Source organism: Aegilops tauschii, chromosome 4 (genome assembly GCF_002575655.3).
Source record: "Aegilops tauschii subsp. strangulata cultivar AL8/78 chromosome 4, Aet v6.0, whole genome shotgun sequence".
NCBI lineage: Eukaryota > Viridiplantae > Streptophyta > Magnoliopsida > Poales > Poaceae > Aegilops > Aegilops tauschii.
The window spans coordinates 98175036-98247124 of record NC_053038.3 but is presented as its reverse complement, the minus strand read 5'-3'; the positions used below and the strand labels follow the sequence as shown (position 1 = coordinate 98247124).

The window sequence follows — 72089 nt, the reverse complement described above, 5'->3', positions numbered from 1 at the left end:
CCTGAATCCAATGTGCAATCTGAAGATCTTTCTCGTGTCTCCAAGAAGACGGAGAAGCCCATGAAGATTTCTGGGCATGAACTTACTCCAGCTGTCGTTCTGCGGAACGAAGATGAAACCATTGATCTATCCAGCGATGAAAATTTTGGTGATGATGCCCTTGAGCTACTGATCTAGAGCAAGCAAGAGGCGGAGATCTTCAACAATCTACCCCTCTTTGACATGGATATTCTGAGCAACTTCATCGACGAGTGGTTTGATGACCCGAGCCTTAGCATAGATGATCTTCAGCTGCCAGTGGACATCAGCGTCACCTTCCATGGAGCCATTGCTAATGAGTTGGCCTTGGATCAGAAGATTGTTGAGCTGAAGAACAAAATTGATTATGAGAAGGCTCGCTTCAAGAAGAACATGGCCAAGCTCAGCGTGGCAGATGTTCAAATCTTCAAGCAGACGCTGCAAGACCTCAAGGAAGAGTTTCACAAGAAGCGTGATGAAGCTAAAGGCTCATGAGAGCGGATGAAATACTTCGCAGAGAAATGTGTTCAAGCACACAATGAGGCTGAGAAGCGCAAGGCTCTTGGTCGTCCTGGCATTGACCCCAAGATGGCTGCCAAACAGAAGAAGAAGCCTGCTGTGGCCCAAGCTGTAGCATCAAGGCAGGAAGCACCTCGCATTGTCTTTCCTGCCAGCATGACTGGCTCGAAGCCTAAGGTCCCCTCAGCAGCTTCAGAACTGGAGAAGACCAGGGCAGCTGAGGCCGAAGCCAAGAAGCGCAAGCACAAGAATGCTTCTGATGATGCACCATCAAAGAAGAAATTGAAGAAGTCTTCAAAGAAAGAGCGTGTTGTGATGTCTACTACGCAACCTTCTTCTTGTAGACGTTGTTGGGCCTCCAAGTGCAGAGGTTTGTAGGACAGTAGCAAATTTCCCTCAAGTGGATGACCTAAGGTTTATCAATCCGTGGGAGGCTTAGGTTGAAGATGGTCTCTCTCAAACAACCCTGCAACCAAATAACAAAGAGTCTCTTGTGTCCCCAACACACCCAATACAATGGTAAATTGTATAGGTGCACTAGTTCGGCGAAGAGATGGTGATACAAGTGCAATATGGATGGTAGATATAGGTTTTTGTAATCTGAAAATATAAAAACAGCAAGGTAATAAGTGATAAAAGTGAGCGTAAACGGTATTGCAATGCTAGGAAACAAGGCCTAGGGTTCATACTTTCACTAGTGCAAGTTCTCTCAACAATAATAACATAATTGAATCATATAACTATCCCTCAACAAGCAACAAAGAGTCACTCCAAAGTTACTAATAGCGAAGAACAAACGAAGAGATTATGGTAGGGTACGAAACCACCTCAAAGTTATTCTTTCGGATCGATCTATTCAAGAGTTCGTACTAGAATAACACCTTAAGACACATATCAACCAAAACCCTAATGTCACCTCAAGTATCCGTGGGTATGATTATACGATGTGCATCACACAATCTCAGATTCACCTATTCAACCAACACAAAGAACTTCAAAGAGTGCCCCAAAGTTTCTACCGGAGAGTCAAGACGAAAACGTGTGCCAACCCCTATGTATAAGTTCACAATGTTACGGAACCCGCAAGTTGACCGCCAAAACATACATCAAGTGGATCACGTGAACATCCCATTGTCACCACAGATAAGCACATGCAAGACATACATCAAGTGTTCTCAAATCCTTAAAGACTCATTCCGATAAGATAACTTCAAAAGGGAAAACTCAATCCATTACAAGAGAGTAGAGGGGGAGAAACATCATAAGATCCAACTATAATAGCAAAGCTCGCGATACATCAAGAACGTGTCGAATTAAGAACACGAGAGAGAGAGAGAGATCAAACACATAGCTACTGGTACATACCCTCAGCCCCGAGGGTGAACTACTCCCTCCTCATCATGGAGAGCGCCGGGATGATGAAGATGGCCACCGGTGAGGGTTCCCCCCTCCGGCAGGGTGCTGGAATAGGGTCCCGATTGGTTTTCGGTGGCTACAGAGGCTTGCGGCGGCGGAACTCCCGATCTAGGTTATTTTCTGGAGGTTTCTGTATATATAAGAGGTTTTGGCGTCGGGAACAAGTCAGGGGGGTCTCCGGGCTGTCCACGAGGTAGGGGGCGCGCCCAGGGGGTGGGCGCGCCCCCCACCCTTGTGGGAAGCCCGAGACTCTTCCGGTCCATCTCCGATGCTCCGTGGGCTTCTTCTGGTCCAAAAATAATCTCCGTCAAATTTCAGGTCAATTGGACTCCGTTTGGTTTTCCTTTTCTGCGATACTCAAAAACAAGGAAAAACAGAAACTGGCACTGGGCTCTGGGTTAATAGGTTAGTCCCAAAAATCATATAAGATAGCATATAAATGCATATAAAACATCCTAGATGGATAATATAATAGCATGAATACTTCATAAACTATAGATACGTTGGAGACGTATCAGCATCCCCAAGCTTAATTCCTGCTCGTCCTCGAGTAGGTAAATGATAAAAGAAATAATTTATGAAGTGTGAATGCTAGCAGGTGCACAAGTTTGATCAATGATAATTTCAATCACCTTTTCTAGCATCAGTATATGTCATAACAGTAGCTCATATCATGAAGCTTCTCATGATCAAGTAACAAGCTATTCACATGTTAAAGTATAGATCATAAACTTTCTTGAAAACTAACAAACAGTTCTGAGTCATCAAACAATTGCAATTCATCTTATTTTCAGGAAGGGTCTATGTAAGAGCTTTGATTTAGCAAATCCCACATACTCAACTATCATATAGTCTTCCATGATTGCTACCACTCAAAGCATATTTTTAGAACAAATAGCATTCATCGAACACAGAGAAAGATAGGGGCTTAATGTTTCGCCTCCCAACCTTTTACCTCAAGGGTAATGTCAACAATAATAATTCATGATCAAATATATTTGAATGGCCATATATGCTTAGATCTTTCCATCACATGATGCTTGCCAACTAAAGAGTAGGTTGGAATGAGAAGGAATACTACTGACTCTTGCATAAAAGTAAAAGATAGGCCCTTCGCATAGGGAAGCAGGGATTTGCAGATGTGCCAGAGCTCGAAGCTAAAACAACGATGAAAATAATTTTGAGAGGTATGCTTTCATTGTCAACATAACGACCAAGAGTTCCCAATATCTTCCATACTAGATACATTATAGGCAGTTCCCAAACAGAAAGGTAAAGATTTTACTCCCCCTCCACCAACAATCACACTCCACGGCTTGTCCGAAACAACGGGTGCCGTCCAACTATCAACAATTCTGGGGGAGTTTGTTTAAATTATTTGTGAATTTGTTTTGATCTTTTGATCATAGGATTGGGCATCCCAGTTACCAGCCATTTTCTCGTGAATGATGAGCGGAGTCCACTCATCGTGAGAATAACCCACCTAGCATGGAAGATACTGATAGCCCCTAGTCACTACATGAGCGATTCAGGCATACAAAACAAACTATTATTTGAAGGTTTAGAGTTTGGCACATGCCAATTTACTTGGAACGACAGGTAAATACCGCATATAGGTAGATATGGTGGACACTCATGGAATAAACTTGGTTCAAGGAATTTGGATGCACAAGAAGTATTCCCGCTTAGTACAAATATTTTGGCTAGCAAAGGATTCTAAATAGCAAGCACCACATGTTAGAGGATCCATAACAATATAACTTATACAAATATACCCAAGCATAACTCATTAAGTTGTCTTCCTTGTCCAACTTCAACTAATTTGATCAAGTTTGAAAATAATTAATGGGGCTCACAATCATAGAAGATGTCGAAGATAGTGTATTTATATTTGAAATATCTCTTCCTTCAATATTCTTTCATGAATTGTTCAAGTGACCAATACAACGTTTGCTAACCTTCAAAAAATTCACCACCTCTACTTCTTATATGTGAAGGCATTACTCCCCATGGGATAAGCATATGAAACATATATAATTTCAGATTTATGACATTCAAATCATTCAACCATTTACTCATAGGATATAAGTGAAGCACACGAGTAAATGACAAACCACTCCAAATAATGTAAGTGAAGATCAATGAGTAGTTAAATAATTATGTAGCTATGTGAAGACTCTCTCTCGTTTAAGAATTTTAGTTCTTGGTATTTTATTCAAACAGCAAGCAAAAAAAGAAAATAAAATGATGCTTCAAGCAAACACATATCATGTGGTGAATAAAAATATAGCTCCAAGTAAAGTTACCGATGAACAAAGACGAAAGAGGGGATGCCATCCGGGGAATCCCCAATCTTAGGCTTTTGGTTGTCCTTGAATATTACCTTGGGGTGCCTTGGGCATCCCCAAGATTAGGCTCTTGCCACTCCTTATTCTATAGTCCATCGAATCTTCACCCAAAAACTTGAAAACTTCACAACACAAAACTCAACAGAAAATCTCATGAGCTCCGTTAGCGAATAAAACAAACCACCACTTAAAGGTACTGTAATGAAATCATTATTTATTTATATTGGTGTTAAACCTACTATATTCCAACTTCTCTATGGTTCATAACCTCCGATACTATCCATAGATTCATCAAAATAAGCAAACAACACGCGAAAAACAGAATCTGTCAAAAACAGAACAGTCTGTAGTAATCTGTATCAAACGCAAAATTTCTGTAACTCAAAAATTCTACCAAAGTAGGACGACCTAGATAATTTGTTTATTGATCTACTACAATTGGAATCAGTATTTTATCACGTTCTGGTGATTTTTAACAATTGTTTTCGTGAGCATAAAGTTTCTAATTTTTTTCAGCAAGATCAAATAACTATCATCCAAGAAGATCCTATAGGTTTTACTTGGCACAAACACTAATTAAAACGTAAAACCACATCTAACCAGAGGCTAGATCAAATATTTATTACTAAACAGAACCAAAAATCAAGAAACAAAATAAAATTGGGTTGCCTCCCAACAAGCGCTAACGTTTAACGCCCCTAGCTAGGCATGATGATTTCAATGATGCTCATATAAAAGATAAGAATTGAAACATAAAGAGAGCATCATGAAGAATATGACTATCACATTTAAGTCTAACCCACTTCCTATGCATAGGGATTTTGTGAGCAAACAACTTATGGGAACAATAATCAACTAGCATAGGAAGGCAAAACAAGCATAACTTCAAAACTTTAAGCACATAGAGAGGAAACTTGATATTATTGCAATTCCTACAAGCATATGTTCCTCCCTCATAATAATTTTCAGTAGCATCATGAATGAATTCAACAATATAACCATCACATAAAGCACTATTTTCATGATGCACAAGCATAGAATTTTTATTACCCTCCACATAAGCATAATTCTTCTCATTCGGGATAGTGGGAGTATCATAAGAGATTCGAATACTATAAATTGTTTCCACATTAAGAGAGTAATGTTCAGAAAAAGTGTAATCATAATCATGACAATTTTTTTAAATATAATCATCACTAATTTTTATAGCATAAGTATCATCACAATAATCATCATAAGTAGCAACTTTGTTCTCATCATAATCAATTGAAACCTCTTCCAAGATAGTGGAATCATTACTAAATAAAGTCATGACCTCTCCAAATCCACTTTCATAATTGGCACAATAATATTCAACATCCTCCAAAATAGTGGGATCGTTACTTACTAAAGTTGACACTCTTCCAAACCCACTTTCATCAATATAATCATCATAAATAGGAGGCATGCTTTCATCAGAATAAATTTGCTCATCAAATCTTGGAAGGCTAAAAATATCATCTTCATAAAACATAGCATCCCCAAGCTTGGGAAAAACATTAATTGTAGCAAATATATTCTCAAACTTGTCATTCTCATCAAAAATAGCATCCCCAAGCTTGGGCCTTTTCATATCATAAGCATAATCACTCTCATCATTAATAGTTTGGATAGCACCAATAGTATAGCAATTATCATCATCACAATGAGTAATAGGAGCAACATCATTTGGGAGGGATACCTTTCTACCTTTGCTTCTCCATCTTTTTCTTTTTCTTCTTCACATCATGTGTGGGTTTAACCCTCTCTTTTGAGCTCCTTATTAATGAGATTGGTTGAATAGAAGGCTCCTCCTCGTTACCTGATTCATCATAAGAAATAATAGGAGGATATTGGGAAGTCTCTTCCCTTTCATTAGTATTCTCTTCATCTTCTATTTGTTTTCTTGTCTTTATGTAATTGGCAATATAAGGATTTTCAATGCAATTCACCGCACAATACATAAAAATTTCAGATCAAAATCAAGAAATCTATCAAGATTAAATTTTGGAATACCCTCAGTTATACGTTTCATTTCTTCATACCCCAAAAGAAGACTAAGCTCTTTATGATGCTCAAGGGTAATCAAGTTATCACAATTTTTGGACACGATTTGATCATGAAACAAATAGCATTGGAGCTTTAAATGACCATGTTCATTGCAAAGTTCACAAGGATGGCGATAAATATTGAATCTTTCAGCACAATCATCTAGCCTTTCTTGCAACCATTTAGTTTCCAAATACTTATTCCTCTTGCAAAATCTATCTTCCCTATTTAGTGTGTACTTGCAAGCTCTATCTATTCCACAAAAGTTGACACGCTTATAAGAGACATTTTCATCATGACTAGTGCAATCATCATTAGTATCATGGATATTCAAAGAGTTCATACTAACAACATTACAATCATGCTCACCATTCAAAGATTTAGTGCCAAACATTTTAATGCATTCTTCTTCTAACACTTTGGCACAATTATCGGAATCCTTATTTTCATGAAAGATATTAAAAAGATGAAGCATATGAGGTACCCTCAATTCCATTTCTTTTTTGTAGTTTTCTTTTATAAACTAAATTAGTGATAAAACAAGAAACTAAAAGATTTGATTACAAGATCTAAAGATATACCTTCAAGCACTCACCTCCCCGGCAACGACGCCAGAAAAGAGCTTGATGTCCACTACGCAACCTTCTTATTGTAGACGTTGTTGGGCCTCCAAGTGCAGAGGTTTGTAGGACAGTAGCAAATTTCCCTCAAGTGGATGACCTAAGGTTTATCAATCCGTGGGAGGCGTAGGTTGAAGATGGTCTCTCTCAAACAACCCTGCAACCAAATAACAAAGAGTCTCTTGTGTCCCCAACACACCCAATACAATGGTAAATTGTATAGGTGCACTAGTTCGGCGAAGAGATGGTGATGCAAGTGCAATATGGATAGTAGATATAGGTCTTTGTAATATGAAAATATAAAAGCAGCAAGGTAACAAGCGATAAAAGTGAGCGTAAACGGTATTGCAATGCTAGGAAACAAGGCCTAGGGTTCATACTTTCACTAGTGCAAGTTCTCTCAACAATAATAACATAATTGGATCATATAACTATCCCTCAACATGCAACAAAGAGTCACTCCAAAGTTACTAATAGCGAAGAACAAATGAGGAGATTATGGTAGGGTACGAAACCACCTCAAAGTTATTCTTTAGGATCGATCTATTCAAGAGTTCGTACTAGAATAACACCTTAAGACACATATCAACCAAAACCCTAATGTCACCTAGATACTCCAATGTCACCTCAAGTATCCGTGGGTATGATTATACGATATGCATCACACAATCTCAGATTCATCTATTCAACCAACACAAAGAACTTCAAAGAGTGCATCAAAGTTTCTACCGGAGAGTCAAGACGAAAACGTGTGCCAACCCCTATGCATAAGTTCACAATGTTACGGAACCCGCAAGTTGACCACCAAAACATACATCAAGTGGATCACGTGAATATCCCATTGTCACCACAGATAAGCACATGCAAGACATACATCAAGTGTTCTTAAATCCTTAAAGACTCAATCCGATAAGATAACTTCAAAAGGGAAAACTCAATCCATTACAAGAGAGTAGAGGGGGAGAAACATCATAAGATCCAACTATAATAGCAAAGCTCGCGATACATCAAGATCGTGCCAAATCAAGAACACGAGAGAGAGAGAGAGAGATCAAACATATAGCTACTGGTACATACCCTCAGCCCCGAGGGTGAACTACTCCCTCCTCGTCATGGAGAGCGCCGGGATGATGAAGATGGCCACTGGTGAGGGTTCCCCCCTCCGGCAGGGTGCCAGAATAGGGCCCCGATTGGTTTTCGGTGGCTACAGAGGCTTGCGGCGGCGGAACTCCCGATCTAGGTTATTTTCTGGAGGTTTCTGTATATATAAGAGGTTTTGGCGTCGGGAACAAGTTAGGGGGGTCTTCGGGCTGTCCACGAGGTAGGGGGCGCGCCCAGGGGGTGGGCGCGCCCCCCACTCTCATGGGTAGCCCGGGACTCTTCTGGTCCATCTCCGATGCTCCGTGGGCTTCTTCTGGTCCAAAAATAATCTCCGTCAAATTTCAGGTCAATTGGACTCTGTTTGGTTTTCGTTTTCCGCGATACTCAAAAACAAGGAAAAAACAGAAACTGGCACTGGGTCTGGGTTAATAGGTTAGTCCCAAAACTCATATAAGATAGCATATAAATGCATATAAAACATCCTAGATGGATAATATAATAGGATGAATACTTCATAAATTATAGATACGTTGGAGACGTATCATGCTGCGGCCTCTGAGCCTCTTGTTGTCGAGCCCATTTCTGTTGCCCGTCTAGCCTCCACCAACCAAGAACGTCGCCTTGTGATCCACGAGCCTACTTTCACAGAGGCTCCTGAAGATGAAGAAGTTCCAGCTGTTGACCCCATCACAGCTGAAGACATTGGTCGTGAAGACAATGTAGAAGATGATGAAGTCCTTCCTCAACTCGAGCACCAAATGGTATCATCGCCTGTTCTTACGAACAGCGAACTCATCAGCATTGGTCGTCCTTTGACGCCAATTGCTCAGGATGATTCGTGGGCCGATCACCACAGGCGTCGCCCGCATTCCGCGGGCTTCGCAAAGGCCCTAGGCCATAGGTCACCATGTCGAGCATTCCGGAAGGGGAAGCGCAACAAAGCTCAGTAGCACGTCAAGTGTTTCCTGAAGCCACCCCTACTGCGAATGTCTCTGAGTCTGAAGCAAAAGTTGCTGAAGACATTTCGGCTGCATCAGCCGATGAAAATCAAGAAACAAGAGAAGAAGAAGAAGAAAGAGTTGCCACACCCCCTGTCATGGAAGAAGTCATTCTCGAGGAGAATGTGACTATGCCCGACCCTCCTGTCATTGAAGACACAGAGGTTGAAACCACTGAGGCTGCCACCAACAATGATACTGAAGCTAATGAAGTTGTCATGGCTGAAGATAATGTGGAGCCTGAAGCCAATATTGTGCCTGAAGCTCATGTGCAACCTGAAGCCACAGTGAATGCTGAAGCCACTGTTCCATCTCCGAGGCCTCACACCATTGAACATGCCTTCAATCATGGACAGCTGGTCACTGTGAAATGGCCAATCATGGTTCCTCCCACTGCTCCCGGACCACAGTATGACTACCATGTGGAGCAGAGGCCTCAGGTCCAGAAGCCAAAACCCAGGCTACCCAGGCTTCCAGGTGCTGCAACCTCCCCAGGGTCTTTCTGCGTGAATAGCTTCAGGGAACACAACACATTCTTCGACGGCGCCAATAATCCTTATATGAAGCCAAAGATATCCTCTGATCGCTTCTGGAGCTATCTGCAGCGCAGCTATTACTCCTGCATTTCATATGAGGCCGAAGTAGGTGTAGCAGCATGAGCTTTGGGAACTCCTTCGGAGGAAGTGGTGCGAGATGCATCCGGCTTGAAGATGAGTGTTCCAGCTATGTCTTTGATTTCATCGTCTGGTTCGACAAATAGCAAATCAGTGGATGCAGAACCCTGAGGGAGCACATGGGTTAGTCTTCGGATGCGAGGTACTACAAATAACTCCAGGTAGTCATATTCTTTCTTGATGCCCTTAGCAGCTAGTTGTTTCCAAGAATAATGCTGCCTTAGAAGAGTCCAAGAGCGCTTCTTTTGCTCCTTCTCAAACAGAAGGGTTTGGCGAGCATAATTATGAAGCAGATGCAGTTCTGACATCAATTCCATCTTTTCTTTACAATCGAGCTTGATGTGGCTTTCTAGAGCTTGTTGAGTGTGAATGCAAATCTCATACAAAGATGGATTTTCTTCTCGTGGGATTTCAACCTTGGCTTTCTTAACTTTCGGAGCAGTCTCAGAAGCAGAAGCAGCGCCAGCAATATCAACAGGTGCCTTTCCTTTGCCAATACCCTTCACCATTCGGAGAGTGTCACGAACTGGTGGCATGAAATTTTTTGGCACATGAGGGCAGAGGAATTTTTCATCAAGCAGCTGCACAATAGCATACATGATCCACGGGGCATATGGCTTTAAATGTTAGAGTGCGACAATTGCAATGGACATGAAGATGAGCTCAACTACGGCGTGACCTCGACGAAATGGAGCTCATGGTGATGGCGGTGCTTGGCATTGGTCGTGGGCATGCTCTGGGAGGCTCTTGGGCGCGCCGAGGATGTCAGCGAGGTTCGCCTCGGTGAGATAGAGGGGGAGAGGGAGAGGGGAAAGCGGGGCTAATGGCTCATCGACCTCATCGTATTTTGCCGCCAACGGTGACGACAGAGGCGACGATGACGAGCTCGATCGTGCTGGCCTGGCAGAGATTCGGTGGGGTGGCAAAGGGGAAAATGAGAGGAAGCAGCAAGCTATTTAATGGGCGAGGAGTCTCAGTTGATCGAGCATGGGAGAAGGCGAGTGGGCGAGGTCGTGTGTGGCTAGAGGTTGAAGATGATGTGGGCGGGCCTTATTGTAAGGGAAAGAAAGAGAGGGAAGGAGTCTCAACCATTGGATTCAAAGGAAACTGGATGACTGCGACTTGTTTTGGCTGTGTACTGATTCACGATGAATGAGGGGCCATGTGCCGGTTTGGTTTGGGCTTTGCGCTGCGCATTGAGTGCTATATAGGAATGGGCCACTCGGGCGGGATGGGCTTGGTTTAGGTTAGGCCAAGAATTTCTATTTCTTTTTTATTTCCTATTTTAAAATTAATTTTTTTTGAAAATCAATCCATTTCAATTTGGAAAGTTCTACAAAATTCACAAAGATACAATATAATATTAAGAGCATTGAAAGAATATTTCCGGCCCAAATATTAAATAAAATACATATAATGATTTTATAAACTCTATTTGGGGCATTATAAATATTCCCTAAAAATTAATTTAGGGTTCTAAATAATTCCCAAAATATTTATTTTATGTCCAAATAAAAACCAAATAAAATTCAGAGGCTGCAAATCCTAATCAGAATTAACTAAGCTCAAGCAACATAAATAGTTTTTATTTAATCCTATGTGAATACTCCCTCCGTCCGAAAAAGCTTGTCCCTCAAATGAATGTATCTAGCACCAAGTTAGTGCTAGATACATCCATGTGAGAGACAAGCTTGGGACAAGCTTTTTCGGACGGAGAGAGTAGTTATCATTCAAATTATCCTAATCAGAACTAACTAAGCTCAAGCAACATAAATAGTTTATATTTAATCCTATGTGAATAGTTATCATTCAAATTTTAGAATTTTGTGATGTTTTTTGTTACAATCCACAAGTATCACACAAACATGGCACATAAACACGCGAATAAAACTATTTTTATTCATGCTGTACCAAATCATAGCGGTGTCAATGTAAGAATAAAAAGGCGATGAAATACGAGGGCATGATTCATCTGTCTCATAGAGCACACAAGCATACACGAGCAAGGTTTATATGTATTTAGTGAGATATTTTATATTTATAACTCGTCTCAAAGCGCCAATTTAGTGATTTGCGATGAAGACGAGGCCAAGTGGCATGTGCATATAGACCTGGTTCAATCGTGGTAAGTGGATTTAAAATGTCATATCTCCATTTTCCTAAGCTAATTTATTAGGAATATTGAAATAACTAGAGCAACGGGGAGGAGCCGCACAATTAAGAAGAAGAAGGTGTGGGACATCAAGTTTTAATCCATAAAATAACTTCCACCCCACATGATTCAAACTTGGGTCTGCCAAGGTGCACAACCGCGCTCTTGCCACTGAACCTAGATGCCCATCCACACCGAAATAACCTCTCGGGTTGATTTTCTTCACGTGGCGTGGCGAGTTTTTTCTGTGGTGTGGAGTTGTGTAGCTAATTCATCGTGCAAATAGAAACCACGTTTCCCGCTTGATGTAAAGGAACTCATATGGAGTTGGATCACATCACAAAATGGGGCGTATTCATATGGAGTTGGATCACATCACAAAATGGGGCAATTCATATGGAGTTGGATCACATCACAAAATGGGGCAATTCATGTCTCTGAGCATGAAAACTGAAATATTGGAAACCAGAATTAAAGAGGATAATGTGGCTGCTCAAAATTTCAGCTCAACTTTATTTACGTATAAAAAACCGGCCGGCCAACTGTAGCCCACGTAGTTCTTCGAGGACTTGTCCGTAAAGAAACCAGGCACCGTCTGTCATGTATGGATGGATGACACTCCTAGTAGATCTTTCCTTTTTATTTTTTTAAGTCGTGATCTTTCCACCGTTCCTCGTGCCCAGCTGTCTGTTCTCCTTCGATGGCACTTTCCACAAGTGGCGTCCGAGACCAGCCAGCAGCCACTAAAATACTCGGGCAAAAACGAGAGGCCACCAGCTCCCGGCGAAATATCCCCGTGAAAAAACCAAAATCGCACCAGAAATATCACGCCCGAAACACTTCAGGTTTCACCCACACGACACTCCACCCCAGAAAAGCACCCCAACCGAAAACAAACCGGAGCAGTGGAGGAGGGGAGGGAAAAATATCTGCCGGCGCTCGTGGGTATTATCTGGCCCATTTCCACCCGTCCCTTCGATCCTCTCCCCCACCCCCCCCACCCCCCGCGTGACGTGGCACGCCGGGCTGCAGATATTTTCATCCGTTCCCCCCTCCCACGACGGACGGCGACGAGGAGATGTCCCCCGACGCCGACGCCGGTGAGCCGGCGGCCGCGGCGGCGGGGGCCGGAGGAGGGGCGGCGCGCGGGGTGATCCGCTGGGACGAGATCCTGCCGCGCCGCTCGCTCCGGGTGCTCCTCGTCGAGCACGACGACTCCACCCGCCAGGTCGTCACCGCGCTCCTCCGCAAGTGCGGGTACCGCGGTGAGCCAGCCTTCCTTCTTCTAGCTTAGACGCGCTCGCGCTCGCGCGGCCAGCCGATTTTCCTGCTGCTGAATTGGGCTCTGTGTTTCTTCTCGGGAGGTGACGCCAGTGGCGGCGGTGGCGGACGGGATGAAGGCGTGGGAGGTCATGCGGGGCCGCGCGTACGCCTTCGACCTCGTGCTCACGGAGGTCAACATGCCCACGCTCTCCGGAATCGACCTGCTCTCCAGGATCGTCGCGGCAGACGAGTGCAAGAACATCCCCGTTATAAGTAAGACGCCGGTGTCCGACTAACGCTTCATATCAGCTTGAATTATCATCAGCGGCGTAAGGGTCAGGACGATCTGGCAAACATACTCGATTTCGCTATCTAGCAGCTACTTTAAGCAGGGGATTCAGCTATTTTTATATGCTAATTGCTTAACTGTGTAGGCTGGTTTTTGTGTGTGTCTATGGTCATACTGCTCCTGGATAATCGGAACTAAATTCAAATGGATTTGGCGATCTGCTTTAGTTCCGTGTCGGCTACCTCTAGTCAGTGTCTGTCTCTGCACTCAGTTGTAACTGAATTACCGTTGTCGTTGTCGTTGTCGGATTCTGCTCGAGTATCGCTATGGGTATGCTCCACGTGTCGTGTTTCTGAATCTTTTTAACAGATTTGTCTTGTGCGGTATCTCTTGATAAATAAATTGGCAGCTTAATTTTTGTGCAATTTAGGGGATCAGAGCAAGTTTTTTGGCAGAATGACAATGGTAGTTATGAGTACTTTTTAAGCGAATTGTCGTTAAAAATATGTTTGATTGGGATTGAAGGTCTAACTTTACATGGGTACACCTTTAATAGGTAAATGGATATTTTAAGGTCCTAATTAGGTACCCCCTCCGATCCATAATAAGTGTCGTGGTTTTACTTCAAATTTGAACTAAAACCATGACACTTATTATGGATCGGAGGGAGTAGCTTAATTGAGGAACCATACTATTTCATAATGTGCGCAACTGCCTATAAATGGATATTTTTTAATGCTAATTGCTTAATTGTGGTTGGCTGATTTTCTTTTGTTGTCTATATGGTTACATATGGTACTGCTCCTGGTTAATTGGAGCTAAATTCATATGGATTTGGCGATCTGCTTTAGTCCCGTGTCGGCTACCTCTAGTCAGTGTCTGTCTCTGCTCTCAGTTGTAACTGAATTACCGTTGTCGTTGTCGGATTCTGCTCGAGTATCGCTATGGGTATGCTCCATGTGTCGTGTTTCTGAATCTTTTTGACAAATTTGTCTTGTGCGGTATCTCTTGATGAATAAATTGGCAGTTTAATTTTGGTGCAATTTAGGGGATCAGAGCAAGTTTTTGGCAGAATGACAATGGTAGTTATGAGTACTTTTTAAGCGAATTGTCGTTAAAAATATGTCTGATTGGGATTGAAGGTCTAATTTTACATGGGTACACTTTTAATAGGTAAATGGATATTTTAAGGTCCTATCCATAATAAGTGTCGTGGTTTTACTTCAAATTTGAACTAAAACCACGACACTTATTATGGATCGGAGGGAATAGCTTAATTGAGGAACCATACTATTTCATAATGTGCGCAACTGCCTATAAATGGATATTTTTTAATGCTAATTGCTTAATTGTGGTTGGCTGATTTTCTTTTGTTGTCTATATGGTCGCATATGGTACTGCTCCTGGATAATTGGAGCTAAATTCATATGGATTTGGCGATCTGCTTTAGTCTCGTGTCGGCTACCTCTAGTCAGTGTCTGTCTCTGCTCTCAGTTGTAACTGAATCACCGTTGTCCTTGTCGGATTCTGCTCGAGTATGCTTCACGTGTTGTGTTTCTGAATCTTTTTAACAGATTTGTCTTGTACGGCATCTCTTGATTAATAAATTGCCAGCTTAATTTTGGTGCAATTTATGGGATCAGAGCAAGTTTTTTTGGCAGAATGACAATGGTAGTTATGAGTACTTTGTAAGGCTACTCATAGTGGGGAGTATCATATACTAGTATCATATCATGCATATGATACTAGTGTATGATACTACCTTCATAGTGCATAATATGCTAGATTAGTATCATATATGATCTTATTTATTTCCATGCATGACACGTAGTAGCATAGCATTTATTATGATGCGGTATCTACCTATGTTACTCTAACTCTCTCTCTCTTCTTTAATTGTCTGCCACATCAGCATGTTTACTAGTCCCAAGTGCATGATACTAGCTAAGATACCACCACTATGGCTAGCCTAAGCGAATTGGTGTTAAAAATATGTTTGATTGGGATTGAAGGTCTAACTTTACATGGGTACACTTTTAATAGGTAAATGGATATTTTGTGGTACACTTTTAATAAGTACACTTATTTTGGATCGGAGGGAGTAGCTTAATCGAGGAACCATACTATTTCATAGTGTGCCAACTGCCTATAAATGGATATCTTTTTAATGCTAATTGCTTAACTGTGGTAGGCTGATTTTTTTTGTCTATGGTCACATATGGTACTGCTCCTGGATATTTGGAACTAAGTGCAAATGGATTTGGTGGTCTGCTTGGGTCCCGTGTCGTCTACTGTTAGTCGGTGTCCGTCTCTGCTCTCAGTTGTAACTGAATTACCGTTGTCGTTGTCGGATTCCATTCGAGTATCGCTATGGGTATGCTCCACGTGTTGTGTTTCTGACTCTTTTTAACAGATTTGTCTTGTGCGGTATCTCTTCATGAATAAATTGGCAGCTTAATTTTGGTGCAGTTTATGGGTTCGGAGCAAGTTGTTGGCAAAATTGATATGGTAGTTATGGCTACTTTTTAAGCGATTTGACGTTAAAAATATGTTTGATTGAGATTGAAGGTCTAACTTTACATTGGTGCAGTTTTAATAGGTAAATGGATATTTTAAGGTCCTAATTAGGTAGTTTAATTGATGAACCATACTATTTCATAGTGTGTGTAACTGCCTATAAATGAATAAATGAAGACCTCAAGTTTCCAAAAAAAAGGTTGCTAATTTTGAAATTAAATTAATAGTAGTTCAGTTCGCATGTTCAAAATAGTGGGAAGAGAGCAATCACATCGTTGCTAAGATGCTAAGTGATTATTGTATATGATGCTATGGATATACATAAGTAGATGCTATGTATCTATACTAAAATAACAAAAAAGTCTCGCACTACACGTGAAAAATGCATGGTCCTGCTACACACTATGTGATGAGTGCATTCAGGGGAATGCAATCACTTTGCCCCTAATACGACAAACACGTAAGCAGCCAGGTGGCATAGTGGAGTGATGGGCGTATTGCTGACGTTAGTAACGAAGTGTGTAACATGAGATGTCTTAAATTAGAATACTCTTGGACTCAATATTCACTTCATTGGTTATCTGTGCAGTGATGTCATCCCAAGATTCCATTGGCACAGTGCTAAAGTGCATGCAGAATGGGGCAGTGGACTTCCTTGTGAAGCCAGTGAGGAAGAATGAATTGCGTAATTTATGGCAACATGTGTGGAGGCGGCACTCGGTAAGTCCTCATTCAGGAAGTCTTTCCGAATGTTTTCTTTTGCAGCCTGTGTTATGGGGAATGAATGATGGGTCCCATTTTGAGGACTTAAGAAATACCTCGGATAGTACCACAATCTCTTCTACGCACAATAATGCTTTCTTCAATTGTACTATTTGTTCTACATCTTTTAGTCATTTCTGATACTTTTTTAATGCATTTTCCTTGAAAATATTATCAACTGTATAATGTGCACTGATTTTGGTTGTGCAAGATTACGAGTGCTATATTGTTGATGCAGTTGTATAAGCTTTTAGCAAATAGGAATATTTTTTTGTTTATCCTAGCTTTCTGAGGTGTAATTAGGCCTTGCACATTCCATTTCAGATGAATAGCCAATTAAATGCATCAGAAAACAATGCAGCCAGCAACCATATAAGTGTGAATTCTGGTAGCGGGTCGAAGACAGGAGAAAACAGCGACGAGGAAAGTGATGCTCAGGTGAGCAACTGAGCTGGCTTATACCTTATTTATCTAACTGATATCAAAGTATGACTAGAATGGCATCACTGTAGCCAGCACTTTTTACTGAAACCTTAGTTTATCATAATCTTTAAAGTTCTGGTTACTCTTTTTAATTACTTCTAACATGATTATCAGAGCTCTGGAAGCAAAAGGGAGACTGAAATTCAGATTGTTGAGAAATTACCGGAGATTGTGACACATAATGGGGCAAGCTCATCCAGAGAACTAAAAATACAGAATGGGCCTTTTGATAGAATAAACACAAAGGCACTTGCATTAGAGGGTACTGATGGTATGAAACCTACATATGCTTCTCTGTTATTTGATGTTCTTGTGCTCGGTTTATTGGCCATCTAGTGTGTAAATTGCGCATCTAATAAGTGTGATTTTACCTTGTGTTGTGTAGATGCTCCAAGTGGAAATGCATGTGGCACCAGTAAGCCGCAAGTGTTTTCAGCTGAGAAGAATGTGCATTCCAAGTATCTTCATGGCATTACTTCTGCAAAGGTTGCTGGACAGATAATGGACAACGCCATGAGGATTGCTGATGCAAGTTCATGTCGTCCAAGTGATCCTGGCAAAGATCTTATGGCTACTGCCCAACCAACATCTAGCAAAAAATGCAAATCTCCAGTCACAAAGAATAACGCTGTCAAGCCTGTCATGGAAAATACCCTTCATGAAAATTCAAAGGGTGCTGCGATCGGCCATCCCCAGCCTTGCCCCTCTCACTCGCTGGATGTCAACTTAGGAAAGCAACAACGTTCTGATGGTCATGTGAACCAAGAACTGAGGGATAAGGATAATTTTAATCACTCAAATTATTCAGCCTTTTCAAGGTACTTACATGTTCATTATTTTAAATTTTGATCCAAATAATTTTGGCTTGGAATGGTCATTTATTTCATTGAGAACACTGTTTTCATATTTTAGACCCTGAGGTTGATATTAGCAATTGCTTGCACATATACCCTGTGCAATTCTGATTAGCGCTCTATTATGCATGCTCTCACATGCTTTGCAACATGACAGGTATGGCAATAAAAGAATAGAGCCATCAGCTAAGCAACTGTCTCTTCCCTCCGTCCACTTAACTTATCAAGAATCTGTTTATGACAAGAATGTTCAATCTAGTGGGGCTTTGCCCTCACATGAACACCATACATGCAAGATTACAATGCAAGCTCAGGCTCCTTTGGACAGTTGCACAGTGGGTCCTGCCATCCCGTCTTCAAGCAGTGCAAGAGAAGATGCTGGCACAAGCAGTTCCTCCCCTAGAAAGGACAATTTCGGTCATCCTCCGTATGGCTTTATACCTGTTCCAATTTCTGTTGGTGCTGCTATACCGTACCAGTACAGTGCAATTATGCCGCCGATATACTACACACAGCCTTCTTTTATGCAATGTGATCCATCTGGCATCAACCAGATGGGAATTCAGCATGCATATCATTCTAGTTACCATCAAAATCTTGGTAAACCGTCAGAGATTGATGAACACAGACAGCTAGAAGAAAATCAGCGGTTGCATCATTCAAGACAAATTCTCCAAGAATCGGGAGAACCTATTGACTTGTTGAGAGCTCATGCAGAGCGCAATAACCAGAGTGCTAGTTGTAGCCAGGATATCCGTGGATGGACTGTGAGCGGTGAAACTGATACAAACACCAACGCAATAATTGCCCCAGAAAGCGGCAATGAGAGTGGCATCCAGAACTTCGGTTACAATGGACTGGATAGTGATCGGTCTCGTCGTGAAGCTGCCTTGATGAAATTCCGCATGAAAAGGAAAGATAGATGCTTCGAGAAGAAGGTATTCTGTTCGACAAACCTAAATAGTCTGCAAATTCACAAATCATGTATGCGCACTTGTATATTCTTTTCGACAAACACTTGGTTTTTCTTACGGCTATTCCCTTTTATCTGTCTACCTTTCGCTCTACAGGTTAGATATCACAGCAGGAAGAAGCTTGCGGAGCAAAGGCCAAGAATCAAAGGGCAGTTTGTGAGCCAAAAACTCAAGTCAGCTACAACAACGGAAGATGCGGAAACAGACTAGTGATGTTGTTAATCCATGACTGTACTTTTGATGCTTCGCTTCCCAGGCGAGGGAGGAGAACTTAAAGTATAACTGGTAAGAGTGAAAGGCTGGCAAAAGTTTTCCTTCCAGGGTTAGCCTTTTGTACAAGTGTTCCGTGTACTCCTTTGTCGGTTGTTTATTGACATGGTTTGCCTGTAAAGTGTCGAATTGAAAGCCCTTTGGGGGGATAGGAAATCAATGCAGATATTCAGATTTTCCGTCACATGTTTGTGGTGTGTTACATCCTTACAGTACGACGCGGAGGAATTGATCCCGAGCTCATATGCTCCCGCATGAACAGTAAAATTTAAAAAATATCGAAAAAATTTCAAAAAATTCCAAATTTCTTTTGGGAGAAACATTGACAAAAGTTCTAAGTGCCTGCAAAAGAGGTAATAGCACGGCAGGTCCATGAACTTGTCTTGCATGTGATACTTTGGTCCTTAAACTTGTAAAAGCTAACTATGTAGTCCTCGAACTAGTCTCAGATGTGCATATTTAGTCCTGGGCCAATCAGGAGCAGCCAAGTGGAGCCAGCCGGACGGGTCCGGTCGTCGCTGGCCATTTTGCAGATACCCCCCTGACGTTTTGTCAAATAAACCGCTGGCCTCGCTCCTTGCCTGCACCCAGAGGGGCCACGCGCGGCCACGACGCCCTGGCTGTTCCTGTTCGGGGATCGAGGCGAACGGTGGCTGGGGTGCGTCCGCCGCCACGGCCGTGCACGCGCTCGACACGCACCGGTGGCGCCGGGTCGGGGCGGCCCCGCTCAAAGGTAGGTTCTTGTTCTCCGTCGTGGGCGTCGGGGACGAGCTCTACGTTGTCGACGGCCGCTCCGAGGGGTCGAACGCCGGCTCTGTCAAGACCAAGACGTAGAAGGTAGTCATTGTGTCCAGCCCCCTCATCGGCGCGACCGGCCCGGTCACGGCCGGTGCTGGGGGTGTTTGAGATGTCCGCCAGTCGCAGCTTTGTGCACGCCCGCGTCGAGAAGCATATCCGGCGCGCCAACACCGGCGGCAAGTTCCGGCTGGGAGGCACCTCCGCCGTGTACGAGGACCCGCATGGGCTCTCACTTCGGTGGCTCCGTCTCAGGGATGTACTGAACGAGGACACCAATTCCACTGGCCCAGCTCACGGTCACGGCAAGGTTGCCAAGCAAGAGAAACATCCAGCTCAGGCAAGGCAAGCTCTTATCGCTGTGGGTGGCCGAGGGCCATGGGACGAGCCCCTCGTGGCCGGCGAGATATACAATCCAATGACCGACAAATGGGTCGAGATCGCCTGGTTCCCCACCGACGTTGGCCTGGCATGCTCCGGCGACGTCTGCGGCGACACGTTCTACGTCTACTGCGAGTCCGACATGCTCGTCGCCTACCATCTCGACGCTGGCTCATGGTCCGTCGTCCAGACGTCCCGGCCGCCGCCACGGCTCCGAGACTACACGCCGGCGCTGGTCTGCTGCGCGTCCATGTTCATGCGCTGCGTCTCGTGGTGTGACCCGGCGAATAGAAGGGACAAGGTGGTGCGGAAGGTGTTCGAGATGAACCTCGGCTTGACACCGCTGCTCCAGTGGACCTAGGCGTCCGCGCACCCGGACGCACCCATGGATTCCAACAGTGTTCGCCACCGGCCAGGATAGGATCAACTTGTAGAGATGTTCAGAATCTTCGGCAAGATCCTTGACTTCGCGACGGCTTGCCGGGTCTCGGGCAGCGAGCAGAGCTGGAGCTGCATCGGCCGGGAGAACGCGGCCGCCATGGCCGACGCCATGTCCTGCCGGCTGAAATCCTTGGCCGTGCTGCTTCTCTGAAGATCGCCGATGTGTACTCTGTTTTTCTTTTCCACTTACACTGATGATTTGTTTGTTGCCATGAGCTGCTGATTGATGTGCAGCTCGGTAAAGCCATTCCATTCCATTGCATTGCATTGCCTGCTGTGATTGTTCATGCTGAGTTTGTTCAATATGATTTGAAGAGAGAGAGAGAGAGAGAGAGAGATTGTTCAAACTTCAGAGACGAAGAGCAGCAGCGTCCAAGAGGTGCGTGAGGATCAACTGTCCGACATCAGCAGCCAGGCGGCGTCTAACAACGAGGCATCCAACACCTCCTCCCGCCCCAAGCTCGCCCTCGACCTGTCGCTCACCGTCACCGCCGCCGACACCACAACCGCAAAATCGAGCACCACCGACAGGACCGGCGGCGGGTGTTCACGTGCAACTACTGCCAGGGGAAGTTCTTCAGCTCGCAGGCGCCGGGCGGGCACCAGAACGCGCACCGGCGGGAGCGCACGCTGGCCGGCGTGCGGTGCACCAGCTCGAGGCCTACCCCTACGGCTACGCCGATGTGGCCTCCCTCCAGCTCTATGGCTCGCTCGTGCTGTACCCCATCGGCATCAAGGCGCACGCGCCGGTGCACCCCGCGGCGGCGCAGGCGGAGCGGCAGCAAGGAAGCCGCCTCCCTTGCTGCGCCGGCGCGCGCGCGGGCGTTGCTGGCCCCGATGCCGTTCCTCATGGGTGGCGACGAGGAGGTCAGCTTCGGGTGCCCCGACAGCTTCAGGCCACCATCGGCGTGCTCCCTCTCCTCCACTCCGGCCACAACCTGGGGCTTGGGCAGCAGCGGCAAGCCGACGAGGAGCCTGACCTGACGCTTCAGGTGATATCCTTTGACAGCCACGAGGTATACTGCGGGTTGAAATCAACAGAAGGCAGGGGGCTAAATGCAAAATGCACGACGCTGACCGGCTCGGCCGAGCTGGCTCCACATGGCTGCATCTGATTCGTCCAGGACCAAATTTGCACCTTTAGGACAAGTTCGAGGAGTAGATAGTTTGCTTTTGCAAGTTTTAGGACCAAAGTATCACATGCAAGACAAGTTCAAGGATCTGCGGTGCTATTACCTCCCTGCAAAAATTCGTCGTGAAATCACATTCCTAGAAGGCATGGCAAAAAAAAACAAAAACAGTACTCAGAAAAAGCTATTTTCAAAAGCATTTTGAAGCACTGAATTTTTTTTTGCCACGCTTTACAGGAATGTGATTTCATGATAAATTTTTGCAGGCACTTAGAACTTTTGTCAATGTTTCTCTCAAAAAAAAGTTAGAATTTTTTGATATTTTTTCGATTTTACTGTTCATGCAGGAGCATATGAGCTCGAGATCAAAAGATGACTTTCGCTTACAGTAGCTCTAGATTATAGTCAGTAAGCCTTGCTTCCTCACATGAGCATGCCCAATGTAATTATGCTTTCCTTACGAAAGTGATCTTCTGAGCGCGAGCACAGGTGCGCTCGGTATCCTCCCCGCTCGCAGGCCTCGTGATCCACAATCATTCGCGTATAGAGCCTAGCCAGTATTCCCGTATATCTATTAATGAACAGTTTCCCGTGGCCCACGTCTGTCATGCCGGCCTTGTTACGTCGTGAGATACCTGGGCTCTGGCTCAGACGTTCGCAGACGGGGTGGGCCGCTTTCGCGTGGATTCTGGGCCAACGGTGGCTGTCGATCCATAATTGCGTCTCATCTTACCAGTCTTCCCCCGCACGATTCATTCATCCCCTCCCGTTCTCGCTCAATCTCGTCGACAGCTAATCCAGCGCCATCTCTCCTCACTTTTAAATATTGTTCACCTCCGCGTCCACTGGATTCGACGACGAGATGCTGCCAGAGTCCGAGTGTGCATGCCACCTCTCCTCATTTTTAAATATTGAAGCAAACAGAGTCCGAGTGTGCATGCCAGGCCATAAATATGTGGAATTCGGAAAGCAATCATGCATCTCTGAAGCAAGGCCAGAATGCATGTATTGTTTCACAAAAATTCAGTTCACAAAGACACGTTCCTTCTCATGTTAACTCCAGAATGCATGCACAAATTCTACAAAAATTCAGAAGTACAGAAACGATCAGTGTTCACACAACCAGACTACTTTGTTTAAAACTTCAGAAAAACATACATTAGCTTGGTGCTAAAACTCATACATGCACACTAGTTTAGGCGTACAATACTCTTGTTCGGCCAACCCAAATTATTATTTTGGTTGCCATGCATCAGTCCTGCATGTCTCAAGAACACTTGTACTGACAGAACTACATCAGTTCTACATGACAAATTCAGCAACCATGACTCAAGAACACCTGTGAAATTCTACATCTCTCATTTCTTCAGGTTGCAGCCACTGCTCACATGCCAGCCAACCTGAGATCACCTACTTTGTGGCAGTTGTTTCGCCTGTGACCTTCAATTCCACAGTATTTGCACCTAGACGGTTTGCGAACAGGTTCCGGGGCATCACCTCGGTCAGGGCAGGTCGTTCTCTTGTCCCCTTGCCCGCGACATATGGTGCAAAACCGGGGTCGTTTGCTCAACCCCTCGTATGATGCCTTCTCCCTGCTAGTTGATGGCCGCCCCATTTCTTTGCGCTTCTTTGGTGCCAACTGACCGCTCAGTCTGTTCCCACTCTCATTTGCAGAAGTAGCATCATCGTTGACAGTGCCCATGCCTGCCCCACCACTTGCAGCAACCATTGCCACTTGTGGTGCTTGTTGGTTGACTACATCTCCATGCTCAACAATCATGTCCTCCAATTCTAACCCATCTCTAATCTCTGCAAAGGGCTGCATCTCCACCATGCAATTCTTAATGAGGCACATGAATTTCTCATATGCTTTTACACTTGCATCACCCATCCGCACCAACTCCATGGCGTGCATGTACATATTGAAATGCCTGAAGCTGAAAGGATTTTTGTGTGCATTATTCCTATGATATTGAGTCAGATGAGCTGGTAGAATGTCTCGTGCATCCCTCGTCCATCGCTTCGCTATGTGTTTCTATGGTATCTCTGTAATACAGATAAAATCCAGCACCTGCGTAATCCAAATTTGGCCAGTTAGTTCATCATAGACTTCACAGACTATATCTGCATATCTAAACACCAGCTTGATCTTACCTTCAAAACATGGCTGCATAGGAGTCCCATGTGTGCAAATTGCCCGCACTCGCGGTCAAATTCTTCGCCTCCGTCGAGAACGTTTACCTTGTACGACACTCTTCACCACTTCTCCCTCCTCGCTGCCTCTATATGAATAGTAAGGTAAAGTTTCCCCTTCTCAAGCTCTTCAACCTGGTATGCGCCGCACTCATACAGTATGAGCCCAAACTGCTCAAACATAGCTCGTGTGTATATCTTGCCAGCATGCCGCTCAATAGCTAAGTTTGCTTTGTATAGTGGTCTCCCCTGAAATGCAGTACCATCAAATCAGTGATTACGATACTACCAGCCTACTAGTATGAACTATTATTTTTGACTTACTATTCGTGTCCGCTTCTCCTCGTAGTTCTCCTCTGCCTCCCTGTCAAACTGAAGTCTCATGTACTTCTTCACAAACATATGCATTGGACAACCCGGAGGAACATAATTCTTTTGCACTTTCACTTCGCTGAGTACTAGTCATCTTAGCACATAAAACACCTTTAAAATACGGCTTCGCCCACTTGTACCTTATTTCATAAAGTTAGGTCATGTAGTCATGTGTCTTTAAATTATATTTATCAACCAACATCTTCCAAGCATCCTCGAATTCATTGATTTGTAAGCATGTGATTCACTACCTTGTGGAACTCTGCCCTGAATTCGCTCTTCCTGGTGTAAAGTGAACCAAGTGATCCTTGTGAAAGTCATCTTTTGATCCCGAGCTCATATGCTCCCGCATGAACAGTAAAATCGAAAAAATATAATTTTTTTTTTCAAAAAATTCCAATTTTTTTGAGAGAAACATTGACAAAAGTTCTAAGTGCCTGCAAAAATTCATCATGAAATCACATTCCTGTAAGGCGTGGCAAAAAAAACAAATTCAGTGCTTCAAAATGCTTTTGAAAGTAGCCTTTTGAGAGTACTGTTTTTGTTTTTTTGCCATGCCTTCTAGGAATGTGATTTCACGACGAATTTTTGCAGGCACTTAGAACTTTTCTCAATGTTTCTCCCAAAAAATTTTTGGATTTTTTTCAATTTTTTTCGATTTTACTGTTCATGCGGGAGCATATGAGCTCGGGATCAATTCCTCCGCGTCCGATTCCTTGGCCTTTTTCAGGACATGCCACTTGCACCATCAGTGCTCTATCTGCGGCATCACATTTTTTATGGCGACCTCCACCGAACGGTTATGATCTGCACAAAAACAAGATTCGTGTTAGATAAGCTTTCATCTCAAAGCATCATTTCCGTATGTATGCCATCAAGATAATTTGTATAGTACAGGTTCATACCGGTTAGAATTTTCTTAGGGGCACTTCCACCCATCATCCTAACGAACTCTGTGAAAACCCACTCAAAGGTCTCAACTTTTTCGTCACGAACCAAAACCCCGGCTAGGATGATGCTCTGAAAATGGTTATTCACACCGACAAAGAGGCCAAAGGGCATGTTGTACAAGTTTGTTCTGTACGTCGTATCGAAGGTAACAACGTCTTCGAAGAATGTGTACTGCAGTCTGCTGCTCCCATTTTCCCACATAAGAGTGGTTATCCGACCATCTTTGTCTGCCTGGACTCGGTATGTGAAATGTGGATCTTGTGAACCCAATTCTGCAAAAACCTCCATAGTTTTCCTAACATCGTCCTCTGCCTGCTCTCTGCTGATTTTGCCACACAAATTCTTCAGAGCTCTTTTTGTGAAAGGTACCTTCTCCACTGAACCAAAAAAACTCCCGATGATGCTGTGCACTTTTGCCAGGTTCACATTGTTCTGCCGCAACTGCTCCACCGAGTCCCCACTGTACGCATCAATATGCTTGTGCGACGGCCAGTGTATTGTCTGACAATATGTCGGAGACAATGAATAGTTGTGCTGTTCATGATGCTCTGCTATGTACCAATCATTGTCCTTTGGTCGGAGCAGTCTTATTAAGGCAGGGCACTCGCATCGACATGACCTTGTGTTCTCCACCCCAGGTTTACCCTGCAAAAACCAAAGTGGATGCAGGAGAAACAGCTCAGGTTCCATCCCCATGAAGAAATCAGATCGAATTAATAGATGGTACTACATGGAGGTTACATATGCTTACCGCACACCCACACACGATTTCTTGCATGCATTTTGTTCTCTCCACATTCAGCCTGCTCTTCCCGTATCTAATTCCAAAACCCTTCTCCCACGAGTATAGATTGTAAAAATCATAAGCCTATCCAAGTGCATCGAAGCTTGTACCGAGAGCTGGGACAATTACAATGTTCCCGGGTTGATAAGCAAACTCCGTATTGCCTTCTCAAGGGCACTGGTTCGCCCAGGGCAAGGTGCCCTTCCTGGTGCAGCTGCTCCAATTCTAACCCTGCATTTTTAATATAATTAATGTGTGAGTGCACGGTTTTCATACTAATTCAATAAATTCTCGATGACATACATATCGCTGCATTGATAAATACCAGTATTCTCAAAGTCAGCTACTTATGATCACTCGGATGGCACTACCCATGTGTTTCTATTTCAGTTGCAGCAGTAAAGCAGAAGCTCTGAATTCTCTGTTTCTTTATTTGCTTATTTCTGAACAAACTCTCTACATAACTAATCAACGCCTGAAACCTTTGTCTTTTTATTCTCTAATTCCCGTCACAACGGTTACCTATTTTAGCACGGATTAGCACCCTAAACCACAGCTCAGATAATGCAACATACAGACATTTGTAAGGTAGACAACCATTGCAGGAGCAGAACAACCATTTACATATGTCAAAGATGCCAATTCATCTGTCCCAGGAATTAATTCAGTACATTTTATATGTTCTATGTGACTTTTGCTATCTTATATCCATACTTCCATAATCCAGGAATTATTTCAGTACATTTTATATGTTCTAGGTGACTTTTGCTATCTTTTATCCCTACTTTCATAATCCAGTATGCGCATAAGACATCCTTACATACCAATGGTTCTTTTTCATTTGTTTATCAAGCGCTGCTATATCTGATCCAACAATAAATGCAGCACTACATTTCATTTTTTAGGACAACCTCTTCCCACACATATCTGAAACTAAAACCTGCTGCATTCAAGCTCAGCCTATATGCCAATCAGTCCATGCCATCTACAGTACACACAAAATCAGTCCAGGAGCCTGTACTGCAAGCAACATTGACATGTAGATTACCTGCGAGTCCAGCCTGGTGTCTTGGGATCAATCTGTCCAATAGATTGCTCAGATGCTTGCGGTTTAGCATCCCCTTCGCCTACAGCTCCCCCCTCGGCCGCACAGATTTTCCCGTCAACGCTACCAGTCGCCATGGGTGGTAGCCGCTCAGCCTCAGTCGCCATCGCCGGGTAGTGCAGCGGCTCCATTGCAAGCTGGTTGTCGTTCACTTCTTCCATCACCGCGGTGCTGCAGACGGTAGATTATGTGTGTCAGGACACAGATCGACTACCAAGATATAGAAGCAGAACCTACAGATTAAGTATTGGGACGGCGGCTGCGCGCAGAGGGGATTATCTCTCTTACCTCCTAATCGGTTGCAGTAGGAACTCCATTGCAACGAGCGCCGCCTGTTATGTGCTCCACCGCAGATCTGCAAGGGCGTCAATGGCGATCCAACAACCCTTATCCAGAGGTGGGGGACAACTCCGCCGGTCATTTACTAGCGCCCACACCGCTCCCTGCCGGGGAAGTGCATTTCCTGAGCCACGGATCAGACGGGAAACACAATCCCGAGCCACGGCTCTGCTTTCTCGCCGTCACGGCGCAGGCTGCGCGCCTCATCTCCTGCAGGATGAACTACCCAGCTCTATACGGTATTCCCTCGACATGTGAATTAAAAAAGAATGACTGACTGCCTCTGTAATTGAGCGCCACACATCCCGAAGCGTAGTCCTACCGCCCAGATAAAGAGATCACCTGTGCTTAGCTGTATTTCCTCCTCTATGTAAGATGATTGAAGGACCTCCTGCCAACATTTTTTCTTTCATCTCAAGCCCCTGTTTGAAAGGCGGGTTATCCTTTTCCCTGTTCTTGCGGTAATTCAATAGTTTTCTGTGAAACTGCTGCGAAACTTTTTGAGGCCATAAGAGCATCTCTAACAGGCGCCGAATGCGCCGCGCGCCCATCGCCTGGTTTGGCGCGGCGCGCAGCGCTGGCTCCAGCAGCCGCGCTAAAATGCAGCGCGCGCCGCTCCAGCAGCGCGCAAAAAATGCACCGCGCGCGACTCGCCGGGCATTGCATATATGGCATTTTGAACACAAAATGAAGTTGAACATTCAAAATGCAATGAACATGACATATAAAATTTCACACAAACAAGTTGATGAAGAAAAGTTCATGCCCACAAGTTCAAAATCATGCCCACAAGTTCATCCAACCAAGTTCAAAATGCAAATCAAGTTCAATACACAAATGAAAGACACATCATTCCTCGTCCTCGTCTTCGTCCTCATTCTCATCTTCGGAAGACGATTCTTCCGCCTCCGAAGATGAATCTTCCTCCCTCTCCTCATCGCGCACCGCATCACGTGAAGCTCCGATGGTGTTGGCAAGATCTTCAACAGCATCTTCATGGGAATGTGTGCGAGGAGGCACATCGAAAGACATTCCGCCCATGGCCGCCGGAGGTGCACCCATGCCTCCCATGAGAGAAGCAAAACTCATGCCTCCCATGATGGCCATAGCGTCGGGGGGTGCTCCAAAGCCAGCCATGCCTCCCATTGCACCTAAACCGCCCACGATACCTCCGAAGCCACCCATGTCACCCATGGCGCCGAGGCCACCGCCACCCATTCCGCCGAGGCCATCGCCACCCATTGCACGAACCATGGCTCTTTTTTGGATCAAGACTTCTTCACGGGCAAGATTGACATACTCCTTTTGCGCCGCATTGAGGTTAGATGTGTCCAAGAAGAACAAGTGCTTCTCCCATTCCAACAATCTAGTTCGCTCCTCATTGCTCACCTTCCTCTCCTCCAAAGCCACCTTCCTCTCCTCGGCCGCCACCCTCCTCTCCTCGGCCGCGGCATCTTGGTTCCTTGCCATTTTCCTCACCTCGTTGGCTTCTTTTCTTGCCTTCACAATAGCTTCCATAGCATTTTTGAGCTCATCATCTCCTTTCCTCTTCTTCTTTTCGGTTTTGTCTTTCTTGCACCCATCCGGTCGCTTTGGCTTCGAGTATGAAACCGAGTTGGGTGTGGGGCTTCTCTTGCCGTCATCACTTGATGCATCATCCTCCTCCTCATCATCATCCAACTTAATTGTTCGCTTGCGTTTGTTGCTCAAACGCAAATCATCCAAATCTTCACGTTTCTTTCATTTCTCATCATCCTTCAACACGTTATAGCAATGGGGCAAGGTAAAGACCCTTCCTTTCTTGATCTCCCCCTTCTTGGTTGTCCTCTCCTCTTCTTTGAACAAGTTTTGCGCAATGTTGTACTACATGAAAACAAAGCAAGTTAGCACCAACAACAAGTATGATGAACATGTATGAAATGCCACTTACTCTATCGTCCTCATTTGTGCCACTTGGGTTCAACTTGTCAACCGCCTTTTGACAGGCCCCCCACCTTTGAAAATCCGAGTTGATTGTCGACCACCGGGACCGAAGTGATCTCTCAGAGCGGTCAATTCCACTCAAGTTGTGAACATCAAAGTGTTCTTTCATCCGCCCCAATAAGCATCTCTACTTTGATCACCTCCAACGGATGGATCCCTCGACACTTGCAACCAAGTATTGCATAGTAAGATGTCATCGACGTTAGTGTAATTGCCCGCTCTTCCTTTCGGTGCGTCGACAATGCCCTCACCCTCCTCGTCCACCTCGAACTCATGGTCTTCGAAATGCATGTCATTGGTTTGAGACCAATGCGAATTGTTGGAGCCAACACCCATCGTTGACATGTATGCATCATCATTGAGACTACAAAGTTTTTTGAACAATGCAAATAAGCTATCTATATGTGAATGCATTGAAAAAATAACAAAAAAAATGAAAAGTTGGAATTTTTTACCTTGGGGGCATTTCGTCGAACATGTTGTACGCGTCGGCCGCCGGCTCAACGAGTGAGCTCGCCGGCGCTTCGGTAGCCGCCGCGCCCGTCGCACGCCTTGCAAGCTTCTTCCTCCTCGCCTTCGAGGTGCCGGCGCGCGTGGGGCGTAGGAGGCGGAGAAGAGAGAGTGCAGCGCGAGCGCTCGAGGGTGCCGCGCCCAGAAGCGGGCGTCCCAAATACACCACGCGAGATAGCGAATCCGACCGCGCGCCCAACTCCTTATACCGCGTGCACGGTTATTGCGCGCCCGCTGGAGCCACCCGCCGGGTTGCGCGCGCGCTAAACTGACCAAATTTGCGGCGCGGCGCTTGTTTAGCACAGCTGTTGGAGATGCTCTAATAGAGTAGCAACTCACCCGAGTTCTTTCTCCAACCAACCAGGCTTCTGCAGATGCTTTACCTGCCTTGCACTCTGCAGACCATTACACATGCACTTCTCAGTCTACCAACCCTGCCACTCTATCTTACAAAAGTTTGCCAACACTTTTGAGCTCCATGAGACAAGGTATCAGTCACAAACATATGTTACGGTGGCCGATTTCTTGAGAAGGACCAATTGTTTGGTGCCAATCCAGGAGAGGAGCATCTTCTCTTTACACCCTGCTCCTCATATTCTCTCCCAGCTTGCACCTGAAGTTTCGCACATCTTCTCCTGCACTGCACTTCTTGGCTTATAAACCGGAAGCTCCGGCCCACAGGCAGTCGATCGCAGGAATCTCATTCCCCCACCGGCACCAAGCAAGCTCATGAGAGCAGTCTGTCAGAGTGGCAATGGAGGGACCAAGAGCGGTGGCGATGGTGGCGGTGATCCTCCTGGTGGCGTGTTGTTCTGCTCAGCTGGCTGTCGCCGGAGGTGATCAGGGCCAGCCGGCGGCGGGAGGCCCGGAGGCGAGCCTGCTGTGCATCAGCGAGTGCGGGACGTGCCCCACGGTGTGCACGTCGCCGCCGCCAGCTCCTCCCTCGCCGTCATCGTCATCGTCAACACCGTCGCCTCCCTCGCCGTCATCGTCATCGTCAACACCGTCGCCTCCCTCGCCGTCGACGTCGATCCTCCCGCTGTCCACGCCCCCGCCGCCGTATCTGACTCTGCTGCTCCCGCCGCCCCCATCGTCATCGTCGACGGAGCCGCCCCCGTCCACGCCGTCGCCGACTCCACCGAAGAGCAGCGGCGGGTCGTCATCGTCTTCCTCTCCCTCGGCTCCGTCCTCGCACTTCTCGTCGCCGCCGTCCCCGCCGTCGTCCTCGGCGAACCCGTACTACTACTTCTACCTCTCGGGGGGCAGCAGGAGCCGCGGCGCGTCGAGCGTCTACACCGTCGTCATCGTCGCGCTGCTCCTGCCCGCCGTCACCTTTTGGAGGTGAGGTGTTGGGCTCCGTCGCGTCGCCGTGCACATTCCGGTGAACTCTTCGTGTGTTTATAGTACAGTACTGTCACTTCCTTTCCCTTTCCCTCGTCAGATTCAGAAGCTACCAGCACTTCCACTGTCTAGTAGTAATTCCTTTTTTTCTTGTAACTCTGTCTAGTAATTCGTTCCTGGTGTAATGGTACTGCTGATTATTAACTATTACAAGTGCATACAGTACTGTTTATTTTGGTTGTAATTAGTCCCTTTAAAGCATCTACAGCCGGACTTTGGAAATCCGATCCCTCAAACGCCCTCGCGTCGGCGGACACTGACCAACTTTCAATCTCACAATCGAACATCTCAATTAGCATATCTCAAATTTTTACAAACTCATGCAACAACGTAAACGATGTTACATCGTCCCGATACTACAACATACCATCAGACTATCAAAATTTGACATGTTTACCTGTGATGAAGAAAATCATCCATGGCTGCCCCTGTCCTTCCCGGCGCCCTGACTGTCCTTCTCGAGTATATAGGATAGGCCTAAAGGGGATGCAGCATCATACAAACACGATGGCCTGGAAAGAACCGAGTGAATCGTTGCATCCCTCGTATAAGTAACTGCATAGTGCATTCGCAAAAAAAAAAACCCTGCATAATGAATAGGGACATGGGAGATTATAATTAATTAACACATGGCTTAATTAAGTCTTGACCACACTCTCACCCCTAGTCTATGCTATCTTTATAAACATCATCATGTGAAATCAAGGCTCTTCTAAAAAACTTGTGGTGCGATATTTCGTTAAAACTCCTTCAAACCCAATAAAAAAATAAGAAGAAAATGATAGAACATACAATGGCTATTGTCTCTTTTAACTCAATATGAGAAACCCATAGAGTTTAGAGGACAATAGTTATGCCGTATATACTTTCCTATAAACCCCGGTAAGGGAAACTAGAAAATACTCATGTTGATATTACCTAAATAAAAACCTTGACGAGAACATGTAAAGTAAACTCATAAAGGAAAAAGGAGTGTCATAGGATGCTTTAAACAAGAAAAGTTTAGGAAGGTATTCCCCATGATTCTTGCAAACTTCAAAGTCGTCGCATACCAATTCCATGAACATATTTCTTGAAATATAAAGCTGGTAAAGCCTTCCTGAACAAATCAGCCATGTCGCATTATTTGAATTACAAGATGGACCATACAGAGATATTGCTTACTACGTAACTTGTTTGCATCTGGGCAACATAAGCAACATTATTTTGTAAATAATGGTTAATGATTTAAAAGAACCAATGTTGTACGTGGTTTATCATTATGTACTCTCTCACTCCACGAATAAGTGTATGTTTGGCATTTAAATTCTTTACACAAAAGAGTGTACTTCTATCTTTCCAATGCACTTTAAAGTAGAAAAATTGTTTCTCTCTCATCAGTCATCACACGGTAATCAAGACCAATAACATTCAACACATGGTCTCCTCACTTTCTAAATGCACTTAGCTCATTGGGGTGGAGTAACTAAAGAGGAGAGAGATGGTGGCTTGGATCTTCCCAATGCATTTTTTACTCCATTGCATAATCTGTCCTAAAATTTCTATATGTACACTTATTCATGGACGGAGGGAGTAAAGCCACAATAATACAAGTGATGTCTTTTACTTTAGAATGATTGGTGGATGTAGCCTTTAAGATTTGTTTCGAAGACTTTTATGGCATGGCTATCACAACTAGTAGGAACACAAAGCTTGTCTACGACCTGACAGTGGACCTGACAATGGGATCTAATCAATATATCCAATGATATTGGTGTCCAAATTTATCTGAAATTGAAAGATTAGGAGAAGATGTTTGACACCTGGGAGATATCAAAAGATATTCTTGAGTCCCAACCAATTGTGTTTGGTGAATCCAATGGCTCCTAAATATGGAACCTTGGGTCCCAATATCTTATTTCCGGCTTCTCACCGTCTAAATGGATCTTTCTCCATGTCCATATATTGAACAACCACGAGAGTTATAGACGGACAAGACTTGTCCATAATGAATCTTTCTCCAATATATTTTGGATATAGGTAACATGGTGTACCCTAATACATGAGTGATGGTGCTAAAGTTGTAGTCTCAAGCAAAATTTGGCACTACCCTAAATCCTTAATCCCAAATTCTGTCTTTAGATGATCACGTGCTTCATCATCGCGGAAGTAATCCTTGTGTATGAAGAACATGCATGGATAATCATGGAGTAATCCTTGTGTATAAGGAACTCACTACGTCGATGTAGCAGCAACAATTAGCCGTATGGTGACTTATTGATTTTTACACAATGTATGTTGCATTTTGCATTTTGACTCAGAATTGATATTCCATTGGGAACCATATATGTCTGAATCTAGTGATCCATGTGGATAAGTAATTACTTCATCTATCAACTGCATAGATGATTTCGTAATTGGCAATGATATAAAAGGTATCAGAAAGACATTCCACATTTGGAGTCTGGAGAATAGTTTGGGTATTTGCGTGAACCCTTGTGCTACATGACTCGACATGTGTAGGTATTGCTGTTGTTCACACTTTGCCATGGCCATGGTTTTTGAATCCGAATCATTTGAAAAGGTTCTTTGCAATCTTGTTGAGAAATGTATGTTGACAACTGCGGACTTCCAATTATATGTTTCTCTAGACCGGGCGACGTGGCTGGGCGGCGGTGGACATGTCCGGCGGTGCGGGGAAGCGTCCGGCGGCGCGAGGGAAAGGAGGCTAGGGTTCATCTGCGCGAAAATCTCGGGAGAGACACACATATATAGGTAGAGGGAGATAGGAGAGTCCAAACGAGGTGCGGTTTTCGCCCACGCGATCGTGATCGAACGACCGAGAGCATGGCGGAGACTTAGAGGTGTTTTGGGGCTGCTTGAAGGGGGGGTTTTGCTGCAACACACAAACGGACTTTGCGGATGCCCGGTTAACCGTTGGAGTACCAGACGACCTCCAAATGGAACGAAACTTGACCGGTGGTCTACCGGCGGTATACCAAGGCCACTTGACAAGACTCGGTCCATTCCGAGAACGTATGACACCCGCTCACGAAAAGAAACAAGAGGGGTGCGCCGGAGGAGATGGGAGTGCCGGATTGCAAAACGGACAACGGGGAAAATGCTCGGATGCATGAGACGAACACGTATGCAAATGCAATGCACATGATGACATGATATGAAATGCAGATGATGACATGGCAAGGAGCAACACGCAAGCAGATGACAAGGCAAGGACGGCGAATAACTGGCAGACACCTGGCGCATCGGATCCGGGGCGTTACAATACTGAAGGCATACAAGGAGAATTTTGCGACATTGTCTAGTTGAATTTGATTGAAATCGATGTTCAGGATAATGAGTCAATCGTTTCGTGTGGATAAACGCACACCTAAGACCATCCTGTAGATGTGTCTTTTAGAACCATGAAATACCTGAATAGTCCAATCAATTGTTGAGAAGAGCCACTTACGTCGACTTGATGCATTCAAGGAGTCTGAGTGGTTCAATGTAGACTTTCAGGTGTGCATGCCTTATAATTAGTTTCCTTTTATCACGTGTAGTACCCATAAAATCCAAATATTATTGGAATTTAGTATCATTATAGTAGTAACCAATGGAATTTGTGATATTTCCTGTTTCAACTTAATGTCAGGATGACCAAGGCAGGTATGCCATGTTTGTCATGTAGAAGACACCTAGAAAACTATCTTGTAGGCAGCATGTGCTATGGGTTTCCTAGAATGTGTAGTGCAATCCTTATGATATATATAAAATGTGCTTGCCATATATGTTGTTTACCTAAAGGAAGATATTCCTCTTTTGTTTTCATCATAATATTCAATATGAAAACTATTTTGACGGATATCTCTATAGTTTAGTACAGTACAAGTTGAACTGGGACACAATAAATCACCCTTTGTGGCACTCAAGTTACCATAGGGATAGTAAATATGATCTAAGTTGAGCCAATAATTATATCATCACATATAGAGATAATTACTTGCCATGTTAAATGGTAATGAAACAATCTAGGTGTTCATATCGATATACATTGACGGTTGAGATCAAATAGATTCTTAGGGCTAAGCACGTCTGGTGGTAAACATTGCAATGACGTTATTTACATATATGACTCATTTGATTCACTGTTGTTCATGCTTTTATAGGGCTAGTTAGTAGATTCTTAGATGGTGTTAAAAAAAGCTTATTCTCAGTCGGTATTATCATGATAGATCAAATCTGAGAAATAACAGAAACTGATATTTGAAACAGAATCTAACCACAAATTCACTAAGTCATATTACAATCGTATGAGATTTTCTTTCGTAAAACACAATCCATGATGTGAACCTTTAAATTTTCCCAGAGAAAAAGAGTGAACCCTTGAATTTATGTACCGTTCAATGTCTAGTCACGTACTTTGTCTACCAATCCATAGGATCATGTGTGTGTGTGTGTCCCCACAAAAAAATTTTCTTGTGTGTTTTTCAAAATTCTTCCGATCTATTAATAAGATGTAATAGTAGTACACAGATGCATATAAAAAAGATCACAAGTAGGTTCACAGACCACCTAGAATTGACTAACAACACTGGAGTGAGCCGAAGGCACGTCACCATCATCGCTCCTCCCTCGGCGGAGCCAGGCAACTCTTGTTGTAGTTGATAGCCGGGGAGTCGTCCTGCTAAGTCTCTAAAGGGCCAACACACCAGAGCAGCAACCATCATCAACGAAAAAAATGTAGATCTAAAGGACTATACACACCAACAACCACGAGGAAGTGGATCCTCTGACATTGAGGAGGCAAGTTAGGTAGCTAAAGTGGCCCTTATGCGTAAAATAGAGAAGGGAAGTCAGAGAGATAACCCAGTTCACATATTACTGTACACTATGGATTATTGTATACAAATCAGTGTTGGTAAATTGTTGTTTTAGGGCACTGTTCATGAAATGCAGGGAAGTAATGTTAGGCTACTGTAGCTACCCTGACATCCCTTGACAAGTCAGAGGATCTTGTTCCCAACCACGAACGCCAACAAAGTCCGTATGGATTTGCAGGAGACCAACGCCGACTAGATCCAAAGGGATCTGCCAAAGACTAAAGCAGGAAGGACCCAAACAGATCCATTGAATACACATCTCTGTGTGCCCTCTGTCAACCCTAGACGCATCATTGGAGCTGGAATAAAGAGGTGAATGCATTATTCTGACTCTGGGACGTTGTCAACACCTTTTCGTCCCAATCAGGACACTAAGTGCCACTGCCACCACAACCATGGATGAAATGTCGATGACTCAACAACCCTAACTATGGGAAAGAACCCCAAACTAATGCTACCGCCAGATCAATAACACCTCCCTTTCTCCGACATCGTCGAGGCCAATGGAGGAGAGGGGAGGCCGAAGATGGGACGGGAAGAGTGCCTAGGGTTCTTTTTTAGGGGTTACGCCTCCTTTCCTGCTATGTTCCTGTGTGTCTTCTCAATACAACAACTACAAAAATCATTTTGGGTGATAACTTTAAGGTGAATGTTTTTTTCCTCTCGGACCATACACATATGAGATATAGCCGGTCGAATACGAGCGAGGCAGCTCGCTGCTCGACCTCCCGCGCCAACGACGACGCCTTGATACGTCTCCAACGTATCTACTTTTCCTAACGCTTTTTCTCTTGTTTTGGACTCTAATTTGCATAATTTGAATGAAACTAACCCCGGATTGACGCTGTTTTCAGTAGAACTACCATGGTGTTGTTTTTGTGTAGAAATAAAAGTTCTCGGAATGGAACGAAACTTTGCGAGGATATTTTATATCAATAAAGAGATTTCTGGAGCCAAGATCCACCGGAGGGGGCACCTGGGTGGGCACAACCCACCAGGGCGCCCCCTCCTCCAGGCGCTCCCAGGTGGGTTGTCCCCACCTAATGGTCCCGCGGACCCTGAAACTGACGCTATAAAATCCTATTTTTCCAAAAAAATCAGGGAGAAAGAATTATCGCGTTCCACGAGACGGAGCCGCCGCCGTCTCCTGTTCTTCATCGGGAGGCTAGATCTGGAGTCTATTTGGGGCTCCGGGGAGGGGGATCTTCGATCCTCGTCATCACCAACCCTTCTCCATCGCCAATTCCATGATGCTCCCCACCGGGAGTGAGTAATTCCTTCGTAGGCTCGCTGGTCGGTGAGGAGTTGGATGAGATTCATCATGTAGTTGAGTTAGTTTTGTTAGGGCTTGATCCCTAGTATCCACTATGTTTTGAGATTGATGTTGCTATGACTTTGCCATGCTTAATGCTTGTCACTTTGGGCCTGGGTACCACGATTTCAGATCTGAACCGTTTATGTTATCACCATTATATCCATGTTCTAGATCCGATCTTGCAAGTTATAGTCACCTACTACGTGTTATGATCCGGCAACCCCGGAGTGACAATAGTCGGGACCACTCCCGGTGATGACCGTAGTTTGAGGAGTTCATGTATTCACCGTGTGTTAATGCTTTGTTCCGGTTCTCTATTAAAAGGAGAGCTTAATATCCCTTAGTTTCCAATTGGACCCCGCTGCCACAGGAGGGTAGGACAAAAGATGTCATGCAAGTTCTTTCCATAAGCACGTATGACTATTTATGGAATACATGCCTACATTATATTTATGAACTGAAGCTAGTGCCGTATCGCCCTAGGTTATGACTGTCACATGATGAATATCATCCAACAAATTACCGATCCAATGCCTACGAATTTATCCTATATTTTTCTTGCTAAGTTACTACTGCTATCGTTACTGCTGCACTTGCTACAAAACTACTGCTATCACTGTTACCGTTACTATTGCTGCTGTCACTACTATCAAAATATCATACTACTTTGCTACTGATCACTTTGCTGCAGATAATTAATCTCCAGGTATGGTTGAATTGACAACTCAGCTGCTAATACTTGCAAATACTCTTTAGCTCCCCTTGTGTCGAATCTATAAATTTGGGTTGAATACTCTACCCTTGAAAACTGTTGCGATCCCCTATACTTGTGGGTTACCAAGACCTTTTTCTGGCGCCGTTGCGAGGGAGCATAGCTATATTTGTTGAGTCACTTGGGATTATTATCAATTTATCACTATGAAGAATCTGAAGGATGCTAAGACCAAGATATTTCCCTCTAAGACGAGGGGAGGTAAGGAACTGCCATCTAGCTATGCTTTAGATTCACCTTCTATTATAAGTAAACTTGCAACACCAACACATGCTATCCATCCAGATATGTCGCAAGTTATTGACGATGCTACTTCTACTATGAATGATACTTATGATGATGCTAGTACCTTGCTTGATGATAATGATGTGCCACTTGGTGATTTTCTTGATGAACAAATTGCTAGAGTAAGACAACATGATGTTGTTGAAACTGATGATGAGCTTGAAACTGAAAATCTTGAAACACCTACTAGAACTAGCCCTCCTAGATATGAATTGTCTAAGGTACCGGAGGGCTATGTTATGAATGAAGAGACAACTAGAGACATTCTTTCTTGTAAGGATAGAGATGATCTAGAGAAATTATTATGCAAGTATAAAGAAAAATCTCTGAATGCTATAATGCAATATGATCCTAAGTTTGCTACTTCACCTATCTTTATTGATGATAAGGATTATGAATTCTCTGTCGACCCAGAGTTAATTACTTTGGTTGAATCTGATCCTTTCCATGGTTATGAAACTGAAACTATTGTGGCACATCTTACTAAGATGAATGACATAGCCACCCTTTTTGCTCATGATGAGAAAACTCGCTATTACTATATTCTCAAATTATTTCTGTTCTCATTAAAGGTGATGCTAAATCTTGGTACAATATTCTTGCTCCTGGTTGTGTGCGTAGTCCCCAGGATATGATTTATTACTTCTCTGAAAAATATTTCCCTGCTCATAAGAAACAAGCTGCCCTGCAGGAAATATTTAACTTTGTGCAAATTAAAGAAGAGAGTCTCCCACAAGCTTGGGGGAGGCTTTGCCTGATCATCCTCTTAAGAAAAATGAAATACTTGATATCTTCTATAATGGACTAACCGATGCTTCTAGGGATTTCCTAGATAGTTGTGCTGGTTGTGTTTTCAGGGAACAAACTATTGGGCAAGCTGAAGAATTATTGAATAACATATTGAAAAATTATGATGATTGGACTATTCCTGAACCACCGTTTAAACCCACTCCGAAGAAGAGGGGTATCTTATATCTCAGTCCCGAAGATATACAAGAGGCAAATAAATCCATGAAGGGAAAATGTATTAAAGCTGAGGATGTCAAAAATTTACCTCCTATTGAAGAAATACATGAGCTTGATACACCACCACTGCCTTAGGTGGTAGAGGTAAATTCTTTAATGAAATTCAGTGATAATGACAATCCTCACAATATGCACCGTAGCCCTTTATGAGTTTGAAAACTACATTAGAAAACAAGATCACTTCAATGCAAATGTTATGAAACAATTAAAATACAATTCTGATATGGTTGCTCGCTTGAGTGACTTTTTATTTAGAATCTCAAATGATGTTAGAGGTGTAGGGAAGCATGCTTCTATGGTTCAAACTCAGTTAGAACAAGTTGCTACATCTCAAAGAGAGTTGCTAGATGAAATGAATAATAACATACATGACTTTGCTATTAGAGTAGCAACTAGAGGCGGTAAAATGAATCAGGAACCACTTTATCCTGAGGGACACCCAAAAAGAATTGAACACGACTCTCAAAAGATCTAACACTGATGCACGTAGTCCTTCTGAAAAGAAAAAGAAGAAGAAAAATGATAGGCCTTTGGATGCTTCTAGTGAACCTGAAGTAGAAAAACCTCCTGATAATGATAATGAAGTATCTATCTCTGATGCTGAAACTCAATCTGGTAGTGAACACTCACCTTCTGATAATGAAAAAGATAATGATGAGGTTCATGAAGACACTCAAACAAATAATAAAAAACCAAACAATGATGTTGAGATAGAACCACCGGTTGATCTTGATAACCCACAACCTAAGAATACACGATATGATAAAAGAGACTTTATTGTTAGAAAACACGGTAAAGAAAGAGAACCATGGGTTAAAAAACCTATGCCCTTTCCACCTAAGTCAACTAAAAAGAAAGATGATGAAGAATTTGAACCCTTTGCTGAAATGCCGAGGCCAATCTTTTTGCGTACTCGCTTGACTGATATCTTGAAAATGCCTCCTTATGCAAAGTACATGAAAGACATCATCACCAATAAGAGAAAAATACCGGAAGCTGAAATCTCCACCATGCTTGCTAATTATAATTTTAAAGATGGAGTACCTAAAAAACTTGGAGATCCGGGAATACCAACTATACCTTGCTCCATCAAAAAGAATTATGTGAAAACTGCTTTATGTGATTTGGGAGCTGGTGTTAGTGTTATGCCTTTCTCTTTATATAAAAGACTTGATTTGAATAAGCTCACACCTAGTGAAATATCTTTGCAAATGGCTGACAAATCAACTACCTCTACCTACTGCCAAAAAGAAATATGAAATGATTATTGTTGGGGACATTTATATCCCCGTTGAGGTAACTTAGTGATTTAGAAAAGTTCTTCGGTTTCATGCTAATCGAAAGTTGTTGTTAATAAGACTTGATCAACCTTATTAATGGATCATTTTTGAGAGGTATGAAGTTGATGAATTTAGTGAGAACTACCTTCTGTCCCTACTTTTTTATGTTTTTATTAGTTAAATAAAATAAAACGCCATGTTTTGTTTGTTTTTTGAATTTCTCATGCAATAAAAAATGACCAAAAAATAAAAGTTCTCAGAATGCTCTAAAAATTTAATATGATTTTTTCCGAATATTTAAGAATTTTTGGTACAAATAACATCACAGGGAGGTGCACTAGGTGGGCACAACCCACCTGACGCGCCAGGACCCCCAGGCGCACCCTGGTGGGTTGTGGTCCCCACGTGCCCCCCTCACTTATCCCTTCACACCACATCATCACCTACTTCCAGAAAAAATTCACCATTGCTCTTTCTCTCTCTCTCTCTCTCTCTCTCTCTCTCTCTCTCTCTCTCTCTCTCTCGTGTTCTTACTCTCAAACCCGCGGATTTCGATCTCTTTGCTCGAAGCTCCGTTTCCGAAACCATTTCGGGGGATTGTTGCTTGGTATGTGACTCCTCCATTTGTCCAATTAGTTTTTGCTTTAGTAGTTTATATTTTGAATAATTAGCTACTCTTGGTGCTGCTGTAGATGAGCTTGCATGTTAAATTCTTAGAGTTCTAATTAGTTTGAATGCTTGCTATGGCCTCTATGTATCCCTATGAGTAGTTGCTATCAATCTTGTAAAGTTTTGTTGAGAAAATTTTGTGGACTAAAATTTTTAGAATTTTGTTCATAGGAAAAAGATGAATATCCTTAGGAAGTTTGCTTCCAAGAAGAACTCAAAAGGGGTTATTGGGGATTCGTCTGACAGTGATCTCCATACCCGGAGTTTGGCGGAAGTACGGCCATGCGAATGGCCGCATACCCCGTTCATGGAAGGGGCTGGAATCCTTCAAGAGTTTGCACAATATGCTACTAATGCCGGCCTCACCGACTTCATCGCAGCTGAATGTGAACAGTATAATCTCCTCACAAACACCTCTGTGCAAAGTTTTACTTTTCTTCCTAGGAATAATCCCCCTGAGGTGCAATTTAATTTATATGCTGAACCCCATTAGATACCTCTTACTGAATTTTGTGAAATATGTTTGCTTCCTTCTGATGGTAGTTTGGCGGAGCCTAGGCCCGCAGAGTTTGAAAGCTTTTATCGTACTCTGACAGTGGGTGATGAGAGAGGGGTGTCGAGTATCACTGCTGCTGGCTTGTAGTTTCCTGCTATTCATTATTTTGCTCTTTTCATTGCAAAATGCTTGCTTGCTAGAGAGAAGGTGGGTGCACTCAGTTCACCAGACCTTGCTATTTTACGTCGTGCACTAGAGGGCGACAACACTTATAGCTTGGGAGCTATTATGGCACGTCGCCTCCACATTAATAAGTCCAAGGGTAAAATACTTGGAGGTATTTACGCCACTCGTTTGGCGGCTCGCTTTAATGTTCAGACATGCCTGCATGATTGTCCTTTGCCCAAGGTTTACCTAGATCGCGCTGCTATGGAATACCACTAGTTTATTGCTACCGATTATCCTAACATTCCTATTCCATATAACCTGGTTTTTAGTGTGAGAACTCGTGATATTATTTCGTTGCCTGCACCTTCTTTGTTTGATCCTGTTGCCGTGGGCGGATACATGATTATGCCTGTGTATATCATCGCCCACCAAACACAACCAGGCTGCAGAAGAGGAGGAGCCTCAGCAGTGGGATCCGTGGGTGCCTGCTCCTCAGCAACCCGACTACTATCCAGGCTACTGATTGATTACCAAGTTATGCCAAAAGCCTAAGCTTGGGGGAGTACGTATTCCCACAGACATTACATTTATGTTCACACATTTCATTCCAGTTGTCCATGTCCACACTTTTCCATTGTATCATCCATGCTAAATTTATTTCTCGCTTTCTTTTTGTGTGTTTAAAAAACTTTGAGAAAATACAAAAATATTTCCCTGCTTCTTTTTGATTTTTCTTTCTAGAGTAGTTAGCTATAGTACTAAAAAGAAAACCAAAAAGAATTCCTTGTTCTTCTTTTGCTTGTTGGGAGCTTTCCCGTGTAAATAGTTTTTATCGTTTTTGCTTTTCCCTTTTATTTTCCTGTTCAAGAAAACCAAAAAGTCTAAAAATATTTCAGTGTGTTTCTCTGAACTTCTTTTCTTTTTATTCGAGTCGTACCGAGGAGAAGACAACGATGAAAATGTTGAGTGGCTCTCATACGCATTATTGTTGATCTAACAAAGAGCCCATATTACCTTGTCGTCTCCTCTTGAATAAAACGTTTTGCAGATTCCAGCTTAGTCCACGACGCTCTTGCACTATTATTATTTTCACACGTTCGGTCGTGCAAGTGAAAGACAATAATGACGATATTTGATGAACTGGTCGTGGCAGAGAGAAACTGGTATGAAGACTTGTTCTGTTTTTGTAAATATGTTTAACCTAGTATCCATGATTCAGCCCATTATGATTAAACATGTTTGCAATGACAATTAGAGATTATAGTTTCTCATGCCATGCATAAGTAGCTAGGAGTGGATAATGATTTATCTTGGATATCAACATTGCGTTAAAATGATTGTGATGTAGTATGACGATATGGTATCCTCCTCTGAATGTTTGAGTGGCTTGACTTGGCACATGTTCATGCATGTAGTTGAATCAAAACCAATATTTATGTTCATGGTGTTCATATCCTACTCATGCTAGTGTCCAATGTTACTTATGCATATTGCATGTTCATGACTGTTGTTGCTCTCTAGCTGGCCGCTTCTCAACCTAATTGCTAGCCTTCGCTTGTACTAAGTGGGAATTCTGCATGTACATCAAAAACCTTGAACCCAAGTTATTCCAGATGAGTCCACGATACCTAGCTACACTAGTACGCGTCGGTGCTTTACAAACGGTTTTTAACCCCTTTCCGCGACGGCATTTGGAACTGTCGCCTAGTGAGTGTGGGCGATAGGGGGGTCCTTCCCACACGGCCCAGAAACCGTCGGGGATATGCCCTCCTAGCACACACGCTCAGCAAAATGAGGTTGTGTGCGACCTGCGAGCGCTCAAATACGGAAATACATACAGTAGAGCTAAAAATACAATTATGCAGGCGAAATTGTTTCCGGTCGCAAGTACATCCCACACAATCAGTCCCCGCTAAATGTTTCTGTTCATATGTACATCCCACACAGTCGCTCCAAGGAAATCATTTCCGTTCACAGGTACATCACACACAATTTTTCCCGTTAAATCATTTGTGATAGCGTTGCCATTGCACACGATATTAACAATTTTATCATTTCCGTTCTTATGTACATCCCACACAGTCATTCCAAGGATGTGCATAAATATCTTCTCTATATTGGAAATGGGGCAAAGGAATAAAAAAAGCCAAGGTATAATAGTTAGTACCATCTCGTAGTGAACTGATGTCTTCTTCATTGTGCAGACAAAGATCTTGTTGTTTTTTGTCGCTAATTTCTTTATCCTAACAATTTTTCTGAGTTTCTTGATTTGATTGATATTCATGGACAACTCATTTCCCCATATGCAAACAGGGTCGAACAGTGGGTCAAAACCTTTGACAGCAGGACCTACATGTGCAAGACCAAATTGTTAAAAACCTAAATATTAAAATGGTTCCTGCAATTGCACAATAATGTGCTATTAGACAACAGACCAAGCACGTGCTAACCTCGATTGTAAACCTCAGTGCTTCCCATTGTTTCCCTGCAACACATATAAGGTAGTTTGTCATTAGGTTAAGTAAGGGTTCGCATGCTATCAGTAAAATATGTTGATAAAAAGTAAGCACATTGCAGATTCATCAGATTAATTCAAGCCACATTGAAAACCCATTTATCCAAACCAAGCATGATTAAGAACTAGGAAATATAGCACTTGTATATGTTTCTCACGTATTAAGTGTAGCCAAATTCGATTTATTCCTCACATGCACAACAATACAAAATTCTATCCATGACAATTGGACATCGCATTGCAGAATTGAACCAAGCAGTTAACTAAACACCACAACAAATGAACCAAACATTAAATGAGCACCACATTGCACAATATAACATACTCCTAATAGAAGATCAGACAGTTAACCAAACCAAGCATGCTTAACAACTTGGAAATATAGCAATTGTATTTGTTTCTCATGTATTTACTACAGCCTATTTATTCCTCACATGGTATACAATAACAGAATGCACCCACAACTATTGAACATCGCATTGCAGAATTGAACCAAACAGTTAACTAAACACCACAACACAAATGAACCAAACGTTAACTGATCACCACATTGCCCAATGTATAACCAAACCAAGCATGCTTGACAACTTGGAAATATAGCAATTGTATTCGTTTCTCATGTATTTTGTAAAGATAAATTCGATTTATTTCTCACATGGAAGACAATACAAAATTGCAGCCTGGAGAATTGAACATCACATTTGCAGAATTGAACCAAATAGTTAACTGAAGATGACAACTAATTAACAAAACAGTTAATAAGTGAGCACCACACTGCACGACATATATAACATATACACTAGAGCAATAGATTGCATGGTAAAATTAGATAGCACAATTCACTAGAATTTGTGAAGGAAAGGCAGGAGCAGCACACGCAACGGGTAAACCGAGCATGCTTAACCAGCGTAGCTAGCAAATGGCAAGGTGCTCCTCCAAGATCTGGGGTCGGCACGAATGGCAGCCATCGCGACCTCATCCGCTTGTGCGGCTGCGATTTGGTTCTCCGCTGCCAAATGCTCCTTGAGATCCTGGCTATACTACGTGCACCATGGCTTAGGGCGGCGCTTATTTGGTGGAGGGGTCGGTGATTTGGGTGGAAGGTGTCGCGCTCGCGCCGGCGGTTGGGGCATGTGGGATGTGGAAGGAGGAGGAGGATGGGGGTCGGGTGTGGATTACCTGCCTGGATAGATGAGTCTGAGCAGCGTGAAGGAGGGTCGCCGATGAGGAGGCGGCGCAGCAAGGAGTGAAGGTTTCAACTTGGAAAGGAAGGCGGAAACAGGGGAAATGTGGCTTTTGGTAAGGGGGAGGGGGCGGGGAGGTAGATATTTCCGCAGAAGCCGAAAATTTGGAACTGCTTCAGCGAAAAAACTAGCGCGCAAAGTGTCATCAGACACGGTCCCTTATTCAAAACTGTGTACGATATGTGAACATCACAAATGATTCAGATAGCTTAACCCGTGTGTGATGAGTTTGAACGTCAAAATTTTTGGTTCGAATTTCCCTTGTTACAGTGGTCATCCACGTCATTGCATAATTTGGGTACACAAAGGAGACTACGACACACCCACACTTCTTAGTTGAGCAAGTTCAGCAATTAAATAGAGCTAGCTAACCTAAACATTACTCTAACAAATTAAAGACCGGCGCTCTTAATTAAACAAAACAAAGAGTACTAGTACTACAACCGGTGCTCGTCGATCTCCGACGTCACCTTCATGTCCAGCTCGCGCCCGACAGTCTCATGGGGAAGGGGCTCCATGGCATCCATCACACCATACTCGGCAAGCATCTCGCCATCTGCGTCCGCCATCTCTTTGGAAAAGGCCGCCACGAGCTGGGCGTGGGCGGCCGCGATCTGGGCTTGGACGGGCTCCGTCGTCGCAAGGTATGTGGCGGAGGAACGGACGGCTGCTCGAACGCTCTCAGCGATTGCCAACTCTTCGACCGTGGGTTGCCGACCGTTGTCGGAGAAGCTTCGTTCGATTTGTGCGGTGACCGCCAGGAGCTGGGCGTGGGCGGCCTTGACATGGTTGTGGGCGGCCTCCATCAGGGCTAAGGCCGCCGCTGCGGAACGGACAACTGCTGTGCCGCTCTCACCAGTTGCTATCCCCGAGGTAGATGTTGCTGCCGCCACCTGAGAAGCAACAACGGCTGTTTGGGCTGCCTTGGCCGCCCGGTTGCAGACCGCGGCCGCGCTCATGCACCTTATTAGCACGCGCATGGTGGCTGCGGCCGCGCTCTAGCCGAAGTGGGCCACCGAAGTTGCCCTCACGACACGGGTCCATGTGCCTATCTTTCACCGGCGACGATTGAACAACGAAATGATATTTGGGGAGCGAGCTAGTGTACTTGAGATGCAGGCTGTGGACTATAGCCGACGCACCTTCTCGCGTAAGCCATAGGCGTACTATACACCGACGGTGCTCCAGGATATTTTGTGCTGCATCTCACACGGTTGGTGATAATAAACTGTGTGCGATCTACTTGATTTTTCATCTTGATTTGAATTAAATAATGGGGTCACAGTGGCAATGGATGGTGTTTGAATTGCTAGACCTTTTATCTGCAGTGAACATGCAACTATATGTGTGTCATAAAAAAATTGGAATTATTCAGGGTTCGTTTGAACATTTTATACATTAAATTGGTCTTCTAGTCATTTTAGGTGCACAATTCAAAATTAAACTACATTCACATGCTCCGGTGCACCAACATGGGTTGTAAAATCATATATGTGTCCATGGGTTTATGCTTATGTCCCATGCAAGAAATGGGGATGAAATTCAAACACCACGGTATCGTGGCTCTCCGGCAAACGTCGACGTACTTGCTTTTGTAATTCTAGTAAATCCGAAATTCATGAAACTTGGCATGCTATCACGGAGCGGCATCAACATGTTGTGGTAAATTTTTTTCCCATTTGGGGCAGGTTTGGGTATAAGCTTCTCGTAAACTAGAGCTTCTCACAACAAGTGTGATGATTTCGGTAGGAAACGTTTCACCTTTCTGGACGAAACGATATCCGTTGCCTCTTCTCGATATCAATTTTTTCCTAGTGTCAACATAGAACAACAGGAGTGTTGTGTCAATTTTTGGGATTTTTCAGGGTTTGCTTGGAAATTTTTATACATTAACTGAGTTTTCAATGCATTCATGTGCATAATTCAAATTTGAACTACATGCACATGCTCTAATGCATATAAATTGGTTGAAAATTCAAATCTGTGTCCTTGGTTGCATGCTTAGGTCCCATGCAAGAAATGGGAATGAATGTCAAACACCCTGCCACCGTCACTCGGCCGCAAACATTGAGATACCTGGTTTTTAAATTCTAGTTAATGCAAAGCTCGTCTGAAATTCATGAAACTTGGCATGCTATCATGGAGCGACATCAACATGCCGTGGTAAATTTTTTGTCCCATTTGGGGCAGGTTTGGGTATATGCTTTTCACAAACCACAACTTCTCACAATAAGCATGATGGTTTCGATAGGGACCGTCCCACATTTGGGGACGAAACGATATCCACTGCCTCTTATTGCTTTCAAATTCTTTCTCGTGTCAACATAGAACAACAGGAGTGTTGTGTCAATTTTTGTGATTTTTCGGGGTTCGTTTGGACATTTTTATGCATTAACTAAGTTTGCAATGCATTTATGTGCATAATTCAAATTTGAACTACATGCACATACTCCAGTGCATATAAATTGGTTGAAAAATAAAATCCGTGTCCTTGGGTGCATGCTTAGGTCCCATGCAAGAAATGGGAATGAATTTCAAACACCAGGGCACCGTTGATTGCCGTCAAAACATTGAGATACCTGGCTTTTAAATTCTAGTAAATCCAAAAATCATCTGAAATTCATGAAACCTAGCATGCTATCATGGAGCGGCATCAACATGCCGTGGTAATTTTTTTGTCCCATTTGGGGCAGGTTTGGGTATATGCTTCTCACAAACCACAACTTCTCACAATAAGCATGATGGTTTCGATAGGGAATGTCCCACATTTGGGGACGAAACGATATCCACTGCCTCTTATTGCTTTCAAAATTTTTCTCGTGTCAACATAGAACAACAGTAGTGTTGTGTCAATTTTTGTGATTTTTCGGGGTTCGTTTGGACATTTTTATGCATTAACCGAGTTTTCAACGCATTTATGTGCATAATTCAAATTTGAACTACATGCACATGCTCCAGTGCATATAAATTGGTTGAAAAATCAAATATGTGTCCTTGGGTGCATGCTTAGGTCCCATGCAAGAAATGGGAATGAATTTCAAACACCAGGGCACCGTTGATTACCGACAAAACATTGAGATACCTGGTTTTTAAATTCTAGTAAATCCAAAACTCGTCTGAAATTCATGAAACTTGGCATGCTATCATGGAGCGGCATCAACATGCCGTGGTAAATTTTTTGTCCCATTTGGGGCAGGTTTGGGTATATGCTTCTCACAAATGAGAGCTTCTCACAACAAGCATGATGGTTTCGGTAGGGAACGTCCCACCTTTGGGGACGAAATGATATCCATTGCCTCTTATTGCTTTCAAAAATTTTCTCGTGTCAACATAGAACAACAGGAGTGTTGTGTCAATTTTTGTGATTTTTCGGGGTTCGTTTGGACATTTTTATGCATTAACCGAGTTTTCAATGCATTTATGTGCATAATTCAAATTTGAACTACATGCACATGCTCTAGTGCATATAAGTTGGTTGAAAAATGAAATCTGTGTCCTTGGGTGCATGCTTAGGTCCCATGCAAGAAATTGGAATTAATTTCAAACACCAGAGCACCGTTGATTGCCGGCAAAACGCTGAGATACTTTATTTTTAAATTCTAGTAAATCCAAAACTCGTCTGTAATTCATGAAACTTGGCATGCTATCATGGAATGGCACCCGACATGCCGTGTTATTTTTCGTGTCCATTTTGAGAGAAGGAGCACTCAAATAATGACAGCCAACAAAGGCATTTTGAAAAAATAGATGCCACTTTAATATCTCAAACTTTTGTATAATTCAAACCGTGTGCGTTCTGTTAACCAATCACGTGACACCACGTGTCTTGGTTTTAATGGTTGTAGGAGGTGCCGTGCGGATAGCTGCTTGACCTTGACTAAATGGGAGGCGTGCGAGCGTAGTTCGGTGCGCAGGCTGACCGAGAGGCGTGCAAGTTGTCCTTGATTGTGCAGGCTCACCGGGAAGCGTGCGAGCTGTACGCTGCGCAGGCTCACTAGGAAGCGAGCCCTTTGACTTCTATGGTGTCCCGTCTTCCTCTCCGTGCGCGCACCCCCCTCAGTGGCATGGGACGCCGCCGTCGACAACGGCGTCCCGGAGGACGACAACGACAATGACGGCACGGCACGCCGCCTCCGCCGCCGCCGGAAATAGTTTTTTTCTTGGGTTTTAGATAGACCACCGTATGCAAAGTGAGAGCAGGATTTGTGCATCTTTTCAACACAAACGGTTCTTTTGGATGACCCATGTGCAACCACTTACAAACAATTTAGTAAGATTTGCATCTGTCATATTGGGTATGTTGCCATTTTTCAAACTGGAAAGATTGACATTTGTTGATTTAGTAACATTGCCATTACTACTACTACTATACTACTGCTGCTGCTGCTGCTACTACTACTACTGCTGCTACTGCTACTGCTGCTACTGCTACTGCTGCTACTGCTACTGCTGCTGCTACTGCTACTGCTGCTGCTGCTGCTACTACTACTACTACTACTACTACTACTACTACTACTACTACTCCTACTACTACTGCTACTACTACTGCTGCTGCTACTACTGCTGCTACTGCTACCTACTACTACCTACTAGTACTACCCACTACTACTACTACTATGCTGCTACTACTGCTGCTGCTACTACTGCTACTACTACTGCTACTACTACTACTACTACTACTACTACTACTACTACTACTACTACTACTACTACTACTACTACTACTACTACTACTACTACTACTGCTACTACTGCTGCTGCTACTGCTGCTACTACTGCTGCTACTACCTACTACTACTACCTACTACTACGATGCTACTACTACTACTACCTACTTCTACTATGCTACTACTACTGCTGCTACTACTGCTACTGCTACTGCTGCTACTTCTGCTACTGCTACTGCTGCTACTTCTGCTGCTGCTACTGCTACTGCTACTGCTGCTACTGCAACTGCTGCTGCTGCTACTCCTACTCCTACTGCTAGTACTACTGCTACTGCTACTGCTGCTGCTACTGCTACTCCTACTCCTACTGCTACTCCTACTGCTACTGCTACTGCTCCTGCTACTCCTACTGCTACTCCTACTGCTACTGCTACTGCTACTCCTACTACTACTGCTACTACTGCTACTGCTACTGCTACTGCTACTGCTACTACTACTGCTGCTGCTGCTGCTACTACTGCTGCTACTACTACTAATGCTACTACTGCTAATGCTACTACTACTAATGTTACTACTAATGCTACTACTAATGCTACTACTGCTAATGCTACTGCTACTAATGCTGCTACTACTGCTGCTACTACTACTACTACTGCTGCTGCTGTTGCTACTACTACTACTACTAGTACTACTACTAGTACTATTACTACTACTAGTACTACTATTACTACTACTACTACTACTACTACTACTACTACTACTACTACTACTGTTGCTGCTGCTGCTGCTGCCACTACTACTGCTGCTGCTGCTGCTGCCACTACTACTACTACTACTGCTGCTGCCACTACTACTACTACTCCTACTAATACTACTGCTGCTACTACTGCTGCTCTACTGCTGCTGCTGCTGCTCCTGCTCCTACTACTGCTCCTACTGCTACTGCTCCTGCTACTGCTTCTGCTACTGCTACTGCTCCTGCTACTGCTACTGTTACTGCTCTTGCTACTGCTACTGCTCCTGCTACTGCTACTGCTACTGCTACTGCTACTGCTACTGCTACTGCTACTGCTACTACTACTACCACTACTACTACTGCTGCTGCTGCTGCTACTACTACTACTACTACTACTACTACTAGTACTACTACTACTACTACTACTAGTACTACTACTACTACTACGATTACTACTGCTGCTCCTGCTCCTGCTCCTACTACTGCTGCTCCTGCTCCTGCTGCTGGATCTCCATCAACCTCTCCCTCCCCTTGCTGGATCAAGAAGGAGGAGACGTCTTCCCCAACCGTACGTGTGTTGAACGCGGAGGTGCCGTCCGTTCGGCGCTCGGTCATCGGTGATTTGGATCACGACGAGTACGACTCCATCAACCCCGTTCACTTGAACGCTTTCGCTCGCGATCTACAAGGGTATGTAGATGCACTCTTTTCCCTCTCGTTGCTAGAAGACTCCATAGATTGTTCTTGGTGATGCGTAGAATTTTTTTAATTTCTGCAACGATCTCCAACAGTGGCATCATGAGCTAGGTCTATGCGTAGTTTCTATGCACGAGTAGAACACAAACTTGTTGTGGGCATAGATGTTGTCAATTTTCTTGCCACTACTAGTCTTATCTTGTTTCGGCGGCATCGTGGGATGAAGCGGCCCGGACCGACCTTACACGTACGCTTACGTGAGACAGGTTCCACCGACTGACATGCACTAGTTGCATAAGGTGGCTAGCGGGTGTCTGTCTCTCCCACTTTAGTCGGATCGGATTCGATGAAAAGGGTCCTTATGAAGGGTAAATAGAAGTTGGCATATCACGTTGTGGTTTTACGTAGGTAAGAAACGTTTCTTGCTAGAAACCTATAGAAGCCACGTAAAAACATGCAACAACAATTAGAGGACGTCTAACTTGTTTTTGCAGCATATGCCTTGTGATGTGATATGGCCAAAAGGATGTGATGAATGAAATATATGTGATGTATGAGATTGATCATGTTCTTGTAATAGGAATCACGACTTGCATGTCGATGAGTATGACAACCGGCAGGAGCCATAGGAGTTGTCTTTATTTTTTGTATGACCTGCGTGTCATTGAATAACGCCATGTAAATTACTTTACTTTATTGCTAAACACGTTAGCCATAGAAGTAGATGTAATCGTTGGCGTGACAACTTCATGAAGACACGATGATGGAGATCATGATGATGGAGATCATGGTGTCATGCCGGTGACGAAGATGATCATGGCGCCCCGAAGATGGAGATCAAAGGAGCAATATGATACTGGCCATATCATGTCACCATTTGATTGCATGTGATGTTTATCATGTTTTATATCTTATTTGCTTAGAACGATGGTAGCTTAAATAAGATGATCCCTCGCAATAATTTCAAGAAAGTGTTCCCCCTAACTGTGCACCGTTGCGAAGGTTCGTTGTTTCGAAGCACCACGTGATGATCGGGTGTGATAGATTCTAACGTTCGAATACAACGGGTGTAAGCCAGATTTACACACGCAATACACTTAGGTTGACTTGACAAGCCTAGCATGTACAGACATGGCCTCAGAACACGGAAGACCGAAAGGTCGAGCATGAGTCGTATAGAAGATACGATCAACATGAAGATGTTCACCGATGTTGACTAGCCCGTCTCACGTGATGATCGGACATGGCCTAGTTGACTCAGATCATGTTTCACTTAGATGACTAGAGGGATGTCTATCTGAGTGGGAGTTCATTGAATAATTTGATTAGATGAACTTAATTATCATGAACTTAGTCTAAAATCTTTACAATATGTCTTGTAGATCAAATGGCCCATGCTAATGTTGCCCTCAACTTCAACGCGTTCCTAGAGAAAACCAAACTGAAAGATGATGGCAGCAACTATACGGACTGGGTCCGGAACCTGAGGATCATCCTCATTGCTGCCAAGAAAGATTATGTCCTAGAAGCACCGCTAGGTGACGCACCCATCCCAGAGAACCAAGACGTTATGAACGCTTGGCAGCAGCGTGCTGATGATTACTCCCTCGTTCAGTGCGGCATGCTTTACAGCTTAGAACCGGGGCTCCAAAAGCGTTTTGAGCAACACGGAGCATATGAGATGTTCGAAGAGCTGAAAATTGTTTTCCAAGCTCATGCCCGGGTCGAGAGATATGAAGTCCCCGACAAGTTCTTCAGTTGTAAGATGGAGGAAAATAGTTCTGTCAGTGAGCACATACTCAAAATGTCTGGGTTACACAACCGCTTGACTCAGTTGGGAGTTAATCTCCCGGATGACGCGGTCATTGACAGAATCCTTCAGTCGCTTCCACCGAGCTACAAGAGCTTTGTGATGAACTTCAATATGCAGGGGATGGAAAAGACCATTCCTGAGGTATATTCAATGCTGAAATCAGCGGAGATGGAGATCAAAAAGGAACATCAAGTGTTGATGGTGAATAAAACCACTAAGTTCAAGAAAGGCAAGGGTAAGAAGAACTTCAAGAAGGACGGCAAGGGAGTTGCCGCGCCCGGTAAGCCAGTTGCCGGGAAGAAGCCAAAGAATGGACCCAAGCCTGAGACTGAGTGCATTTATTGCAAGGGAAGTGGTCACTTGAAGCGGAACTGCCCCAAGTACTTGGCGGACAAGAAGGCCGGCAACACCAAAGGTATATGTGATATACATGTTATTGATGTGTACCTTACCAGCACTCGTAGTAGCTCCTGGGTATTTGATACCGGTGCGGTTGCTCATATTTGTAACTCAAAGCAGGAGCTGCGGAATAAACAGAGACTGGCAAAGGACGAGGTGACGATGCACGTCGGGAATGGTTCCAAGGTCGATGTGATCGCCGTCGGCACGCTACCTCTACATTTACCTACGGGATTAGTTTTAAACCTCAATAATTGTTATTTAGTGCCAGCTTTGAGCATGAACATTGTATCAGGATCTCATTTAATTCGAGATGGCTACTCATTTAAATCCGAGAATAATGGTTGTTCTATTTATATGAGAGATATGTTTTATGGTCATGCCCCGCTGGTTAATGGTTTATTCTTAATGAATCTCGAACGTAGTGTTACACATATTCATAGTGTGAATACCAAAAGATGTAAGGTTGATAATGATAGTCCCACATACTTGTGGCACTGCCGTCTTGGTCACATTGGTGTCAAACGCATGAAGAAGCTCCATGCAGATGGACTTTTGGAGTCTCTTGATTACGAATCATTTGACACGTGCGAACCATGCCTCATGGGTAAGATGACCAAGACTCCGTTCTCCGGAACAATGGAGCGAGCAACCAACTTATTGGAAATCATACATACTGACGTGTGCGGTCCAATGAGTGTTGAGGCTCGCGGTGGCTATCGTTATGTTCTCACTCTCACTGATGACTTGAGTAGATATGGGTATGTCTACCTAATGAAACACAAGTCTGAGACCTTTGAAAAGTTCAAGGAATTTCAGAGTGAGGTTGAGAATCAACGTGACAGAAAAATAAAGTTCTTACGATCAGATCGTGGAGGGGAATATTTGAGTCACGAATTTGGCACACACTTAAGGAAATGTGGAATAGTTTCACAACTCACGCCGCCTGGAACACCTCAGCGAAATGGTGTGTCCGAACATCGTAATCGCACTCTATTGGATATGGTGCGATCTATGATGTCTCTTACCGATCTACCGCTCTCATTTTGGGGCTATGCTTTAGAGACTGCCGCATTCACTTTAAATAGGGCTCCGTCGAAATCCGTTGAGATGACACCGTATGAATTATGGTTTGGGAAGAAACCCAAGCTGTCGTTTCTAAAAGTTTGGGGATGCGATGCTTATGTCAAGAAACTTCAACCTGAAAAGCTCGAACCCAAGTCGAAAAATGCGTCTTCATAGGATACCCTAAGGAAACCATTGGGTATACCTTCTACCTCAGATCCGAAGGCAAGATCTTTGTTGCCAAGAACGGGTCCTTTCTGGAGAAAGAGTTTCTCTCGAAAGAAGTAAGTGGGAGGAAAGTGGAACTTGATGAAGTACTACCTCTTGAACCGGAAAGTAGCGCAGCTCAGGAAGATGTTCCTGTGGTTCCTGCACCAACTAGAGAGGAAGTTAATGATGATGATGATCAAGGTACTTCGGATCAAGCTCCTACTGAACTTCGTAGGTCCACAAGGACACGTTCCGCGCCAGAGTGGTACGGCAACCCTGTCTTGGAATTCATGTTGTTAGACAACGGTGAACCTTCGAACTATGAAGAAGCAATGGCGGGCCCAGATTTCGACAAATGGCTTGAAGCCATGCAATCCGAGATAGGATCCATGTATGAAAACAAAGTGTGGACTTTGACAGACTTGCCCGATGATCGGCGAGCGATAGAAAACAAATGGATCTTTAAGAAGAAGACAGACGCGGATGGTAATGTTACCATCTATAAAGCTCGACTTGTCGCTAAGGGTTATCGGCAAGTTCAAGGGGTTGACTACGATGAGACTTTCTCACCCGTAGCGAAGCTGAAGTCCGTCCGAATCATGTTAGCAATTGCCGCATACTATGATTATGAGATATGGCAAATGGACGTCAAAACGGCATTCCTTAACGGCTTTCTTAAGGAAGAATTGTATATGATGCAGCCGGAAGGTTTTGTCGATCCTAAGAATGCTAACAAGGTATGCAAGCTCCAGCGCTCCATCTATGGGCTGGTGCAAGCATCTTGGAGTTGGAACATTCGATTTGATGAGATGATCAAAGCGTTTGGGTTTACACAGACTTATGGAGAAGCCTGTGTTTACAAGAAAGTGAGTGGGAGCTATGTAGCATTTCTCATATTATATGTGGATGGCATACTGTTGATGGGAAATGATATAGAATTCTTGGGAAGCATAAAGGCCTACTTGAACAAGTGTTTTTCAATGAAGGACCTTGGAGAAGCTGCTTATATATTAGGCATCAAGATCTATAGAGATATATCAAGACGCCTCATTGGTCTTTCACAAAGTACGTACCTTGACAAGATATTGAAGAAGTTCAATATGGATCAGTCCAAGAAGGGGTTCTTGCCTGTATTGCAAGGTGTGCAATTGAGCACGGCTCAATGCCCGACCACGACAGAAGATAGAGAAAAGATGAGTGTCGTCCCCTATGCCTCGGCCATAGGGTCTATTATGTATGCCATGCTGTGTACCAGACCTGATGTAAACCTTGCCGTAAGTTTGGTAGGAAGGTACCAAAGTAATCCCGGCATGGAACACTGGACAGCTGGTGTAGTTGCAAGCAAAGCGTTGTGGCGGGATCTACATGTGAAGCGGAATACATGGCGGCCTCAGAGGCAGCACAAGAAGCAATCTAGGTGAAGGAGTTCATTACCGACCTAGGAGTTATTCCCAATGCGTCGGGCCCGATGACTCTGTTCTGTGACAACACTGGAGCTATTGCCCTTGCCAAGGAGCCCAGGTTTCACAGGAAGACCAGGCATATCAAGCGTCGCTTCAACTCCATTCGTGAAAATGTTCAAAATGGAGACATAGATATTTGTAAAGTACATACGGACCTGAACGTAGCAGATCCGTTGACTAAACCTCTCCCTAGAGCAAAACATGATCAACACCAGAAATCTATGGGTGTTCGATTCATCACAATGTAACTAGATTATTGACTCTAGTGCAAGTGGGAGACTGTTGGAAATATGCCCTAGAGGCAATAATAAAATGGTTATTATTATATTTTCTTGTTCATGATAATTGTCTATTGTTCATGCTATAATTGTGTTATCCGGAAATCGTAATACATGTGTGAATACATAGACCACAACATGTCCCTAGTGAGCCTCTAGTTGACTAGCTCGTTGATAAACAAATAGTCATGGTTTCCTGACTATGGACATTGGATGTCATTGATAACGGGATCACATCATTAGGAGAATGATGTGATGGACAAGACCCAATCCTAAGCATAGCACAAGATCGTGTAGTTCGTTTGCTAGAGCTTTTCCAAATGTCAAGTATCATTTCCTTAGACCATGAGATTGTGCAACTCCCGGATACCATAGGAGTGCTTTGGGTGTGCCAAACGTCACAACGTAACTGGGTGGCTATAAAGGTGCACTACGGGTATCTCCGAAAGTGGCTGTTGGGTTGGCACGAATCGAGACTGGGATTTGTCACTCCGTATGACGGAGAGGTATCTCTGGGCCCACTCGGTAATGCATCATCATAATGAGCTCAATGTGACCAAGTGTTTGGTCACGGGATCATGCATTACGGTACGAGTAAAGTGACTTGCCGGTAACGAGATTGAACAAGGTATTGGGATACCGACGATCGAATCTCGGGCAAGTAACGTACCGATTGACAAAGGGAATTGTATACGGGATTGATTGAATCCTCGACATCGTGGTTCATCCGATGAGATCATCGTGGAACATGTGGGAGCCAACATGGGTATCCAGATCCCGCTGTTGGTTATTGACCGGAGAGTCGTCTCGGTCATGTCTGCATGTCTCCCGAACCCGTAGGGTCTACACACTTAAGGTTCGGTGACGCTAGAGTTGTAGAGATATTAGTATGCGGTTAACCGAAAGTTGTTCGGAGTCCTGGATGAGATCCCGGACGTCACGAGGAGTTCCGGAATGGTCCGGAGGTAAAGATTTATATATGGGAAGTCCTATTTTGGCCACCGGAAAATGTTCGGGATTTTTCGGTATTGTACCGGGAAGGTTCTAGAAGGTTCCGAAGTGGGGCCCACCTGCATGGGGGGACCCACATGAACGTGGGTAGTGGGGGCAAGGCCCCACACCCCTGGTCAAGGCGCACCAAGATCCCACCTTAGAAGGAATAAGATCATATCCCGAAGGGATAAGATCAAGATCCCTAAAAAAGGGGGATAACAATCGGTGGGGAAGGGAAATAATGGGATTTCTTCCCCCCACCTTTGCCAACGCCCCAATGGACTTGGAGGGAAAGAAACCAGCCCCCTCCACCCCTATATATAGTGGGGAGGCGCATGGGAGCAGCATACCAAGCCCCTGGCGCCTCCCTCTCCCTCCCGTGACACCTCTCCCTCTCGCTGAGCTTGGCGAAGCCCTGCCGAGATCCCCGCTGCTTCCACCACCACGCCGTCGTGCTGCTGGATCTCCATCAACATCTCCCTCCCATTGCTGGATCAAGAAGGAGGAGACGTCTTCCCCAACCGTACGTGTGTTGAACGCGGAGGTGCCGTCCGTTCGGCGCTCGGTCATCGGTGATTTGGATCATGACGAGTACGACTCCATCAACCCCGTTCACTTGAACGCTTCCGCTCGCGATCTACAAGGGTATGTAGATGCACTCTTTTCCCTCTCGTTTCTAGAAGACTCCATAGATTGTTCTTGGTGATGCGTAGATTTTTTTTAATTTCTGCAATGATCTCCAACAACAACTACTACTACTATGCTACTGCTGCTACTACTGCTGCCACTACTGCTACTACTGCTACTACTACCTACTACTACCTACTACAACCTACTACTACCTACTACTACTGCTAATGCTACTACTACTACTGCTGCTGCTGCTGCTGCTACTAGTAGACGAGATAAGCTATAGGGAGGGAACTCGGTGTAGCACGCAAGGTCGCTGATGCACGTGCGGGCATCCACCTCCGCCTCCCGCCTTCGAGCGGCGGTGGCGAAGCAGGTGATGACCCCGGCGGTCGACGGTGGGCTGGCGGCCACGGCGGCCGACGATGGGGTGGCGGCCACGACCACCACCTCCCGCCTTCGGGCCGTGTTGGCGGAGCGGGTGATGGCCACGGTGGCCGGCAGTGGGGTGGCGGCCACGACGGCCACCTCCCGCCTTCGGGCCGTGGCGGCGGAGCGTGCGATGGCCCTGGCTTTCGACGGTGGTGGGGTGGCAACGGCGGCCGGCAACAGCTGCCGACGGGCACCGGCGGCAGAGCGTGTGGTGGGTGTTCCGAGCACACCCAACAGGGACGCCACACGCACTACACTACGCCGGGGACTGCGCCGCCGCCGCGGTGTAGCCTCCCAGCTGGAGTTGTCCTCTGATGACGGCGGAGTGGCTGAGCGACGACGACGGACTGGTGCCATTGGCGATTGTGGGAGAAGCAGACGAGATAAGCTATAGGGAGGGAGGGGAAAATGCGATGCAGGACTCACCGGCCGTGAGGTTTTTTATAGCAGGTCAGTAAGCATTGGGATTTTGGGGGATTTCACTGAGTCGGGAGGGAAGCTTGCGCGGGAACCTGCGAGGTTGCGGGAACGGGCTCACCGACGATTCATTGGCGCCACCGTTTGGCCAAAAGAACGCCCCCGCGCATTGCGCAAGCTTGCGCTGTAAGCTGTCTACGGCAGCGGGGTGACAAGACGTGCGAGAGGAGGACAAAAGGCAACGTACACATATGGTTAATAAAAACATTTGCGATTTAATTACCTACTATACCCCCATCCTGGTTTATAAGTATGATTTAACTAATAAAATATGAATGCATGCCGCTAAAGATTATATAGTTGGATTCGTATTTGAACATAGCTTTCAATTATATAATTTTTATAACATGCATTAACATTTTGTTGGTTAAATTTGAGGGAAAAGTATGGCATGGATTATAAAGGGGACTATAGACTAGACGGATGTGGTAGAACACGGCCGCTCTCTACGCAGCGACGCAACTGTCTGCCGGCTTGTAGGCGACCATTTCCTGCGTGTTCAACTGCTCTATGCGTGTCGTTGCTTGCGGTGTAAGCCGTCTGCGGCAGTGGGGTGACAAGACGTGCGAGAGGAGGACAAAAGGCCACGTACACATATGGTTAATAAAAAATATATTTGCGATTTAATTACCTACTATACCCCCGTCCTGGTTTATAAGTATGATTTAACTAATAAAATACGAATGCATGCCGCCAAAGATTATATAGTTGGATTCGTATTTGAACATAGTCTCCAATTATATAATTTCTATAACACGCATTAACATTTTGTCGGTTAAATTTGAGGGCAAAGTATGGCACGGATTATAAAGGGGACTCCATAAAAGAAAACACCTACTAAACCAATCACAGCAATACCAGCTACAGTACCTATCAGCCAAAGAGGAATTCTTCCAGTAGTATCGGCCATTTCCCCTACTTTCCTCCACATTTTATCAATTGGTCATGCTAGAGACAAAAACAGTCATGGGTAGTTATAAGGATGGTATTTGTTAATTTATAAACTTACCAAATAAGACAATTTTTTTGGTTTGACTATAGACTAGACGGAGGTGGTAGCACACGGCCGCTCTCTACGCAGCAACGCAACTGTTTGCCGGCTTGGAGGCGACCATTTCCTGCATGTTCAACTGCTCTATGCGTGTGCTTGCTTGCGGTTCAGCCGGCTGCGGCGCGCTCTGCTCGCGTCCCGCCGCGCGCGCTCTGCTCTCGCGTCCCTCCGGGTGCTTGATACGTCCATTTTGCATCATGCTTTTATATCGATATTTATTGCATTATGGGCTGTTATTACACATTATGTCACAATACTTATGCCTATTCTCTCTTATTTTACAAGGTTTACATAAGGAGAGAGAATGCCGGCAGCTCGAATTCTGGGCTAGAAAAGGAGCAAATATTAGAGACCTATTCTGCACAACTCCAAAAGTCCTGAAACTCCACGAAAGTCATTTTTGGAAATAATAAAAAATACTAAGCGGAAGAAATACCAGAGGGGCCCACACCCTGGCAACGAGGGTGGGGGGGGGGCGTCCCCTACCCCCTGGGCGCGCACCCTGCCTCGTGGGTCCCCTGTTGGCCCTTCGGTGCCCATCTTCTGCTATATGAAGTCTTTCGTTCGAAGAAAAATCATAAGCAAGCTTTCGGGAAGAGACTCCGCCGCCACGAGGCGGAACCTTGGCGGAACCAATCTAGGGCTCCGGCAGAGCTGTTCTGCCGGGGGCACTTCCCTCCGGAAGGGGGAAATCATCGCCATCGTCATCACCAACGCTCCTCTCATCGGGAGAGGGCAATCTCCATCAACATCTTCACCAGCACCATCTCCTCTCAAACCCTAGTTCATCTCTTGTATCCAATTCTTGTCCCTAAAGTCTGGGATTGGTACCTGTAGGTTGCTAGTAGTGTTGATTACTCCTTGTAGTTGATGCTAGTTGGTTTATTTGGTGGAAGATCATATGTTCAGATCCTTTATGCATATTAATACTCCTCTGATTATGAACATGAATATGCTTTGTGAGTAGTTACTTTTGTTCCTGAGGACATGGGAGAAGTCTTGCTATTAGTAGTCATGTGAATTTGGTATTCGTTCGATATTTTGATGAGATGTATGTTGTCTCTCCTCTAGTGGTGTTATGTGAAAGTAGACTACATGACACTTCACCATTATTTGGGCCTAGAGGAAGGCATTGGGAAGTAATAAGTAGATGATGGGTTGCTAGAGTGACAGAAGCTTAAACCCTAGTTTATGCGTTGCTTCGTAAGGGGCTGATTTGGATCCACTTGTTTCATGCTATGGTTAGGTTTACCTTAATACTTCTTTTGTAGTTGCGGATGCTTGCAATAGGGGTTAATCATAAGTGCGATGCTTGTCCAAGTAAGGACAACACCCAAGCACCGGTCCACCCACATATCAAATTATCAAAGTACCGAATGTGAATCATATGAACGTGATGAAAACTAGCTTGACGATAATTCCCATGTGTCCTCGGGAGCGCTTTTCTCTATATAAGAGTTTTTCCAGGCTTGTCCTTTGCTACAAAAAGGATTGGGCCACCTTGCTGCACTTTATTTACTTTTGTTACTTTTTGCTCGTTACAAATTATCTTATCACAAAACTATCTGTTACCTATAATTTCAGTGCTTGCAGAAAATACATGTTGATCTCCCTAAAGAGAAGTGGTTCAAATATCATCCTCCCATAGAAGTAAAAGTAGCTGCACCTATTAAAGTTGAAGAAAAGACTATCACTTATAATGATCCTGTTGTTCCTACTGCTTATGTTGAGAAACCACCTTTTCCTGTTAGGATAAAGGATCATGCTAAAGCTTCAACTGTGGTTCATAAAAGCAATATTAGAACTTATACACCTCCTGAGCAAGTTAAAGTTGAACCTAATATTGCTATTGTTAAAGATCCCTTGCCTGATAATATTGATGGGCATGTTATTCATTTCTGTGATGAAACTGCTAGAATTGCCAAACCATGTGCTAAAGATAAACATAGACCCGTGGTAGGCATGCCTGTTATTTCTGTTAAAAGAGGAGATCATTGTTATCATGGCTTATGCGATATGGGTGCCAGTGCTAGTGCTATACCTCATTACGTATACAAAGAAATTATGCATGAAATTGCACCTGCTGAGATAGAAGATATTGATGTTACCATCAAGCTTGCCAATAGAGATACCATATCACCCATTGGAATTGTTAGAGATGTTGAAGTCTTGTGTGGGAAAACTAAATATCCTGCTGATTTTCTTGTTCTTGGTTCCCCACAAGATAGCTTTTGCCCCATCATATTTGGTAGACCCTTCTTGAACACTGTTAATGCTAAGATAGACTGCAAAAAGGATGTCGTTACTATTGGTTTGGGTGATATGTCTCATGAGTTCAATTTCTCTAAATTTCGTAGACAACACCGTGAAGAGGAATTGCCTAGTAAAGATGAAATTATTGGTCTTGCTTCTATTGCCGTACCTCCTAGTGATCCTTCGGAACAATATTTGCTAGACCATGAAAATGATATGTTTATGAATGAAAGAAGGGAAATAGATGAGGTATTCTTTAAACAGGAACCCATCCTGAAACACAATTTGCCTGTTGAAATCCTAGGGGATCCTCCTCCACCCAAGGGTGATCCCGTGTTTGAGCTTAAACCATTGCCTGATACTCTTAAATATGCTTATCTTGATGAAAAGAAGATATATCCTGTTATTATTAGTGCTAACCTTTCAGAAAAGGAGGAAGAAAAATTATTGAAAACTCTGAAGAAGCACCGCGCTGCTATTAGATATACTCTTGATGATCTTAAGGGCATTAGTCCCACTCTATGCCAGCACAAAATAAATTTGGAGAAAGATGCCAAGCCAGTTCGTGATCACCAACGACGGCTGAATCCTAAGATGAAAGAAGTGGTAAGAAAGGAAATACTAAAGCTTCTTGAGGCAGGTATTATTTATCCCGTTGCTGATAGTCAGTGGGTAAGTCCTGTCCATTGTGTCCCTAAGAAGGGAGGTATTACTGTCGTTCCTAATGATAAAGATGAATTGATTCCGCAAAGAATTATTACAGGTTATAGGATGGTAATTGATTTCCGCAAATTAAATAAGGCTACTAAAAAGGATCATTACCCCTTACCTTTTATCAATCAAATTCTAGAAAGATTATCCAAACATACACATTTTTGCTTTCTATATGGTTATTCTGGTTTCTCTCAAATACCTGTGTCAGCCGATGATCAATCAAAGACCACTTTTACTTGCCCTTTCGGTACTTTTGCTTATAGACGTATGCCTTTTGGTTTATGTAATGCACCTTCTACCTTTCAAAGATGCATGATGGCTATATTCTCTGACTTTTGTGAAAAGATTTGTGAGGTTTTCATGGACGATTTCTCCGTTTATGGATCCTCTTTTGATGATTGCTTGAGCAACCTTGATCGAGTTTTGCAGAGATGTGAAGAGACTAATCTTGTCTTGAATTGGGAAAAGTGCCACTTTATGGTTAATGAAGGTATTGTCTTGGGGCATAAAGTTTCTGAAAGAGGTATTGAGGTTGATAAAGCCAAGGTTGATGCTATTGAAAAGATGCCATGTCCCAAGGAAATCAAAGGTATAAGAAGTTTCCTTGGCCACGCCGGTTTTATAGAAGGTTCATTAAGGACTTCTCAAAAATTTCTCAGCCTCTAACTAATTTATTACAAAAAGATATACCATTTGTCTTTGATGATGATTGTGTAGAAGCATTTGAAATACTTAAGAAAGCATTGATCTCTGCACCTATTGTTCAGCCACCTGATTGGAATTTACCTTTTGAAATTATGTGTGATGCCAGTGATTATGTTGTAGGTGCTGTTCTAGGGCAAAGAGTTGATAAGAAATTAAATGTTATTCAATATGCTAGTAAACTCTAGACAATGCCCAGATAAATTATGCTACTACTGAAAAAGAATTCTTAGCAGTTGTATTTGCTTGTGATAAGTTCAGACCTTATATTGTTGATTCTAAAGTAACTATTCACACTGATCATGCTGCTATTAAATATCTTATGGAAAAGAAAGATGCTAAACCTAGACTTATTAGATGGGTTCTCTTGCTACAAGAATTTGATTTGCATATTATTGATAGAAAGGGAGCTGAGAACCCCGTTGCAGACAACTTGTCTAGGTTAGAGAATGTTCTTGATGACCCACTGCCTATTGATGATAGCTTTCCTGATGAACAATTAAATGTCATAAATGCTTCTCGTACTGCTCCATGGTATGCTGATTATGCTAATTATATTGTTGCTAAATTTACACCACCTAGTTTCACATACCAGCAAAAGAAAAAGTTTTTCTATGATTTGAGACATTACTTTTGGGATGACCCACATCTTTATAAAGAAGGAGTAGATGGTGTTATTAGACGTTGTGTACCTGAGCATGAATAGGAACAGATCCTACGCAAGTGTCACTCCGAGGCTTATGGAGGACACCACGCTGGAGATAGAACCGCACATAAGGTATTGCAATCCGGTTTTTATTGGCCTACTCTCTTCAAGGATGCTCATAAGTTTGTCCTATCTTGTGATGAATGTCAAAGAATTGGTAATATTAGTAGACGTCAAGAAATTCCTATGAACTATTCACTTGTTATTGAACCATTTGATGTTTGGGGCTTTGATTATATGGGACCTTTTCCTGCCTCTAATGGATATACACATATTTTAGTTGCTGTTGATTACGTTACTAAGTGGGTAGAAGCTATTCCAACTAGTAGTGCTGATCATAACACCTCTATTAAGATGCTTAAGGAAGTTATTTTCCCGAGGTTTGGAGTCCCTAGATATTTACTGACTGATGGTGGTTCACATTTTATTCATGGTGCTTTTCGTAAAATGCTTGCTAAGTATGATGTTGATCATAGAATTGCATCTCCTTATCACCCACAGTCTAGTGGTCAAGTAGAATTGAGTAATAGAGAGCTCAAATTAATGTTGCAAAAGACTGTTAATAGATCTAGAAAGAATTGGTCCAAGAAACTTGATGATGCATTATGGGCCTATAGAACTGCATATAAAAATCCTATGGGTATGTTTTCGTATAAAATGGTTTATGAAAAGGCATGTCACTTACCTCTAGAACTAGAACATAAGGCATATTGGGCCATTAAAGAGCTCAACTATGATTTCAAACTTGCCGGTGAGAAGAGGTTATTTGACATTAGCTCACTTGATGAATGGAGAACCCAAGCCTATGAGAATGCCAAATTGTTTAAAGAAAAAGTTAAAAGATGGCATGACAAAAGGATACAAAAACGTGAGTTCAATGTAGGTGATTATGTATTGCTATACAACTCTCGTTTAAGATTTTTTGCAGGAAAACTTCTCTCTAAATGGGAAGGCCCTTACGTTATCGAGGAGGTCTATCGTTCCGGTGCCATAAAAATCAACAACTTTGAAGGCACAAATCCGAAGGTGGTGAACGGTCAAAGAATTAAACATTATATCTCAGGTAATCCTATAAATGTTGAAACCAATGTTATTTAAACCGTAACCCCGGAGGAATACATAAGGGACACCTTCCAGAACGTTTCAGACTCCGAAAAGGAATAGGTATGTGGTACGGTAAGTAAACCGACTCCAAAACAGTTCTAATGGCAATTTTTCTCCGTTTTGGAATATTTATAAAAGTAGAAAAATAAGAAGCAGTCCGGGAAGGACACGAGGGCTCCACGAGGGTGGAGGGCGCGCCCTACCCCCCTGGCTCGTGGGCACCTCGTGTCCTCTCCGGACTCCGTTTTCTTGCACGATACGTATTTTGATCGGTGAAAATTCATTATATAATCTCCCAAAGGTTTTGACTCCTGTATCACGCAAATATCCTCTGTTTTCGTTTCGACCCGTTTCTCTGACAGATCTAGATCATCATGACATCTCCAAGCACCCCCAAGGACAAGTTCTTCGAGAAGGTCATCAACCCCTACCTCGCGGAGGTGCTGCAACACCCTCAAACCATTGAGATGCGTGATGGGTTGCTGCATATCCGCGATGTTGAGGGACCACGAAGGACCGGAAGCGTGGAGACAAGGCTTGAAGCAATGGAGCAACAAGTTTTCAAGTGCCAGGAGATGGTGGAGCGTGGACTTGACTCCAATCACATAATGATCACGGAGTTCACCAACAACCACAAGCTAGATGCCAAGGACATTGGGGAGGACATCTTCAAGCTCCACGAGAAAATCGAGCACCTCCAAGCCCAAATCTATGACCTGCAAAACCAAAACTGTGAGTATGAATATAGATTCAAGAGGATGAGTTTGGCTGCAGATTTAAGGATCCCGGAGACTCGATCATCCTTCTATGATGGTGAGCCTATGCCTTGGAAGATGGACGACAAGCCTACATCATCAACAATCCCTTCACCAGCAAAGGAGACATAATCACATGGGTATGGGCACTCCCCTTGGCAACTGCCAAGCTCGGGGGAGGTGCCCCGGTATCGTATCACCACCACATCTCCTATCTTTACCGTTTTTCTTAGTTCGATCCTATTAGTAGCATCTTCATCTAGTAGAATAAAGTTTTGGTGTGATCTAGTTTTGATTTTTGCTTTATGATCTCTCTATGTAATCGAGTCCGTGAGCTATATAATAAAGATTAGTGTTGAGTCAAGGGCTTGATTATCTTGCTATGATCTTGAGTGAATAAAAGAAAAGAGAAAAGAATAAAAAGAAATAAAGAGATCATATTGATCTTATTGAGAGTAATGACTTCACATAGAAAGAGTATGATGATTAAAAGTTGTTGAGAGTTGACAAACATAGCTTTGGTCATCGTTGCAATTAATAGGAAGTAATAAAGAAAGAGATGTTTCACATATAAATATACTATCTTGGACATCTTTTATGATTGGGAGCAATTAAAATATGACATGTTAAAGAGTTGATGTTGGACAAGGAAGACAACGTAATGGGTTATGTTTTCTTATATCCGAGATAAAGTATATTGTCATGGATCATCCAACATGTTGAGCTTGCCTTTCCCCCTCATGCTAGCCAAATTCTTTGCACCAAGTAGAGATACTACTTGTGCTTCCAAATACCCTTAAACCAGTTTTGCCATGAGAGTCCACCATATCTACCTATGGATTGAGTAAGATCCTTCAAGTAAGTTTTCATCGGTGCAAGCAATAAAAATTGCTCTCTAAACATGTATGATTGATTAGTGTGGAGGAAATAAGCTTTATACGATCTTGTGATGTGGAGGAAATAAAAGCGACAGACTGCATAATAAAGGTTCATATCACAAGTGGCAATATAAAGTGACGTTCTTTCGCATTAAGATTTTGTGCATCCAACCCGCGCATGGCAACCTCTGCTTCCCACTGCGAAGGGCCTATCTTTTATTATCTTCTACCTTATGCAAGAGTCATGGTGATCTTCACCTTTCCTTTTTATATTTTATCCTTTGGCAAGCACAGTGTGTTGGAAAGATCCTGATATATATATCTAATTGGATGTAAGTTAGCATGAGTTATTATTGTTGACATTACCCTTGAGGTAAAAGGTTGGGAGGCGAAACTATAAGCCCCTATCTTTCTCTGTGTCCGATTAAAACTCCGTAACCACAAGTATTGCGTGAGTGTTAGCAATTATGAAAGACTAAATGATAGTTGAGTATGTGGACTTGCTAGAAAGCTCTGACATAGACTCTTTCTGATGTTATGATAAATTGCAATTGCCTCAATGACTGAGATTATAGTTTGTTAGTTCTCAATAAAGTTTCTGATTCATACTTTGCATTGTGAATAGATTATTACTTGAGCATAAGAAATCATATGACAGTATCCTTATGTGTTGCTGTTATGAGAATAATCATGATGCCCTCATGTCCGTATTTTGTTTTATCGACACCTCTACCTCTAAACATGTGGACATATTTATCGTTATCGGCTTCCGCTTGAGGACAAGCGAGGTCTAAGCTTGGGGGAGTTGATACGTCCATTTTGTATCATGCTTTTATATCAATATTTATTGCATTATGGGCTGTTATTACACATTATGTCACAATACTTATGCCTATTCTCTCTTATTTTACAAGGTTTACATAAGGAGGGAGAATGCCGGCAGCTGGAATTCTGGGCTGGAAAAGGAGCAAATATTAGAGACCTATTCTGCACAACTCCAAAAGTCCTGAAACTCCACGAAAGTCATTTTTGGAAATAATAAAAAATACGGAGCGAAAGAAATACCAGAGGGGGCCCACACCCTGGCCACGAGGGTGGGGGGCGCGCCCTACCCCCTTGGGCGCGCCCCCCTGCCTCGTGGGCCCCCTGTTGGCCCTCCGGTGCCCATCTTCTGCTATATGAAGTCTTTCGTCCGAAGAAAAATCATAAGCAGGCTTTCGGGACGAGACTCCGCCGCCATGAGGCGGAACCAATCTTGGGCTCCGGCAGAGCTGTTCTGCCGGGGACACTTCTCTCCGGGAGGGGGAAATCATCGCCATCGTCATCACCAACGCTCCTCTCATCGGGAGAGGGCAATCTCCATCAACATCTTCACCAGCACCATCTCCTCTCAAACCCTAGTTCATCTCTTGTATCCAATTCTTGTCCCTAAAGTCTGGGATTGGTACCTGTAGGTTGCTAGTAGTGTCGATTACTCCTTGTAGTTGATGCTAGTTGGTTTATTTGGTGGACGATCATATGTTCAGATCCTTTATGCATATTAATACTCCTCTGATTATGAACATGAATATGCTTTGTGAGTAGTTACGTTTTTTCCTGAGGACATGGGAGAAGTCTTGCTATTAGTAGTCATGTGAATTTGGTATTCGTTCGATATTTTGATGAGATGTATGTTGTCTCTCCTCTAGCGGTGTTATGTGAACGTCGACTACATGACACTTCACCATTATTTGGGCCTAGAGAAGGCATTGGGAAGTAATAAGTAGATGATGGGTTGCTAGAGTGACAGAAGCTTAAACCCTAGTTTATGCGTTGCTTCGTAAGGGGCTGATTTGGATCCACTTGTTTCATGCTATGGTTAGGTTTACCTTAATACTTCTTTTGTAGTTGCGGATGCTTGCAATAGGGGTTAATCATAAGTGGGATGCTTGTCCAAGTAAGGACAGCACCCAAGCACCGGTCCACCCACATATCAAATTATCAAAGTACCGAACGCGAATCATATGAACGTGATGAAAACTAGCTTGACGATAATTCCCATGTGTCCTCGGGAGCGCTTTTCTCTATATAAGAGTTTGTCCAGGCTTGTCCTTTGCTACAAAAAGGATTGGGCCACCTTGCTGCACTTTATTTACTTTTGTTACTTGTTGCTCGTTACAAATTATCTTATCACAAAGCTATCTGTTACCTATAATTTCAGTGCTTGCAGAAAATACCTTGCTGAAAACCGCTTATCATTTCCTTCTGCGACACTCTTACTTATCGAAAGGATTACGATAGATCCCCTATACTTGTGGGTCATCAGTGCTCTGCCCTCGTCCCTCCACGTGCGCTGCCAGTGTTTGGGACCGGCGCACGATCACGCACGTTCGTGTGCATGCGGTTGCGCCGGGCGCGGCGCGACAATGCAGTTACCCGCTGCAAAAACTGCCATGCGGACGCGCAGAGAATCCAGGCCGCCTGGCCCCCATTTATTCCTGCGGCCATTTACCTTATATCTCTCGCCTCACACGACACAATAAGCACACCCACGACGACACATACAGAGAGGACATCCAGCGGTTCCAATGGCACTCACCGTGGCTCTAATGGCGCTCCCAGCGGCCGACGATGACAACTGCGGGCAGTTCACCATGCATCACGTAGTGGACACCCACGTGAGGGGGAAGGCCCTGTCGGTGGTGTACACGAACGATCCGGTCTCGATGGACAGGTCCATCCAAACTATGGAGCAGTTCCTTGCCGAGGACAAGTACAGAGTGGTCGGCTTCGACCTCGAGTACACCATGGGTCGTGCCGGGCACGATTAGAAGGTTGCCGTCACCCAGTTGTGCGTGCGACATGACGTCCTCGTCTACCACTACCACCTTGCCACAAGGCCTTGCGAGCGTTTTTCCAGGTTTATCAACAACTCCGACTACAGTTTCGCTACGGTGGACACCACCAACGATCTAAAAGTGCTCAAGGTTTCGGGCTTGAAATGCCCGAATCTTGTCAACATCCAGCACCACTACAAGGTCTGGGGGAGCGACAACAACAAACTGAACTCCCTGGTTGACCTCGCCTCAGCCATCATCGACCCCTACTACGTGAAGATGAAGGAAGAGAGCAAGAAGGACAAGAACGCCTGGCACAGTGTTTGGTATGAGAGACTGGATGAAGAACACGTCAAGTACGCGGCCAAGGACGCGTACACAAGCTACGAGATGTACAGGCGGATCGTTGACATGAGGAACTGTCTTCTTCCTGCCCCAGACGAGGGACCGAGCCACATAGCAGCGGCGGGAGCGTCACAAGAAGTAGATGACTAGACGATCATTTCTCCTACTTTAGAATGCATGCAATTGTTGATTGAGGTGTGTGCGAATGATCTGTATAGTCACTAATGTAATTGGATGTTTATTTCAGTTATATATATATATATAAACACACACACACACACACATACATGTTATTCTACTATAGACAGAGCAAATCACACGGCTTATTAGCAGCAATCGTCTGTGTTATTATTGGTCTTCGCACACATTTCTGATTATAGACCTGTTTGCCGCGTATCACACACATCTTGTTCAGTTGAACCGTTTCCATTGTGTTGCCTAATCACACACAGTTCATTCTAGTGAACCGTATGCTGTATATCGCACACACCTTCATCTGGCTGCCCGTTTCTTTTGTTCCTCCTCATCCCAAACAGTTAATTGAACTGAACCATATGCCCAGCA

At 43.9% G+C, this 72089-nt stretch overlaps 3 protein-coding genes and 2 pseudogenes across 6 annotated transcripts; 4 read left to right on the top strand and 1 right to left on the bottom strand.

The window, feature by feature from the left end:
- Positions 1 to 12763: 12763 nt before the first annotated feature.
- Positions 12764 to 19509, top strand: LOC109763850 (two-component response regulator-like PRR95). Of its 2 annotated transcripts, XM_020322712.4 has the most exons (8): positions 12764 to 13178; positions 13288 to 13449; positions 16572 to 16702; positions 17069 to 17182; positions 17342 to 17498; positions 17613 to 18045; positions 18239 to 19019; positions 19152 to 19509. In XM_020322712.4, the coding sequence occupies exons 1-8, from the start codon at positions 12992 to 12994 to the stop codon at positions 19263 to 19265; spliced, it is 2079 nt and encodes a 692-aa protein (XP_020178301.1). In that variant the 5' UTR covers positions 12764 to 12991; the 3' UTR covers positions 19266 to 19509. The 2 variants fall into 2 exon arrangements, with proteins under 2 accessions (XP_020178301.1, XP_073352457.1); XM_073496356.1 differs by lacking the exons at positions 12764 to 13178; positions 13288 to 13449 and adding an exon at positions 15667 to 15839.
- Positions 19510 to 19579: 70 nt separating this feature from the next.
- Positions 19580 to 21272, top strand: LOC109763833 (F-box/kelch-repeat protein At5g42350-like; annotated as a pseudogene).
- LOC109763834 (zinc finger protein 4-like) lies at positions 21103 to 22132 on the top strand (annotated as a pseudogene).
- Positions 22133 to 23203: 1071 nt separating this feature from the next.
- LOC109763836 (protein FAR1-RELATED SEQUENCE 11) lies at positions 23204 to 28118 on the bottom strand. Of its 3 annotated transcripts, XM_073496354.1 has the most exons (9): positions 27766 to 28118; positions 27421 to 27648; positions 26340 to 26603; positions 25543 to 26233; positions 25344 to 25444; positions 24889 to 24972; positions 24590 to 24777; positions 24227 to 24514; positions 23204 to 24143 (listed from the first exon to the last, which is right to left on the bottom strand). In XM_073496354.1, the coding sequence occupies exons 1-3, from the start codon at positions 27792 to 27794 to the stop codon at positions 26498 to 26500; spliced, it is 363 nt and encodes a 120-aa protein (XP_073352455.1). In that variant the 5' UTR covers positions 27795 to 28118; the 3' UTR covers positions 23204 to 24143; positions 24227 to 24514; positions 24590 to 24777; positions 24889 to 24972; positions 25344 to 25444; positions 25543 to 26233; positions 26340 to 26497. The 3 variants fall into 3 exon arrangements, with proteins under 3 accessions (XP_073352455.1, XP_073352454.1, XP_073352456.1); XM_073496353.1 differs by lacking the exons at positions 23204 to 24143; positions 24227 to 24514; positions 24590 to 24777; positions 24889 to 24972 and having other exon boundaries at positions 25193 to 25444; XM_073496355.1 differs by lacking the exons at positions 23204 to 24143; positions 24227 to 24514; positions 24590 to 24777; positions 24889 to 24972; positions 25344 to 25444 and having other exon boundaries at positions 25963 to 26233; positions 26330 to 26603.
- Positions 28119 to 30786: 2668 nt separating this feature from the next.
- LOC109763843 (uncharacterized) lies at positions 30787 to 31873 on the top strand. The gene has a single exon (XM_020322705.4). The coding sequence runs from the start codon at positions 31064 to 31066 to the stop codon at positions 31652 to 31654; it is 591 nt and encodes a 196-aa protein (XP_020178294.1). The 5' UTR covers positions 30787 to 31063; the 3' UTR covers positions 31655 to 31873.
- The last annotated feature ends 40216 nt before the right edge of the window (positions 31874 to 72089 follow it).

What these genes read in the sequence shown, in the direction of transcription:
- LOC109763843 (XM_020322705.4), top strand. Translation starts at nt 31,064, where the DNA reads ATGGAGGGACCAAGAGCGGTGGCGATGGTGGCGGTGATCCTCCTGGTG.
- LOC109763836 (XM_073496353.1), bottom strand. Translation starts at nt 26,366, where the DNA reads ATGCAAGAAATCGTGTGTGGGTGTGCG. An exon ending in AAATCGTGTGTGGGTGTGCG is followed by an intron (nt 26,234 to 26,339) that starts GTAAGCATATGT and finishes TGGTTTTTGCAG; the next exon opens with GGTAAACCTGGGGTGGAGAA. An exon ending in CCCTAAGAAAATTCTAACCG is followed by an intron (nt 25,445 to 25,542) that starts GTATGAACCTGT and finishes GTTTTTGTGCAG; the next exon opens with ATCATAACCGTTCGGTGGAG.
- LOC109763850 (XM_020322712.4), top strand. Translation starts at nt 12,992, where the DNA reads ATGTCCCCCGACGCCGACGCCGGTGAGCCGGCGGCCGCGGCGGCGGGG. An exon ending in CAAGAACATCCCCGTTATAA is followed by an intron (nt 13,450 to 16,571) that starts GTAAGACGCCGG and finishes TTATCTGTGCAG; the next exon opens with TGATGTCATCCCAAGATTCC. An exon ending in AATTATTCAGCCTTTTCAAG is followed by an intron (nt 18,046 to 18,238) that starts GTACTTACATGT and finishes GCAACATGACAG; the next exon opens with GTATGGCAATAAAAGAATAG.